Source organism: Varroa destructor, unplaced genomic scaffold (assembly GCF_002443255.2).
Source record: "Varroa destructor unplaced genomic scaffold, Vdes_3.0 BEIS01000001.1, whole genome shotgun sequence".
In the NCBI taxonomy this organism is placed as follows: Eukaryota; Metazoa; Arthropoda; class Arachnida; order Mesostigmata; family Varroidae; genus Varroa; species Varroa destructor.
Genome location: NW_019211454.1, coordinates 76,556,854 through 76,628,942, shown reverse-complemented (window position 1 = coordinate 76,628,942; position 72,089 = coordinate 76,556,854). Strand labels below are relative to the sequence as shown.

General features: G+C 38.2%; 1 protein-coding gene and 1 long non-coding RNA gene across 7 annotated transcripts; one reads left to right on the top strand and one right to left on the bottom strand.

Moving 5' to 3' along the window:
* Nucleotides 1-14,690: 14,690 nt before the first annotated feature.
* Nucleotides 14,691-71,758, top strand: Zasp66 (PDZ_signaling and DUF4749 domain-containing protein Zasp66). 4 transcript variants are annotated; one of them, XM_086977836.1, is made up of 8 exons: nt 14,691-14,830; nt 23,984-24,107; nt 30,732-30,825; nt 44,114-44,187; nt 61,267-61,408; nt 66,833-66,977; nt 67,683-67,794; nt 70,907-71,758. In XM_086977836.1, exons 2-8 carry the CDS (start codon nt 24,081-24,083, stop codon nt 71,036-71,038), a joined length of 726 nt encoding a protein of 241 aa, XP_086833962.1. In that variant the 5' UTR covers nt 14,691-14,830; nt 23,984-24,080; the 3' UTR covers nt 71,039-71,758. The 4 variants fall into 4 exon arrangements, with proteins under 4 accessions (XP_086833962.1, XP_086833963.1, XP_086833964.1 ...); XM_086977837.1 differs by having other exon boundaries at nt 14,754-14,892; XM_086977838.1 differs by lacking the exon at nt 14,691-14,830 and adding an exon at nt 22,902-23,036.
* On the bottom strand, nt 44,183-50,009 carry LOC147759113 (uncharacterized). Of its 3 annotated transcripts, none has more exons than XR_015319425.1 (3): nt 49,654-50,009; nt 46,068-46,602; nt 44,183-44,927 (listed from the first exon to the last, which is right to left on the bottom strand). It is a non-coding gene; the product is annotated as an uncharacterized LOC147759113 (long non-coding RNA). The 3 variants fall into 3 exon arrangements; XR_015319424.1 differs by having other exon boundaries at nt 46,068-46,595; nt 49,654-50,005; XR_015319426.1 differs by having other exon boundaries at nt 49,592-49,663.
* Nucleotides 71,759-72,089: the final 331 nt, after the last annotated feature.

Sequence of the window (72,089 nt, the reverse complement as noted above, 5' to 3'; positions counted from 1 at the left end):
AAGGATTCGTACATGTCCAGTTACATCGATTGAACAAAGTTATCCAACAAAAGAGACCTGATAGGAAAGACAAAGTCACACTGCTTCATGACAATGCTAGTCCACACCTGGCGACGGTCGTTAAAGCTGCCCTGCAAGACCCTGAACAAGAATAATAATTTCCTGTCCCCACCACATTTCCTTTCACGCTCATGGATTACTGCTTTTTCAATTAATGACAAATAACACCCTTAACATTACATTTAACATTAAAAAAGGTACAGGAACTGGCTTAACAAGCTCCTCAGTAAGTAAGCTGAGAACTTCTGGTGAGACGGAATGAATAAATTGGTTGAATAAATAGAAACAGGTCGTGGAGAATTACCCAATTTATCGCTAGAATTTGAATGAAACGCTAAGTCTTTTTGCTAAATGGAAAAACTGTTTTTACTTATGCTATAATTTAACACCTAACCTGTATTCCATTTCTATATTTTTTTTTCATTTAGCCTGTGCAAAGCTATTTTCTTCATTTTCCTCGCGAACGAGGAAGTTTGAAAAAAAAATGTGAGAAAAAAATTTGCTGGTCAAATGCACTACTCAAATATCAGGGTCGTGTCCGCGTCAAGGCAGGCCTTTATTACAGTTGTTCAGTGGCGGTTCACCAGTTCGAAAAGAGTATTTATGAAAGTTAAAAAAGAAAACATTTTCTTCAAAACAATACAGTCAGCTTCCTTATACTAATTCCGAGAGTTTCTAGATTTTGTGTTCTCAAAGAATATCGTACTTGCAAGAACAGGGGCAGCGGCACTGCTTACTTTCGACATGCCTTCTGCTAAGATTGTTTTAATAGCTTGTCTATATGCTTTGTTGCCGGGTTCAATATAGTATAGACTGTCTCGAGAACGAAGTATGAACCTATCTACCGATGCAAAAGGCAGATGAAATTCCTTCGCTTTGGAAATATTGATGTTGCGTCTCAGTCTTGACAGTTGCGCAGATGTCTTTAAACCTTTACGTCCGGCTGATCTGACGTGCAGCCTTTTGGTGCTGCATGGTCAGTTCGTACCATCAGGTTTCGGCCTTTTATAATGTAGTTAGTTGATCGTTTATTCAGCTCACGTCAGTGTCATTGCCAGATAGCGCATTTCATTTGCACGTCTCCGTAGCTCTTCTTGTTTTGGAGCTCTAACCGTTGTAAACAGGCTATAAAGGTAATCTTCAACACAAGTCCTGTGCAAGGCAGTTAAAATGAAACCTTACGGAACTGCGATATTCATAGAAGCTCTAAACTGATATTTTAGACTAGATAGAAATAAGATCGACAAGGTACGTTACAACGCTCCACAGGGACCGAAGAACAATTTTTCACTGAAGGCTGCTGCACGTTTTTTTTGCATCCAGAATGACTATTAAAAATATTTTTGTTATTCCTCGTTGCTTGTATGACTAGCCTCACTGTTCATTCGTCAAATCGTTGTTAACACCTTGGAGAGCTCTGTAATGGCTTAGAAGATTTTGGCAAATGCTCCTAATAAGCAAATTGAGCTGCAAACCCCCCTTAGAGTTAAGGACTATTTTTTCCCTTACATGTTACAAACAATTCGCAGTAACCTTAGTTATTTTACTATCAAATTCTAGAACTAAACTAAAGAGAGCTTTCTCTGTAATCCTGTATAATCCTGTTTTCTCTCTAAATAACCCCGTTCACTATGATGTTCAAATGTCTGAATCATTTTTGTACTGTGTTTTCAAACTCTATGTGGTTCAAAAGAGGTTGTTTCTTCCCTTGCTTCTAGCTAGCTTTTAGGGTTTCTCCTAAAGGTCTTCTTCCATTTCCAAAGCTTTTTTGAACAGCCCTTCTTATTGTTTAAAACTTCCCTTTGTAAAAGCACTTTATTTAACTATATTTCACAAAAACTATGCCTCTTATTTGTAAATCCTTAGCTTTACAACCCCGTTTTAGTCTGCGTTGACGCCTCTAACACTACCTTCGAGCATCTGTTACGTTATTGCCAGTAGTTCGGGGTTGCCGAGTTTCTTTAGAAGAGATAAACTATCATCAATCAGTACACTCCTGTTCGTATTTCTTAGACATCTGTAGCATTCTCAGGGCAACTATACGCGATATAGCTTTTATCGTTTCCTCCTTTCCCTCGTACTTGAAGCGACTCGGCGGAACTGACTGGTGTCCTGGAAGCGCTGACTTTATATTATATTCAATGCAATGGTGGTAGCTAAGGCTTTGACTGGCCTGTAACCCTTCTATCCTTGTATGTGTGTCGGAAGTACCATTTTGTAGATCGTCAAATTTCTGTGAGGAAATAAAGCATGGATCTTTTTTTGAAAGGCATAGGCCTGAGCCTTTGGCCAAACGCAACTCTCTCCACAATACCAGATCATTCAGCGTCTAGCTTCTGTTTCATGTATTGGATTTACAAGCTCCCCAGGCCTTTGACTATGTGCTAATAATCTCTGAAAAAGAGTTTTTCTTTTAAGAACCTGATTCAGCGATGTCTGCAAGTGATAGAGTTGTCTTTTTTACAACTACAGCAAAAGTAGGTTCGCCGCAACCTCTAAATTTCACCCCATGAGTAATTCGTCTCGTTTTAATTCCTTCTAATTACTGCGTCGCGATCCATTACACTTGTTCAAAATCCGCTGTGTTTTTAACTTGAATAGACGTTAGTTGTATATTAGCCTCTCAGTTATTTTCTCCAGCAGATGGCAAATCATTTTGTTGCCCTTGCAAAGTTGCAAAAACTGGTCTTCTTTCTGTTGGGCCTGCTGCATTTCATTTTTCTTTTGTCGTCTAAAATAGTTCCGCTCATTCCTCTTTGGGCCCGTTCATGTGCACTGTGCCTCTACGCTCACCAATGCAGCCTGAGGCATCTCACATCTGTGGCGACTTGTTTCTTTTACTGTGCCCTGTTATCGTAACATTATATTGTAATGTATTGTAGTTACTTAAGCGTGTCAACAAATGTAGCTTTTCCTTTCTTCAATTTCGAAAGCATTGTATTTTTTTTGGAAATCGCCGTCTGCAAACCTAACTGTTTCCTATAGTCACGGTATCTTTTGTTTTCCTTTTCTTCTATAATCTTTCTTATTGAATTTTCCATTACTTAGCAGTGTTCGGATTCAGTCTCTGCAGTAAACCTAGTATGCAATACGTAGTTTTCTATATGCTATTATCCGTTAAACGTTCCCCTTCTTGCAATAAGGAATTTAAAAAATATATTTTTTTTGCTATGCTTACCCAGAATATACGATGTGGCTATACAGGATAGGTATTAAAGCCTGGGCGAATTTTGGCAAATTATTTGTGGAGTGGGCAAGGTTTCATCCGCTATTCTTTGTACTAGCAGAAAGCCGGTTTACTTTAAAATAAAACAACAATTTGTCACGGCTAAAAGCAGTACGTCGTTATTTCGGGTTTTGAGCCAAAATTAGATATTACGCAACGTCTTCACGAAGGACAAACCCTCACCGACATATAGAAACTTTTATAAACATATATAAACAATCATAAACTTCTTAGGTCTTTCTTAGTCGACAGTCCACGCCATCCCAAATGTATGTGCGCGACAAAACACAAAGGAAAATTCACGAGAGAGAAAAAGCATTGGGGAACTAATCAATGGCGCCTAAAAGTATCTTATCAACGATCGTTCTGTTTCGATCAGAGAATTAGTGAAGAAATTTGATGTGAATAAGTATCTCATGCCACGGATTAATCACGAAGACTCCATATGTACGTCATATGTCATGAAAGCCATTCAAATGCTCTCCAAGAATAATAAGACCGAGGGATTTGATCGGTGTCATTTGCTCCTCAGTTCTCTCAAGGAAGAAACTATAGATCGTCTTCGACCCCTCTTAGACGGGAAAAATACTTATTTTCGACGCAAAAATATGGTGTTCGGTAAAGGAAATGCTATGAAACCATAGTTTTCTAAAAAGGCAAACGTATCATTAAGGAAGTTTATTTGCATGTTCAACAAATTGTTGTACTACCGTGGATAACTCAACTATCTGAAAAATATATAGGCGCTAAACAGATTAGAACCCAGTAAATTACTATGCATGGAGCATTATTAAAGTATAGCCCAGCAAGTCTCAAGATGGCGACGTCGACTCGTTCATTTGTGCTATTAAGGAGCCATTCGCATATTTGTAAAAGGAACATTTTAAACGAGCCTGTGAGGTCCGAATCGAAGCCGTAATCGCGCTGAATGGGCATAATATTGGATAAATACAATCAAATATAGAAATAATATTAAGAGCGAATACGATTTTTGTCGTTTAGATACAGCTTTTGAAACAACCTATAAGATCGTTAAGACAACGCTACATTAATCCAGAAGAAAATATAGCGTTTCTTTCGGCCGATCTTCAGTCGAGAATACTTCACAGCGACCCTTAGGACACCGCTGCGAGAATCATGTAGACTCGCGCTTTTTTCTTAAATCAGGAGAAAGCTAAAGAAAAGAGAGATCCTAAAAAAAAGCACGAATGGTACAAAGCTTATAATCGTGCTTAAAAAAAATTATACCCGCGACCTGAAACATTAGCTTCTTGGAGGCCTTACAAATAAGATATATTCTAGGTGAGAGCAAATTCCAATACTAGGTGAAAGGACAGATATAGAGGATGCGTGGTAATGAAGATAAAACAGATCGACAGGATCATAGACGGGAAAGATGTCTAAAGGGAAAACGGCGCGTCGTCTGCGATAAAGACCACAGGAGGGCCTATGTATTGAATTGAGATGGAAAAGATAAATCTTAGATTGCATTCTACCGGGGTGGCATTCTTATCGCAGTAGTTCTGCGTTTAGGAGCTGTGCCGGATACTCTTTCGTGCTTCCAGCCTTTCAGCGTAAGGAGTATATGAAAAAGGATTTATAAGCAGACAATCCCTCAATCCTTTCTCTTCGCATTTTTTTGCGAATACATTAATAAAATTATTTACTAAAAACACCCGACATGAACAATTACGCTTTAAATCTGCATAACTGGAATTTACTGTAAACTGCCACGAAGCATTTGAGAGCACAGGAAGACTTGCCAAGAAAAGATCATCGCAATAAGTCGCTAGTCTAGTTTGGTGTAAAAAAACTGTAGCATTTTTAAGATGTACAACCTAGGCAAGATCAAGGGCCATTTGTTGATGTCTTGGGTTATTTCTCTATTTCTAGTCTACATGTCGACTATAGCCTGCATTCAATAGTTTTTCGCATCTTTGATAAAATCGCAAGAGCGATACAGGTCGATATGTTGATCCGTTTTATTTATTTTACGTTCTTTCGTTGTAGTATACTACTTTTGCTAAACTTTCTAGCACTTAAAAGTCTTTAAAAATATAAAGCATTTTTTAAATCTTCTAAAATAATAGATTATTTGGGAAATTATGGCGGTTTTCACGTTAAACGTAAATATTGATTAATATTTTAACAATAAATTAATTTATTGTGAACTCACCGGTACCGTCTACAATCGTAACATCGACATAACAAGCTATACTGAAAAAAAGTAAATTCAATATATACAACATTTTTAAGGATTAAATGGCTTCTAGGCATCTTTGGAAATCCTTCAACTCTGATCTAAGCATTTCATTCCAATACTCTGGATTTCTATCTAATTTGTGACCTATTTTTTTTATTGTTTACTTTTTTTATTGCCCTAATTAAATACCGCCTTAAAACGAAAATAAATCATACTTAAAACATACAGAGCTTATTCAACATATCAGTGCAATGATGACGTCAATTTCTTGGTAGAATGTTCTACTCCACAAAATCTCTTCAAGATAAGCCGCACGTTCTATCTGACTAGATAAAAAAGGACTTGCACCATTTTCATTTATAACGATAAAGAATTACGATCTTTCGGTGTTGTATAAGACCAAAAGAAAAACACATTGTTTCGACAAAAACGTAATTTCTATATCGCGATCGGCGACCCCAAAAAAAGAAGCTTGGTAAACGTTCTTGCACAAATATTATAGTTTGTCGTTGTATTGGTGTCTAATTGGCGAAAATTTTGCTACGAAATATCTGGCAGCATGAAACCGGCTGGAATGAGATTTCAAATGAAATATCAGATGAAAAAAAATCTCCAGAGCTCACGAAAATCTGCCGATAATCTTTTAAGGCATGCATCATTTCAAATTCGTAGAGCTCTTTTCAGGCTTGCTGCAGTAAGAAGAAGACCACATTTGCTGCGAGGTCAGCCTGATGGCTTATAGTTGCGTCACCTATTTTGGTTGCACATATATTAGCGCAACCCTTTCGTTGTAATTAAGGCGCATATAGGTGCACTAAAAGGGAATTTTAGGCTTAGGTTACTTGTGGTTGGAATAGTGGATCGGCTAGCATGAAAAATTTTCCAATCATCACAGCTTCTTTCTGGTGTGATAATTTCAACAAATTAGGATTGGTGGGAGCCATTTGACGTAAACAGGGTTAGTGAAATTCGACTGACAAATTCGAATGGAGTTATGTCGCTACGTCAGATAACGCGATGGATAGATTACTCTTGGTAAACCACCCACCGAAAAGATAGTTAATTTGTAATAAAACAGCTAATTGACTGAAAGGTAATGCAAAGCTAATTTCATAAGATCACGAAACAAAATTTTTTCGAAAAAACGAAAAAAAAACGTTGTAAACTTCGAGTCGATCTTAAGAACGACATTAGATCCTGAGTTGTTTCGTTCACATCAAAATCGCTGGCAGAAATCGTATAACAAATCAAACGACGTCTGGGTCAAAGCTTAAGACGCCCACTTGTACTGCCTTACAAAATAAAAGTTTACATCATTGTTTGGATTAAGATGCAGTATCGTGGCCTGTTGTTTGCCAGTTGCAGTATTCTTATCTAAATCGATAACAGTTATGTCCGACCAAACAGCGTAACTTACTCATTCAACACTATTTATTGAAACAATATTATTGAGTTGTTAAACCGATGAAAACATGACGTTAGTGCTGAGGAATACCTGCTGAGAAAAACACGTGTCACAGTTATTCCCTCGAGAACACACTCATTCACGTAAATCAACATAATAAACAGAAGTGAACGGTTGTGAATTTCTCTTACGTTCGGACTTAGGTTGATGTTCGCCGGTGGAATGATTTCAACCTGTTTAGCAGGTAAAAAAAATGTGCACTTACTTATATCAAGCAATCTGAAATGCTATTTTTGTTTATATACTGCTGCTGCCTAGTAATGCCTGAATTACAGTCAACACACTTCTATTGCGTTCTACGAGTTCAAATCACCATAGTTAGTCTCACATTGATATGAAACATAATATACTGATTACAAGAACAGGATAGCAAATGAAAAGGCGTCAGTTGGGAAATGCTTCACCTTCTGGCGCTATTTAGTGCTTGCATATGTGACATTTTTGTGGCTATGTTACCTAGGAATCAAACGCCAGTCTGAGAGGTTTTTGTACTAAGACTGGGTTAACCGGAAGCGCGTATTTCTGCGAGGCATGTTGTCACTCCTAGATATTCGTAGCGCGGGACAACTGGAGTATCCAGGATTTATTTCAGACAGACAACAATGCACACACCGGTCTTCAAAGCCAATTGAACCACACTAAAGCATTACGCTATTATAAATAATTTTCTTATTTATTACCTCATTAAATTATCCAGATCGTGACGTACATGTCGATGGCATTGTTCAATCTCAACAGGCAACCAGTCCTCAAATCGATCTCTCCGCAAATGGCCCGAAACGGATCTGTTCAATAAGAACCTTTTCAAAAGACGACGCAGCTATTTTTCGTCACAAGAGCCTCTGAAGGAACCGCCAGAGGTGCGACCCTATGGCCCACTGCGTTTTGAGTATATATTAAATCGGATGCCGTCGATGCTAATTTTATAAGGAAAGTGAAAGGACTTAGTGGCCTCCTTAACTTTGTAAGAGTGCATATACCTGTGTATATGTTAGCTTAAATTAAGGCATCGCAGGCTGCACTCGTATTATATATCGCTATCGTCAAGAACGTGTTACAATGCGTCTTTTAAAAAACTTTAGTTCAACTCTTTTAAAAAGATTTAGTGGCATATCGCATTGTTTAGACAAAACAATACCCGTCGCAATGCGCATTACACCGCGGGTATTTCTGATTATATACAACAATTTATCATGGGTAATTTTATAGACCAGAATAGTACACGACCGCACTTACATAGACCTTAATGTAGTCCAATTGAGCTTGAAAAACGGTGCGCATATTGTTACTGTGCCACCTCACTCCTTGAGCACAAGGGAACTCGTCGATATGCTAGCATCTGCGCCATTCAAAAGCCCGCTTCATACTGCGCTATATAACTTTGTGTGAACGTACGGCATACGAATCATAAGTTTTGACCTGCCTTACTCAGCAGTAAATGGCCAAAAAGTATCAGCTGCTCTACTTATAATCATAGCTCTTTCAAGGAAGAACAGCACTTTTCGTTTAATTTACTTAAACGACTGATTTCGTGGCATTAGTTATCCCTATAGTCCACACTCTAGCCCATATAAGCCCACCTTATACAGCTATATGGATCAATGTTTTCAATTTATATTTTCTGAAAAATAAATGGGTTGTGGTAAGCCGATCTTAGTCACGTAATAGAATAGTATTTGACGAATATACTAGTAATTTTTTTCTTTCGCGTGACACCGGTTACCTCTAACGATAACGCTCTGGTAAACGATAAAAATTCGAGAAAAAACGAGACATACTCTATTAGAATAAAACTTGCTTATAGCAAATTTACAAAACAAAGCTTATGAAACGATAAAATCTAGCAAATACTTGAATACGTTTAAACGGGAAGCGACAGAAAAACAAAGAAAAATTGCTGACTTAAATGATTTCTGATATTACTGTTTTCCGCCAAGCTTTCCGTCTATAAGTTGCGGGTCCTCTTATTGGAGAATTCAGTGATAAGCTTTTGCCCGTGTGTCGTCTTTTAAAGCCCACATTCTCAATACAACACACACACCTTTTGCTGAACTGCAGTTGATTTCATGGCAAAGAGTGAAAGAACACGCAAGGACTTCAGCCTTCCCAATTCAACCAAAAGGTGAACCAGAGTTGCGTACGTCTTGCATATATTGACAATATTATATTACATTTCTTTCTAAATAAGTTCCTTTTTAAAAAATGCATTTTCTAATTATTTCTATACAACTCTGATACTCATTCGGACTATGCCGTGGACTCCAAAATATATCTTGGAGGGTGTCGACCTTTGTTGCCATCTTAAAAGACTGGCAAGGTCTTAAACAGTTTATCTCAACACCTAAAATGAAAAACCCTACGTGGATCCAATATAAGTACATAGGTATTGCACTCGGGAAATCAATATAGGAATGTCTCAATTATTTGGAAATTTAAAAAAAGCCGGAGAGACTGCCATAGTGCAACCGACGAATCTTCGAGCTACGGTGAAAAAGAGAAGTTTAACGAGGTAGAAATGACTGTATTTTAGGATGGGACGATATGAACAGATTGGCTAGTTTGCGCACAAAGATACGTTATCTGAGGAAAAGTCTAATAGCTCTATTTAATGTTTGTACAATAACATTGTCACAAAATGCTTACGAAACTGTAAAAATTAATGTTGCGACGCCAGTATTATTTAATAATAAGCGTCCTCTAAATAGTTTTTATAATATTAAACATAAATAACAGTTAAATTACTCAACTTGCATGTGTAGTTTAACCCTTTTTTATGTATGGCCACTGTTTAGCAAACTGCAAAGCCTACGTGTATATAGGGCACTAACAGTTCCACTCAAGCACCCTAAAGAAGCACATAATTTCTAGTGTGAATCGTAGGCCACGTGAACCAACGTCTGTAAATGTTCTAATAAAATGACGGTCTATTAGTGCCGAACGCAATGGATAACCGTAATTATAATATATAGTTTAATAAAACCTTCACTACTATTGGTTGGAACAGATGAATGTTAATCATATCACATAATTTACCAACAAAACCTTTTCTTACTCAGTGTACCAGTAACGCAGAGATCTTTTGTGCAACACTACTTTTTGAGCAAGCTATGTATCAAATTTGACCTCCTCCTCCACATGCGTTACCACCGCTGTTTCCTGCTTGCCATTCCATTTAACCACTGTCTAGTTGGTCTTAACGTAGGCAGCCTTCTAATCCCTTTAAGTCTGCCCACAGGAATAAACAAATATGCCAGTAAAGAAGTGGCCGATCGTAGGGTTTATTTAAGGCTGCTATATTGGAGGGCCGTACGAGAGGGCCACGGCCTCAAAAGCAGACGACGCACTTTCAGCAAATTCATTGAGCCTATGGTGTAGATTCTTTGCAGAAAGGGACAGAGTACTAGACGATACACTGGATGACAAGTGTTCACGAAATTAATGTACTGCCACGGTACTTTTTTAGGATAACCGTCATATCGAATAACCTACATACCTAAGAGGTCGGTATTGGTATTAAAAACCTTTTTGAACCGTGTGCGAAACAAATATTTGTCTCCCAAGAATGAATATGATTATCAAAAAACAATTGTGAACTGTACAGAGCCAGGATATGTGATATTTGCTAGAATTAATATCGAATATTACTTGCTATATGTCCACCAAATTAACAGTTAGACAGTTAGTCTCTATCTGCGCTGTAAATTATCACATTATTTTAACACGAAACAAATATTTTTTCCTAGACAATACCATCAGTACAGCAACAAAAACTGCTAAATTCATCGTTGAAAAGTAAGGAATTGTTCAAATATCGTCAGAATATTGTGAACTACATACGCAAAGTACGCGCGTTTTTTCAAACTAGATAGATCACCTAAGAGTGATTAACAGATTGGAAAAGAACAATGTACAAGGTATAAAAACTCTTCTCCAAAAACCAAGTGAGTAAAACAACTAAAAAAGAACCTACAGGCTATACCGAAAGAAGTTAATGTAACACATTAGATACGTTTGTCTGAATGATGGCGACGACTTCCTCTTCTCCTGCATCCAAGAAATCGGCAAGTCGGAACAATTAAGCATTTAGCAATCGTGAGGTAGATAAAACCGTTGCCAAAATTCTCAGATGTAAGGAAATTGAAACGAACTCTACTATACCAGACATCTCAGATTTGTTAAAAGGGAAGAGTTTTTTGCCATTTACCAGCAAACGTCATCAACATTTGGATTTTCAAAATAAATTTATTTAGAATGTATGTGCTATAAAATATAATCCGTGCAGAAGAACTTCCTACTCAAGCTCTTTCGAGGCAGCTTTAGCGACCGTTACAATATGTAATTTAGCACTGCCGCACAAAAGCATGACGTCTCATTGTCCTCTCACTTAGCATTGGCGTATTTCTCGGAAATAAACACATTACATTCTCTGCTCAATAAAAATCGGTCATTGCGAATGTTTATGTACTTTCATCCGGGTCATGGGGCACTCAAGCACTGAAAGTTTAATGTAATCCCATAGGTTAAAGATTAAGTGTCGTAATACATCTTCGCGGTTAATTAACAAGTTTTTACTATTCGCGATCCTCATTGAGTACGGGTGGTCTACCGAGAGATGGAAGGCAGCATTTAAGCCCAAAATACCATCTCTGATCTTGGCAAGCCACCTTGAGACAATCTTCTAAATTAAGACCTGCTGGATGTAACCCATATATATTTCGTGTTGTTTTATTAGTCTTTCAGCCTTGGCAAAGAATTAAGTGAAACACAAGAGGTGTCGAAAATAAACCTGAAACATCCGTCTTTGGATCCTGAAGCCGAAATACAATTTGGTTTACGACAAAACGAAATTACAATAGGCTCACGAATAGGAGAAAGCACCTTTAAATATTATATAAAAGTAAGAAACAGAAAAATAGAGAGAATAGAAAAACAGCTTATCACTTTTTGAATAACCTAAAACTTAAGAATGATCGGTACGTTAAAAAATTTTACCAAGTCTGATAACAAAAAATTTATAAAGATGAAAAAAACATAGAAGGACTGGATACTTTAGATGCTAAATACTTTCCTTATTCAATGGTAGTGAAAAGTGTAGGGAGTGTGCTTGTTACCTAGGCATACACGGAAGAAGCCAATTTTCAAAGGTTGACACAAACCGATTGTCTTACGATTGATGACATACAGTCTGTTGGAGTCTTTAGATTACCAGTACGGTTTCTTATCAATGAAATCCTGCAAGCAATATTTGTTAAAAATATCGATATCGAAAAAATACTTTATGAAGTGGAAGAGAGAAAACTGCTGAAGCCTGGGTACAGCCATTGAGGCAATGTAGTACTTGTGACTTTCTTGAAAACAGCACCGCATACAAGGAACACAAATTCAACGTACAAATTAAACGATCTCCCAGACAACGCCAAGCCACGTTCACTCATTGTGCCTTTTAGGAACAGCCTTTACCGGACCAACCTTATGAAGATTTCAGAATAATAGGCGACTTCCTAAAAATTGCTCGTAGCTTTTCACAGAATTAGTATTGTTGCGGTGCAATTAACGCGAATACATACTAAATGATAGCACATAATGTTCTATAGAGACCAGGATTGTTAATACTAAGGGTCGACCAATAATTTATTTTTCAAGCTTTTTCGATGTGCTTGCAACACTGCTAAGGGATAATTTTTGCAACCAAAGTAATTCGGGCAACAGAAAGATTCCTCGATAAAAATGAAAACGTCACTGCAAATATTTACTGATAGTCATATCCGGACTTTAACCCCTTGTTTTTGGAGAACTTGTTCTCGAGGTCCAAAAGGCTGGGATCGGATAGGATGGCGATGACGTTTGTACTCAAACGTGGCAGAATTTCTACCTGATTTATCAAAATTCTCCTGCTCAATAAAGCGCTGCTCAATAAATTTGTTCATACAAAATATCATTTTACTCTTCGCCTTTGCTCTCCGGACAGAAAAATGCGTCCAAGGAACTCACTTACAATACACACAGAGGACCCTAACATAAAGAAACGCGCTAAGTTCTATATTACACATGTACATAGAATACGCAGATATGGTAGTTGCTGAACTTATTTATTGATATTCCTATATGTGATTTGCAGTAAATAAGAATAAAGACTTATATAGTTTTAAAATGGCCAGACTTCTGTATATGTACGTTTTTACGGATCAAAATATTATATATATATACTAGCTAAGGAAAAACAAAATTATGTGCAATGAAAAAATAAAACAAGCCGATCGAGCTGTCAATAGAGTGTTGATTTGGCATAAGATTGCGCAACATTAAAACATTTTTTATATAATTTATGATAACATTTCAAATGGTAATAATTGTCTACATTCTCAAAGCGTACCAGCCGACCTTGAGAATGCATGTTTTTTTTACCTCACACACTTGACACGATTGCAGGTTTGCCGGCTTAGTACAAAGTTTAGTTTAGAGTCCCAACTTAAAATTAAATGCGGGTACTAGGATAAAACGGCTAAAAGCTTTATAAATCTATTTTACAGAAATTTTTAAATGGTTTTGAATGTTTTGCGTACACCTAACATAGTAAATAATCGAAGTGTGGTTTGTCTATCCTATATACATGCCAACATATCCTATCCAAAAGGAGATGCCGACTGCACAAGAAAAGATTATTTTTTGGATTAACTGTAAGTTCATTAAACATTATGAGACGTCGTCAAGGTACCGAACGAAGTAGATGTTGTCTTCTGATTAACTTTCAAGTTCTTATTTTAGTAGAAATATTGAGAATATCCAGATGAGGAACGAAGAAAACAGTTCTTTGCTCTTGCTTGAAAGCTTGTTCAAAATCATCCAACTTTTTTCCTATTGGAAGTCTTCTATCTTGGTTTTTGGTAGCCTTACTCGGATTCACTGGAAGCCTCGTAGTAACTGACCGCTGCAAAGATTGTCAATCCCGTTCCCAATTTTGAGACCTTATTCGACAATATTATAATATTTTTTTGAGTGGAAGCACAATCTCCATGGGTCAGCTATAACGATGTTTCGTCTTTTGGTGAACGCACAAGTCCTTTCCTTGCGTTTTCTAATTGCTGGCTGATTCTCTATTTTATAATCCAAAGATCGCACAAATTTGATAGCCATATCCTGTATGGTAAAATCGATAAAAACTAAGTGGAGTAAACAAAGTGTAAGACGAGCTAGCTGCAACGAGAAGTCTAGTTAAGTTCGCACACGTTATTCTGTGGCAGCAAATATAAATTTTATGAGGTACAAAAGTTTTGCCTGTAAATTGTGTGAGCCAGGGACTAGCAGAGCTTAAAGTACTATTAGGATACTTATGCAATGATTTATTCTTGGCCATGCAATTTCTAGCTTATATCTTTTAGTGTAGGAAGCGAGCTAGTACAACCGACCTTTAGCAATTCTCTAGTAGTCGATGCACTGGCCAGCCATAACCCATAGCCAAACTGTTGCAGCCTGCGCTCTTTTTAGGGTTCGGCTGTTGTCGACCCCAGCATGGTTCAGTTGCTTGTGCCGTTTAATAGCATCTCTCCCACAGGAACGTACTTAGTTGGCCGTCGAGTGAACAAAGCGTTTGCGCTAATGCTTGCTTACTTGGCCTTTTCGAAAAAGTCGAGCAGCATTCTATGTACGCGTTGTATTTAGATCGCCAGAACTCAGACGAGAGTTAAGAAGCTTCATATAGCGGCGAAGCGAGTGTTCAGCAAGGTCGAGAGGTTGGCAACGCTGTCTGCTAAGTCGCACATGCTCAGGGACTGTATAAGCAACCGTTAGCTCGCGATGTTTTAACATCTGAGATCGTTCAGTTCAAATCACATCACTTCCTCACTGCCTTTCGCTCTCTGTATGTGGCCTGAAGTAGGTACGTTAAACAAAGAAATAGTGGCATTAAGATATACGTCTTACGTGTTTTCGTCTGTGTAGGTGAGCAACGCCTTCTCATTATACGTGAAACCATAAATATGCGATAAAGTGTTGTCCGGCGATAGTGCAATTTTCGCTGATTAGAAAATCTATAACACTAGCAACGAAAATTATAGAACGCATTTGAGTTGCGCAATTCGTTGCTTTGTTTTAGTGTACGAAAAGGTATCAGCTGATTATAAACGATAAGTGTGATTCAAAGTACTCTTCCATGGAACTTCGTCAGATAAACAGTTCTTTGGAACTCTATTGATATATTACTATCCACACAACCAAAACAGGAGCCGATTTGAAAAGGATGTAAATACATATTTTTTTACGTTTTGGAACTCATTTGGAGAACAGTTTTGTATGACGACGCTTCAAAAAATGTGCTATAGTGAATTTTAACTATCGCTAGGGACGGTTTGGTTTATAAGAAAATAAATTATACACAAGGAGCGTTTTTGCAAGTTTACAAGTGCAGTTAAGTGTTGACCTAGAGCGTCTCCGTACCAAATAATGTGTAAAATTATTTTTTGGGCTTTATACCATTTTCGAAACTTAATATAAGCTGTTTTTTTGTAGCTTCTCTGAAAGAGGCGCGAAGCCCACCTTTTTAAAGCTCTTAATTTTTAGCAAAAACTGCCTCACATTTCTTTCTAGAATTAATAATTTTCTAGTTATTAGGAATTTTGAAATTTAGCATGCTTAGCTTAGGTTTGGCTGCAAATGTACCAAGGTGTGTTCATCGTGGTACGCTTACTACGGCTATGTTTGGCAGCTTTTGTAATTACGTACCACAGTAATCAAAATATCGGCTAAAGCTCTTCGTTTCAAATTCCGGTGCCGGCACATTTGTTCTTTTATTTTACATTGTACACATAAAGTTCATAAATATATTTCAACAAAATGCTTTAGCTGTAACCTCCTTTCAAATTTTCCTTTCGCAGTTCTTGATAGCACAAATGTTATGTTAGACTTTAGTTCGATCGCGTCCCATAAATGGTCTGCCAACAGGCTGAATTCTGGACTATTCGGCAGCCACGTATGTTTTTTAGAGCACGCCAATATTCGTAAATGCATTCGCTTGCTAATATGAACCAGTGCACAATTTTCCTAGACGTCACATGATCGTGCTTGAGATACTTTAGCTATCCACGATCGTGCAACAGTTTATAGAATATGAAAATTAATATTTTGGTGCCTTTGTGGTGTCACGATGTTTTCGTCACTGGACCCACCTTCAGAACAGGGCTGAATAGTTGATTTGAACACACAAACACACCCTCTAAATTATGAGCTAGTCGTCAGATCGTTTCTGAGGTAATTTAATCTAGAAAGAAAAGAACTGAGCACCAAACGACACTGATCAAATGTTTTGGCCGTATTATCTCTGGAGAACATCAGTCCGACGTCTATCACATATGACACGTACTTCGTGAGCAATCTGTGACATCTTGTCTGTACCCATATGACACTTCTGCGCTGATCGAAGCAGAACAACTTTGTCCATCACCTTTGGATAGCGTCAATAAACTCTGGTGCGCACATTGTTATTTGTACGCCGTAGTGTTCCGTCGAGCTGTATTGAAACCTTTTGTCGGACGGCACGTTTTCAATAATGTACACTAATGATTTTACGTAAGCTTATTATATGGACGGAGATTCACAGCTTATACTCGGATGCCTATAGTAAGACGTAACTATAACAAAATATTATAAAGTTTACATTCATTTGACGGTTAAAAGGTTTTTTGACGGACTAAAGAAATTATATTTTGAAAATGACTCGTTTAAGCTCCGAAACTAAAGTGCAGTCACGGTGGATGATAGCTATATTGAATAAACTGGATTGCCAGGAATGACGCTTAGTATATGCAAAATAGTTCGTTAAGATTTTTGTACTTTTCTAGATATAGTCTTATAAACAACTATAAAAATATATTCCAAACTTAGATAAAACACGCGGTAAATACTGGGTCATCAAACAAGTATTTATTGTTTTTTGGGTAGATTGCAGGCACTAGCGTTGGTAATGTTTGAAAGCTATAATCTGACAGTAGTTTGAATGCGCTGATTTAGATTCATGGTAAAGTGCCTTGAAGATAGGTGAAATTTACGCGAAGATTTGTCACATTTATTTTTGTATTTCATTATGATAAAGGCTAGGCAGGCCAGTAAATAAATTTGTACTGCTCATGGTCAAGATGCGTCATCGAAAGAATTTTGTTCTGGAAATTTGAAGGGTGCTTATCATAACGGTCGATTAGTTACAAAAAAAATTGATGAAATTATCGTGACAGACCGGCATAGGGGTGACCATGACATTGCCAAGAAACTAAGCATTTGATATCAAATAGTTTTAGCCTATTCCACTTAAAAAAAGCTGGCTATAAAAAGATGCTTGATATCAGACGAATGGACGCAGAAAATGTTCGATGATATTTCCATTGGCAAAATGCTACGGAAGCGTCACGAAATCAAGACATTTACAGTTGACCACGGATGATCAAAAGTGAATCATATGCAGCAGTAGGTACCTCTCTACAGTAGGTAAACAAAATTAGACTAACGCCAAAGAACGTGATGCACTTAGTCTGGCTGGAAAGGAATCGAGCGTTATGAGCTATTTTTACCTGGCAAAACGATTGATTCCGACCTCTAATATCAGCAACTACCACCGATTGAAAAAAGAATCGACCTAAGCTAGTGAATAGAAGCGACGTCATCTTTCACCAAGGACAATGTCATGTTACGTACATCTTTTGAAAACCGGCAAAAATTGAAAAAGCGTGGATGGAAAACTTGAATGCATCTGTCCTGTAGTTCAGGTCCTCACCACCAAACTATGATCTATTTAGATCTCCGTAGAGTTTAATGGTATTTCTTTTCAACTGAGGGATGCAACCATTTTTCTGCCACAGTTTCGCTCAAAAACTTCTGAAGTCTTACAATGATAAGATTATGGCCTGGCCAAAAAAGTGGCAGAAGATCATCGGTGAAAACTGTGCATATTTAGTTTAGTAATACTGTTTTAGAGTATGAAAAAGTATTTGCTTCAATTTTGGCTTAAAAGTCGTCAATAATCTCGATCACCTAATTAACACAGTGAAATGGGGAAGGCAAACCAGCTATAATTCGACCAACTAGGGCTCTATGGCCCTAGACTCTACGGAAATTCTTCTGTAGCATGGACATAAAAGATAAGTTACTTAGAACAAGCAATGGCAAATATTAACCACACTGGTTCGGCTGAATAATATATTAGTGCTTAATATATATGCTATATTAATGGTTTTAATGCGTTAGGAGAGAAACTCTCAGATAGGCAAAATAGATAAATAAATTAAGCAAAATTCAAATTGATTGACCACCTTACCTTACGATTACATTCCAGTTATCTATAACTGTATTCAGATCTCGCAGAAAAAATATTCCTAGAACAATGTAAAATACGAATTATTATTATTAACGTATTATGTATGCCCTGGAATGGCTATTTTATTGATATATCGGCTCTCAGAAGGCAAATAATAGTTTTGAGGTGTACCTGGGAATGGTGTAGAAAGAACTGAATACTATATTGGAACGCAGTATATATCAGCTTTAGAAAAGTTGAAAAGGCTAGCAGCTCATCAGAAACGACATTTTTTAGTAGACGTGCAGCCTGATCTTAATAATAATAATTTACTTGTAGTTGCTTAGGCGTAATTACAAAGATTATACAACATTCGAGTGCAATTGTTTTTATATTCACTTCATAGATTTAATTCCCATAGAAGGAATAAAATGAGAACGCTCTTGAATCATAATAGTGTGTTGTCGTTTTGGAAAAATTTTGTCTGTTCTTGATCACATCGAAAGCCAATGGAGAAATAGGCAGTCGCGGCCCTAAGCTACATCATAGAGGGTACAGCAGAATGATGATCTTACGGTACACTAGGGTGTCCAGAGCACAAGCAGTATGGCATATTGAATGCGACGGAAGCAGTGGCAAAGCGCTAAAAATAAATTGCCAAGCAGCAAATATTTCATAAATAATACTAATAGTCTTTGAGTAAAGACATATTACTTAATGTATATGATATTGAGCTGTGTGTGTATATATATTTAAACGTACGCTATCTTGAGGTGAAAATGTCAACCGTCAAAATCCCGTTGACGGTACACCTAAAAATATAAGCCATATTTTCATACTTACAGGTAATTAACAAGGTACTAGATAGTATAAGTATAAAAAAGCAATACAATATAAAAAAGGTTTAGGTTGTAACGTAAAGTTGCGTCATAACTGTATTATTGAGAAGACGTGTTGATAATTTATAAAATGACTGTGAGCCTGCAGAGAATTTGTTTTTTGAGTGCAGCTCCTTTAAATAGTAGTACACGATCCGATAAGGGTCATAGCTAAGGAGCGGTCAGCGATAGAAACTTCGATGACTTACGTTCGTTATCAGACGCAACAGTCGTCATATGAATATATTTTTATACGTGACGCTGTGGTATCATGGTATGCCATTGTGGTGTTCTCACAATAATGGTGAATGACCCGTAGAACAGACGATACAAATTTTCTTAAGCCTATGTAAAATGTAAGCACAATTCGGTGAAGCAAGAAAAAGGGACGAGCAGACGAGTATGATGAATTAGAACTTCATGAAGGAGAGAGTCATCAAAGACAACGCGAGGCGTGGTGATGCAAACAGTTTTGAAAGTATACAACGTCGAAGTATCGTTTTTTGAACACTCTTCTTTCTTTTTAAACTCTTGAACGCTTTTGAACCCTTTTCTTGGAAAATAGAATAATCAAAAGATTAACTTGATATAAAATATTATCCAAATTTTCGACTGCTGTTGGTCACGGTGAGCACTGATGTTAGGATCATTCGCCGTTAAAGATTATACACATACAGACAGCGAAAACTATTGAGCCATCATAATGTAATGAAAAAACGTTGTTGAAGCTCTGATCTCTTAGAATAGGTACCCAGACCTTTTTTTTTTTACCTAAAAGTCATTGGTAATGAATAACCTAAAGGTACTCCAAGGCTCTGTGACAGGGTGCTACATCGTGCGTGAAGATCTAGTCAACGTCGGGAAACCATTCCCACACCTAAAGCAGCATCTTGCCTTCGATAACTCTAGCATTTTTCTACTGCTTTAATGTTCCCTGCGTGGAATACATCGTCCCAATGCCCTTGCCAGAAATCATAGTCCATATCATAACTTTTTATGGATATTCTATTTTCGGCATGACGTGGTTTTCGATAAATGACTCGCCAACATATTTGAAAGCATGGTGGATGCTCTTTCCAAGAGATTCGCCTGAACACTGGACTTCTTCCCAGTCTTCAACGGTCTAATCTTGAGCGTTGTCTCATGATTTGGTTCGCTCAACGGAGACAAGCTCGTTCTATTCAAGCATTCAACTGAAGATTCTTGGCAGGTCTACTGCTTTTTAACCCAGCCTCTTTGAATCAGTGACAAAGCGTAATTTTCGATACCCATGCTTCTTTTATCTTTTTTGGAAGACGTCATACAAGACGAATCTAAGTTTTTATAAATTCATTTATAAATAATTACACGGTCCTCCTGCTTCGTAGTATATCTTTTTCAAATTACGCAATTGTGGCGACTGCATTATAAAAAAAAACAACACGTTTCAGCAGCGTTTTAACGTTTGATTTAATGAAATAATCTGCTAATCAGCACTTTGTGCTCCTCAATATTATTTGTACTTCCTCCTATTTCGGCACTTTACCCTCGAAAACACGCAAAATCGCTAGAAAACCCACAATTTAGTGATTCAGTGCTGACAACAACCAGGTTAAATGGTGTGATAGAACGTGTCGGCTATACATAGCACGAGATATTGGCACGAAATATTAGTACTAGACTAGTTGAAACTCACTATCACGGCTGTGACTACCAACTACGATACGTTAGTTTTATACAGCATACCGCCTGTCAGCATTCTAAAAACAACGCTTGACTAATTCTGCAACAACATGCAGGGTACCGATGTAAAGTAGAATGATGCTGCTGTCATAAGCCAAACATCATTTGAATATATCTCGTTTAGTGCTTCGCAAGCCTGCGGCCCATTTAACTTTCTTTCTAAAGCTCTTATTAGTTTCTCTGTTTGTCTAGGTCGACCCCGTGATATCGTCGGGTTATGCCGGCATGAGCTGACTTTTTCCCTGAGAAAGTTGTTTTTCTTGTAAAGCATATTGTTAATTTGCGAGTTGATCTTTTTTTCAAAATTGCTATATAACCGTTAAAAATTTTCCAAAAATGCATATTGTAAAACTAGTTTTTTATTGAGCTTGACAGAATGAGCACGACATGCAATTTGGAACTAATTTTTCGCGTTTTCGTATTTTTACTATCGAGTGGTAAAGGGTAGTTTTTGCCGAGATGCTTCGTCATCACGATCCACTTTGTGTGGGAAAATTTTTTAAGTCAGCTTTTTTCTCTTCTAGAAAAGCATAATGGTAGTTTCGTTGATTTTCGAGACGGTTTATAAAATGTGGACTATCTCGGCATGTACGGTTTGTATTTCTTGACACTCCTTTCCAGAAGGGCTCCTTTAGACTATAATGTTGCTTTACTTTACTAAAAGCTATATTAAAAGAATGTTTGTTTTTCAACCTTCAAAACGGACTTAACATTTAGTCAGGGAGCAACTTTTGATTTTACACTTTCTCGCGATTTAGTGGTAAAATCATAATTTTTGTTGAAATGGTTAGTAATACATAAATACGACCCGTATTCTGGTCATTTTTTTTAAATTGGATAAGTATTTCTGTGACTGAACTTTTTCTCCCGTAAAAAGATGCTATGCTAATTTGATAATCTCCAAAATGATTTATGAGATATAAGCCGTTTGAATATATGGCTTAAATTCGTCAATTAAATCCACAGTTTTCCCAGAGGCCATTATTAATAGAAAAAGGGGAAAGGTTTAGGTATAACAGAGTATCGATGATACAACAATGTTCCAGTAGGAAAGCGGGAACAAACGTAAAAGAGTAGTGGCTCTGGGTTACGTAAGGTGTCAAATAGGCGCAACGTACACGGCCGAAAATTAACTTTACAAGTGCAAATGAAATGAAATTCATTTGGGTTAATTGAACTAGAGTTTAGTAATTCTATCGAACAGGAGGAATGAGACAGTACATGAATTGATTATTTGCAAAATAATAGCGAAGCTATTGAGACGTATATTTCAGGGTAGCCAATCATTAGCATAGGATAACTGCACTATAGCGACAGGGCCACTGACAAAAAATAAAATCAAGATATATGATTACTATAACTGGATAGTTAGAATAGGACAAGAGGTTTAATACTACAGGACCTTAGAAGCTGCAATCGGACGCTAATAAAGATGTCGGTCTGTAATCTGATAGTAATTTATTTGTAATAAATGTTACGTCTAAATAGGGGAAGAGGGTGAGGGGATGACTGTGTTGCATAAGGTTCATCAAAGAGAACTGGATTTAACGAGAGAATTGAATATATGGAAAGGAAGGTGGATCAAATTTGTTCATATCAGAATGGGCTGATGTATTACTGCAAAAAAAGTAAAGGGTTAGATGGGGCAAAATAATTGGTAATATTTTTGGAAACTAGGTTGGTGTAACATTGACTAATCTAATTAAATTAAAGTACGCATAAGGCGAACTCTACGTGCCCGTCTAATACGTTGTAGAAAGTCGTGGCCTGTATCACCGCTTGAAGAAATATATCAAATACTATTGGTTTGCCCTATGAGAATAGATGTTTGAATTATCTCGAACAATCCCTAGCTTTAGTCTACAACACTGTGATTTAGGTGCATCACAAAATCTAGTTCTTGTAAATTTCGCTTATAAAATAGAATACTTGCTGAAAGCTTATGATCGCCGAAGCACTGCCTGATTGCGTTCTTTTAGTGAACAATCCTAACAGACCATTCCCTTCACAAATAGTGCGACCCCCCTAGATACTACTGCTGCTGTTATTCGATTGGTTTCTTTTTGAAGGGCTACAACCTTCTGACACATCGGAAAAAATCGCAGGTTGCAAACGGCTGCGGGCTAGTAAACAATATAGTTTAGCGGACTGAAGGGCAAGATCAGCTTTAATAATTGTCTGCTGAAATAAAAGCATTCATTCAGGTGAACCACCCCCTTACCCATGTCGTTTTCTGATGGAGTTAACTATTTCCTTTAACGTATATAGTAGTGCCCTTAGTACTGTTGACTTCCGTAGTTTGGTATATCAACATGATTCATATTAATTACTATTCGACTGATAACCTTATCACATTACTACTTGTTTGTTTCGTAACGTAAGAAAAAAGTAACCATATTACTTTGTTCCAAATGCTTGCTGAAATGGAAAAGCGGTGACTCGTTTTGGAATTAATTTGGCTTTCCCACAAAATTTATCGTAGTCTTAATTGCCTCAGTCGGTATTTACGGCTTTGCTACACGCAACTAACTCTTTGCAATTAATACTAAATCATTGTTCGACCATCGTTTGTTGGATAACTAGCAGTTGTTTATCGATCCACAAAATTACATAGGCCTGTTACCAACCAATGCCCTCAATCGGGATCGTTGTTTAGACCAGATTCTCATCTTCAGTAGCAAAAGATGATCTGCAACATCGCGATTAAAAAAAACTAGATTACTGTGTTGGAATAATAACAAACTACAACCACTTTCTTTGAATATGTCAGGATTCAGCTTATGCCGCAGGAAATAACTCCAAGCCAAAGCCGCTAGGCAATGGATTCGTATTTTTATCGTTTATTTATAATAAAAGGATGGACAATTTTCTCACATTAATAACGGTGCTGTTATTACACGGTACGCATTGTCGCCTTGCGATGACGAGGCTCTGCTAATGTTTCTGTTACAATACTGTTATAAAACGTTGCACTATTAGTCCTATAAATTTTGTTTCTGTCGGGATAGTCGTCTAGTACATTTGGCTGCGTAATAGGTTGTAAACACAACAAGTATAGCCTTTACTGCATGGAAGGTATGTAAATGGCTGTTAGCAGACATATTGTTAACTAAAGTAAGTCTTTACACATAATATATTTGCGAACTTCCAGGTTTTTTAAGCGCTCGTGCTAACGTCTTTGCGGAAATAAATTCCAAGTTGTCTTCGATCACCAGTGTCTACCTCAGTTGATTTGAAACGCAACCAGTATGCCACATCGACCCGGACCTAATCAGGTAAATTGGTTCTAATTCCCACTACATCTAATACAAAAATATGTACTAACGAAGCCGTTATCATTTGCCGTTGTTATTACGCCTAAACATTAATATGACATGTTAATATAGCTATGAAAATAATTAATACGCCTTTCACTTTTATTGAAATCTAGGTACTCCTAGCTAGTAAAAATTCATACTATAAAATGCAACAGTTAAATCTATGGAAGACTTTTTCCCAAATTTAAAATATTGTCAACAATTTATTGCGGCTTTTTTTTGTATAAAAGAAAGTTCGTCTCGAGCTTTTAGAAAACAGCGTTGTGTATGTTGGTTGCTCCTATTATGTGATAGAAATTTCGCGTTTTTAAAAGGCAACTCATTTGCTTTAGGTTCAAAGAACAAAATATTATCCTAACATTAACTTTTGCAAACCCCGCTGCAAAAAAGTCTTAGCTTCGTTCTTACGTTTTTTGCATTTTTAAAAACATTTGGAGTCATTGAAATATATTGAAATAATAAATATTGAAAGAATACTCGATCGATGATTCGGGATTTTGAGTTCACCGGCGAATCAGAGTTAGGTTAGCATTGATGAGTCCCTTCAAACGAAGTATTCGATCAAAAATTGAAAATCTACAAGTCTGTTATTTATGCCGCACCTTTGAAAGAATGAGTTCCATAGAATATAGTGAAACTGCATCATAATTTCCTTTTTAAGAACTACGACCCGTTACATCATCACGTGATGCTTCTGGATCATACTAATGAAATAGTGAAACAGTCGGGTAGCCTACAAAGTACAAAATTTCGATTGCTACAGAAAAATCAGGGGGCTAAGATGAATAAAATGACTCGTATTACACAACACATGTGAATAAAAGAACTTCCCTGTTACAGTTTAGATAGCAAAATAAGACAGCAGTTTTAAGCGCTAAAGGGATTTCATGCATCAAATAATCTATCATAATATCTTAAAGTTTAACATGAGTGAGAGTAATTATATATATATATATATATATATATATCATACATAATCATACCAAAATATATGAAAGTCGTACTTCTTTTACTCATCTTGTGGCTCCTATTTTCTATTTGGTAAGTCAGATTTCATGTGGTCTATAAAGTAATTTTTTGTAATAATAAAATCGGTGTACAGGTCACATTTTAGGTACACTATGTACCGCTTTTTGACATATGACTCAGCGATTCTCGAAAACGACATGAGTTTTTGTTTAGCTTACGGGCCTTGCTTTTTGGTCACGTTTACGTTAAATCAAGTATTCCGAAGTTACCGTATTGCATAAAACGTAACACTTAGTACTCGTTGGCCACGTTCTCATTCCTACACACCTTATGGTAAAATCCATCTTTACTATATCGCTTTAACCGATACTATAATATGAAGTAGATACATGAACCAATTGCGCGTTGATAACTTAAGCACATTTTTGGTTTACTTTTTCAATCGCGCACAAACAGTAATTTCTCCTTAGAAGCTGTATTCTATATCATCTAGCCGGGGCTACCTTCACAGAGCTCCGTAGAGCACAAACCGTTACAGATTGGATGGAGAGCGTCCGGCTTTTTAAGAGGTTAGAGCAAACGCATTTATATACGGAAACAATTCCCCCAAATGGTCTATGTATAGCTTAAGCATGGTACTCGCTTTTTGTATTAGAAAAAAACACTAGGTAGTTTTTTAAAAACAACTTCTGCTTTCCAGGGCTGGTTGCTATGAAAGTTCTTAAATTTGTTTATATTGCATGAAAACTTTTGGTACCGTACTCTCGCTCTCCCAAACCCACGGAAGCTGCCAAATTTTGCGCTAATCACTGTTTTCGCCCTGTTCCTTTATGGAACGCTTTCGAAAACGGTTATTTTGTGACTATTCATAAAATAAGCATATTGTTGTTTCTGCCTTATCTTAACCATGTAGGTCCGGTACCGGACATGCCCGGACGTTACTTGAGTTGCCATGTAACTAGTGCTATGTAGCTACATGGTAATACATGTCATCCAACATTATTTTATAATAATACGACATGTCGCGGTACTTGTTAATTATTGAGATACACTTGTTGCCTTTAAAATCTGAGGTCGTTTACCCAGATATCGTCCTTTAGTGTGCCATAGGAAAATAGAAAATTTGAGTAGTTTGAATAAGCCCTAGTTTATAGAAATAAGTTCAGTGTAGAATTGTTAGGGGTGACGGGGTGTCATCTTTACATCAACATAAACTGGGAATCGGAAAGGATGGCTCTATGAGGGAAGATGGGATCAGCGCCTAATCGAACCTTCATGCAAAAACTGAATCCTTTGCGTTTGGTGAAAATGCAAAAGCCTGATTCTTACGTATGTCGCGTAAGGGCAGCATGGACCGAGTATTATCGTAAAGAATATAAACAATAAACATGTGATAGTTCAGATATGGTTTGGATATAAAAGTCTCCGACGGCCTTATACTATAAAATAATTTCGTATAGAAGAAAGACCAACTTTGCTTTAGTGATGCACTAAACCTCAAATAGCAACCATTCTTAGAGATCGTATGGATCTTACCGATACCTACAGATATTTTGCTGGCAGTTTCTTGCCATTTATGCCGCAGACGATTCTCGTCGAACTCATGTATATTGTCTTATTGCGTTCTCCAATTGTGTTTTTCATTTCTTCAGGAATGTTGACCTTAGATACCATCTATCCGGCAAATCATCAAGCTGTCACCGATTATTATATCACCGCCTTCGCTTTTAGACTTATACTCGACCTTTCGCCTTATCACGTTCTAAATGAAAAAATTGTGGTATATACCGTACACTTCTCCGGAGCCACGAAGCATACATGTCTTAATCATTGCCACTTCGATCTTTAACATTTTTCATCGTCCGCTGACGTCAACTTTGCTACGTTCTGCCTGAATCTTCCAAGGCTCTGTTACACCATGTCGAGATGCTCGGTGTCAAAAAACGTTTATCCGACAAGCCGTCGGTTTTCCAAGTCTATACTGATTTATGTCTTTGTTTTGAAACATCTATGCCCCCTTTTCTGCCTTGTTGTTTTTAGGGCTTAAAAATAGATTACTGTGTTATCAACCTGGTCTGCTTCTGTAGAGTCACATAGGGCACGTCAATCATCGCTTTTCCGAACTCTACCATAAACGTTTGGAATTGACTATTCCCAGTTGGTATATACAGGCGCCATGTAGCCGTTTTGTGGCGTTATTGAAAATCGGGCCTATTTCTGCGTTCATGCGTATCATAACGTTTTTGAAACATTTAAGAGATATACGTTTTCGCTTTCAATAGTGTCAGAATTCTATACATATAGAGTTGTGCTTATTTACAGCTAGTGTGCCCCATGGTAGCATTCTAGGGCAGTGGTATCTGTATTATTCTATTCTGTATGCCCGGATTACTAATTGTTGCTGTCCTTTGGCCAAAACAGACCAGAACCCAGGACCATATCCGCTTATATCGAAGTGCATACATCGTTACCGGTTTCGTTAGTGAGTTAAGCAACCGTTTTATACCTTCCAGTCTCTTCATTCTTAGTATAATGAACCCTAGTTTGGAGCTTTCGTCGCTTTGCTAGCCACTCTCAAATGTAATGCCCGTAAATATAGTGTTTAGTACTACTATAGAATAAGATTTTCTTCTCCTGTATAGCAGTAAGCTTTCCAATGCCTTGGTTTACGCTTTTGCACCGTTTTTTATTATCAAGCTGTTAGGAAAATGATGACTGTATTTATTTTTTGATAGCGAAGTTTGACATATTGTTAGAAAGTCCTTTACTCTTCAAATTTGTTGTCAACGTCTTGTCCACAATCACTTCCTCGCTAAAGGATTGCTAAAGGAAAAAGAAATGCATCAGGGCGAACACATCAACTGGTGAGGTTGTCTTGCTATCCTTGACATTGCTTGACGCAAGAAGGAAACTGGTCTTATGGTGTCTCAGTCCAAAAACTTCTCTTCCCACCCGATGATGAAGCCCAATTGGTCCACCTCAGGACCGCTTTTCGGAGAATCTGCCCTTTGTAAGAACACAGCTATCTGGAGCTGTGGAAAACTTTTATTTTGGAGAAGGCAAAACGCCATGCCATTAAACACTCTCTCACCAAAAACTGCCGCCTTGTATTGTTATATCGGTCATATTAGAGCACTTTGGGTAGGTTCGGGCCGAGCGATTCTAATCCAAAAGAAGCGCCGATCATGCCAATGTGGGTCAAGACCATACCTTACGGATAAAGAAATATGGAGAACACACACTGCCTTCAGGAGAGTACTTTCTACAAGCAAAAAGAAGCTTGATCAATTTCTGGAGGCTATGGCGGTAATTTAGAGAAGACATCACGGTTTTAGACGGAGCCGCTCCATCCTGACAATGTGCTCAACTGCGCTAGGGATCCTGGCAGAGACAGACGTGTCACAATATATCTTAAGTACTTAAATAAACAATTTTAAAGCAAAAATCAATTACGGCGTGGCAAAGGTGTCTTAGTTCTAACAAACCGGTGTAGTTAGAGGGAGAAACCCTCAGCCCATTGTTGCCCGTTTTATCTCGCTAAAAAACATGTATGCCACGATTCGGGGGTAGATCATGGTCAAGGTCATCTTATGCGACGGTCTAGTCATCCATGGTTGTAGCCGATTCTTGGTACAGCGTACTTTGATCGTCACGCATAAGGCTTCTGGCGAACTTATGGCGAATATTGATGAAAGTAAAATTAAACGAAGAAGGAATATACGTATATATGTATGTATATACATATATAGTGGTCTGCTCCTAAATGCCAAAGGCATTTGCTTCAAGGCTTGCGTCGCCGAAAAGTGTCGAAAGGCGTTCGTCCCACTGGCTGCGACCAGAGACCTTCCCCTTCTATTAATCTTACCTGTATTACGCCTTTTCGATTCGAAAGTAAAATTAATGGCATTCTAAGGAGTGAAGATTATCAAGAAAAAACTAGATCAGTCAAGTTTCGAGCTCTTAAATAATTTAAAAACATCCAGTCTGAAATGCATTCAGCCTTCTATTGTTTAAATCGAAGCAGCATTGTAATGACCCTGTGTACCGGCACAATCAAAGAGGGTACCTATTTCGCAATTAATATTCTGCATCCTTTATTGGGACACTAGAAAAGGCGGTCTATAAAAATAACAGATACGCATATGAAGAAGATATATTTGATTTCGCAAAAAGAGAAGGTGATGAATTGTGCGTTCGTGCAAAAGGCTTTCTATAGTTTCGTGCACTCCCGTAAACGTGGAACTTGAATTTCAACTTGTTTTCACAGTAATACGCATTTATTTGGACACGGTCGTGAAGTTTCTGCCGTCCACGTGCATACCATTGCAGCATATTGTAAGATCTACTCGCGTGGACCAAATGTAGACGCGACTATTAGCCGAGTGGAAGCTAAAACGTTTGTTAAGAAAAAGGTTTGTCATTCATATTCCGGCACGACGATTCCGTAGGTAATATCTTCTTTGGCTTAATCGCCTTGTTGTCGCAACAGAAGTTCTGCTGAAAATTTTCCACACAGGTTTGGTTGCTTGGAAGATTGATTATTTAGTTGGATTTCTCTTCTGTATTCTGTTCGCACACCACAGAATATATATGCGTGGCAGTCGTATATAAATCCCAAGTATGCTGTGGCTATCACGATAGGAAAACAAGGTATCTTGAAAATTGGTCGCCTTTATGCCGGAGCGGTGTGCCATCACTACAATCGTTGAAAATTCGGATGTCTTAAATGAGCTGCGAAGCTGTAAAGTGCGTGGTGGAGCGTTGAGTTAACAATTTCTTAAATTAATTAACAATAATCAGTTAATGTAAAAAATGTTATTAATATATAATATTAATTATAAATTACAAAAAAAAGCTTAGGTAATGGATAAAAATTTGGGAGGCACCGGCGGGTGTCTACGTCTGGGTTCAGATCTAGGTGTTCGGGGTTTCTAGTAGACTTTGGCGAAAACCTATTCGCTTTTTGGATTATTGTGGAACGCACTAAAAAGCGAAAATTGTGTATTTGAGCGTTTCCACAGATAACCTCGTGCATTGACATACTGCGCAATGACGAAAATCTGTATATTCATGGAAAGGAAATAATTTATATTAGGGTGCATCAGGCGGCCGTTTGGATATTAAAGCCATTTCTGGCAGGTATCGAAGTAGTACCATGTAACGGGATCGTATCCTCTGCAGCGCCGTTGCCAGATATCCTGGTCTTTGTAATGTTTGCACGTGACCATCGGTTGCACTGATTTATGGCTAAAGCCATTGGCAGGATCAGCCAGCAATTGTAATCCGTTAGGAGTCTATGTTCGCCGTTATATGACAGCATTTTCTATCGCAACGTTTCGGCAGTAACAGCAGTAAAATCCAATTTATTAGCTTAGCACTGAATAGAGAATCGCATTGATACCTGCAAAGGGTGTCTTTAAATACGTTTAAATTAAGTTATAATCGCCGCTCGCAAGACAAAATAGGCTACACGTTTTTTTACTGTACCATTTAATAATTCAAATACTTAATTGGAAGCGTGTAACACTTATTTACCTCAAAACTTTAGATTCACTCACGAACTAGGGTTTATTCGTGTACGAAGTTTTGCCTGATTTTTGGGAAACATTTCAGACACAAGCGACGATCACGGTACAACGTCTTCCACCGGGTGCTGTCCCTGCCGCTCCTGCCTTCTACGGCGATGGAAATTATGAATACAAGGAAGGTAGGTTTTTCGTATTCGTTACCATTCCTCTCGTTTGAATGTTTGGCGTTGACCTTATCAGTACGCGTTTTCTTCATCTTATAGGATCAATTAATGCGCACTAGCAGCTACGAAAACTCCTGAACTAGTCAACTGGGTTCAATTTGTTTCTCGTTTCCCCAGCCCAGAAACACACAAAGACGTATGCCAAAGGTCGGTTCGGCTACGTGTTAAAACAATGGAAAATTCAAGCTCACCCTGTAAAATAGTTACGGCGGAGAAGGCAATCAGCGTCACCTCTATTCGTTGTGTAACGTTACCGTCAAAACAGATCCTTACGTAATTCGGCTTTTTTAAAGATATTATAAGAAATTTTTTGCTCAATATGCTTTATTTGGTATTCCGCCAGGTGTGTATTGAAAGCTACTGGTTTTCTATCGGAACTGTTCTACCTTCTACTTAGTCGTTCTTATCGTGATCGGCGGTTTTAGAGGATTGTCAGTAGCTATATTGGTCTTCATACATAATCGTGCCTATGCACCTAGTTCAATCAATTGCATGTTTAAGTAAAAGCGCTATTTCAGTTTCACCAGAGCAAACGATTCCTTTACTAAAGAGACAGGAATGTTGAATATCGATGCTTCATCTTTCAACTACTACTGAGCAAAGGGAAGTGCGAATAATCGTTTAGGGATACCCCCAAATCCGAACGTTTTACGTATCTGCATTCTAAATCGCAGATAATCCAATAGGTACTGCGAGGTTAGAAATCTAAAAATGACAATATCGCATCAGCTTTATTTCAGTTCACGTGTAACGTGTGTGGATTGCGTATCTATCTTAGTTGATACAATACTGGCCCTTTCTCATTAAATAGCCTCAACTGAATAGAAAAGCTAAGCTATTTAATAATAAAGAGCTAGAATTGTAAAGATAGGTACGCAATAAATATAATGTGCCCGAAAGCATTGTAATGACACGGGATTGTACTGCACAATGTCGTTTACCCGCCTACATCATCTAGATTTCAGGACTATTCTGCCATATTGGCTACTGTGAATAGAAACGCTGAACATAAGCGATAGTTGCGCTGAACGATTTGCTGGAAATGACACTACACCAAGTCAGAGGATAAACAATGGAAGACATTTTCGTTTCTTTTGAAGAACCCCTATTTGGTGTCATCGCGAAACTTCTAAAAGCTTTATTCTAACGCCAAGACTTGCTTAAACAAAGTAATGAGACAAAAAATATCGTTATTCGTAGCGTTCCAAAATGACATCTTCGCAATAGAACTTTAGTAAGGACTGATTTGATCGTACATCTACAAACCCTATAGGCAGGGCCTGGAATGGAAAACACTGGAATTGAGGGTCTGATGCTTAACAATGTGGACTCTACATCAACACCAAAAGGAATATCTGATCAAATAAGCAAATATCGGGGAACAGAAGGTCTAAAAGGACCTTTCCAGCATTTCCTAAAGATAGAAAATCCAAAGGATTTTAAGCGTAACGAGGAGAAAAGCTCAAAAGGGAAAGAGGGTTAGTTGGCATTACGTTTGCTGCAAATATTCGTTTCGGTAAAGTATAACAAAGGTAAAATAACATACGTTATAGGAAAAAGAGGCGCGGGTAAAGCCCGCATACCCTTTGACCTGCCTTCTATTAAAACTCTCTGCCTGCTTCTTTGCCTATCCGACTAAAATCGACCGACTAAAATTGTTGAATTAGGCTTATTTCTAGTGGGTCGCTAGAATAAAGCTGCGCGCAATATAGAGCCGATTGGATGGGTACTTTTTAACGAAAAGTTTGTTTTTTAATAATAAAGCGGTGGCGGAATGTTTACATAAATGCCTATGTAGACAGGGTTAGTCTTGGCACCGTTCTAGCCGGGCTGAATTAAAATGCAATATATATCTCTATATAAAACTGCGAAAACCCTATTGGTCGTATCGGTTTGTCTATGCATTAATGGGGTGAAAAAATGCGCTTCGAGTGGTTATCTAAGTTAATTTCTAATAGATGCCAATTGGAAAGTTTAAACCGCAAATGTAGATTTGATTTTCGTGGAAAAATTTTTTGCAAACCATTTTCAGAGAAAAAGAACTCAAAATATTAAGAAAAATATACATTTTCATTATTAAAAATATAAATTTTTATAAAAAAAATTAAGTAAATTTTTACTACGAGAAAACTAAAATATGAAAGCTCTTCAAATTTTGGTGATGCCTTTGAAACATAATCCTATGAAGGTCGTCCTTTCATCTATGTGCCACTGAAACTCTTGTCTATCTGTTTGTCTATCCGACCTAGATCGACTTTAATTGCTGGGGTTGGACTGATTTTGCACGAACGTGGAATTGGGTGAATGCTTTTTCACTGGTGAGTCTTTGTTTTATCGACTCATATAACATGTTAATTTGGCCAAACAGACTATTTCTTTAGCCTTTTCATATTTGCCCCTTTTAAGGACTTTTCCAAACATTTCTCGTGCCTATGAGGAAACTGGAGGAGTGAGGATTTCAACTGAGTAACTTTTTCTACTAAAGAAACTATAGCCGAATATTTACATGGATATCTCTATGCGAAGGGTCGTTCTTAACCAATTGAAGGCTCTTGAAAATACTATCTAGTATTAGCTAATTCCAAATTTGCGTTTCTACACGAAGTAATGACATCCCAATTTAAAATCGCTGAACGCCAGGCGAAGCTTGTAAGTAGACCTGATTATTATAGACTTTCCCGGTCGCGCCTCGTATGAAACGACCATGTGGCATCTAAGAACCTGCCCCAACAATAGCCTTTTTCCTTCTATATTCCTGGAACTCGATCTATACTGAATATAAGTACGCCTATTTATCACAGCAGGCCGTATCTGTTGCTTCGACCTCTAGTACTGTGGTTCTAAATTACCGACATGTCCATTCTTACAGTGTTTTCTGCTTTTTTATCCACACTTGTTCTTTGTAGGTAGACGAGAAGCGAACGCACCACTTCAACAAACTAAACTATTCTATACGAATCCAATATTATATTCATTACTAAAGTTTTATAAATATCCAGGTGCTCCAATATACTAAGTAGATACGAGTTCTTTGCGATTTATCCCGAAAATTTTGTTATTTCAACCACTTATATTACGTAAGACCCACGGGCTACAGACATTTAACATACATGCCATTTTCTTAAAATTTTTTAATAGAAAACAAGTGCTGTTTTTCGGTAAAGAAAACTGTGGGAAAGGCTGCTTACGGCACTAAACAGACATTAAGACTAGGCCCAAAGCAACGCCCAAACTGTGGGTATTTAGAAATTTGATTAAGACTGGTATCGATTTGAATTATTCTAGTATACGCCAAAGATTAAATGTAATATTTTTAAGACGTGCAAATATTAAAGAGCAATGATATGTGTGTCGATCCGTGTTTTCTTTTAAACTTTGTGTTTGTAAATGCAAAAAGTCGTCGCCAATCCTTCTTTCTTATGTAAGTTCGGAAAGCTTACTTCTGAATCCTAGACAAGAGCTGATATATTGTGCGATGCGAACATCTCTTTTATCCGCAGCATATCATCAGATGGGCATACCTTATGCAGCTGTCTAAGTAGAAACATTTATTTGTTACTTCGGTTGCTCTGCAATTACATAGTTTATATTGTTACGATGCCTCATATGCAAGTGTAAAGATATAGTGTGAAAAAACAAAGAGGAAATTCACTCTTCGGGGCGCTTCGAGCTGCGAGGCCTATTTTAGAAACAGCCGCTAAGGAAAACGTACAACATTATAAATAATGTTTTTCTTCTTATAAATAAACATATGAGCTGGTTTCATTTTCTAGTATATGCGCCCACTGAAATCTCAAACTAAAATTCTATATGACACAAGAAAACTCTGCTAGCGGCCGAGCATCCGAATTCGAAATTGTTCAACCAAAGAATATACAAATAGGCTTTCTTCGGTCATTTGGGGTGCGCAATTTTTGTAGCATTTAGTTCAAGATTCACTTGTTTAGTTATATGTAGGTACTCAAACTATTCAAACCATAAAACTATGGTCTATTTTAAACTTAAAATCTCTATAGATAGACTTTTTGATACAGGCGCACTCAATATCGGCATCACTACCTGTTTTGACTGCTGCTCGGAAATTGCTTGAATATAAAAATGAAATTTCTCTGAATGGTCCATTTTGACTAAAGATATTACTAAGTTTTCGGTAAATGGCTTCGAAGGCCTTTCGTCCAATCATGGACCATTCATCCCAGAAAAGAAGTGCCGTCGTGCAAGATAAATTTATTGTTGGACTTTTCTGTGCATTGCGGGCTGCGTTTTGTGAAATGTGAATGAGAATGTTGAATCGTGAGTGATTAGTTCGGCCATTGGGCATCAGAGTTGCCATGATTCCTGATGATGTTAGTCTGATAGCCATATTTTCATCCCTGGCTACGGTTAGTTAGTCGTAAAGGATTTGCCTATTCTTCCTGAGCCGTCGACAAAAGTAACTGAGCTGCAGCTTCATTCTAGACAATTGCAAACATCGCTCTAGGGTTAGTTATCTTTGTTGCTTATTTAAAAATGGCGCGCAGGTATTTATGCTTTTGTCATATTTAGTAATGTCATATTGCAGTTTCTGGTGACGTCAATCTTTCAATTTCCCTGGTGCTGACCTTTGGGGGGCAAGCAGATTAAAATCTTTTTATTTTTTGTTTGGGCCCTTCAATTTGACCTGAAGATATGTAAGAGCTTCATCACAACGGATGTAAGCGATGAGAAGAGTTATGTCGTTTTCGAAGATCATTAGAGCGATTGTTTTAAATAAGTTTCGCAGGTTTAATGAGTTGGCGACTTCTCCTATCATTCACATAATCTCAAAGGGACCATGAATCGGCAAACGTATTTAGGCTTGTTCGGAGTCCATGATCTTCTGCAAACGGTTGTTGTCAAAAAGTAGCTTTTTAAGTAAGCAAACTTGTTTGAATATTGCAAAAGGGATACTCTCACGTAGTAGAACGATAAGCATTATGCAGTAATCATTTTGAATACTATTTTTTTTTAGAGTAATCAATTTGAATACTACATTTAACGTGGACTCGCTGTGTGCATGTTGAAAGATATCTCCGTCGGAAGTACTATCGAGACACTGATGGACCATGCGACGCGATACGATACCGGAGGCCAGTCTGGCTTGGAATATGAGACTGATCTCGCTAGCTGGTTAGGCGTTATAAATCCTTGCATAAAACCCTATTGGCCTTCTTGCCCAAATCAATGGTTTGCGGGTGTCTCGAAAACGTGCAATGAAAGCATTAGCTATCACAAGGCAGCGAATGTATAGACTGACCCATCGGAAAGTACCTTCAGTAGGGTTTTAACGAATAGTGTATAATTTAGAGCCGATGCTCGACCCTATTCTAGGTTTCCGGGAAATAGATTTGTAATAATTGGTACGGCGCGTCGAAAAAATGCTAGGAGGCCTAGCTTAAGATAGACTGCGCTCATTATAATTAGTGGCAGGTTTTTTGAGAGTATTCGTAATGGCGGTTGTCTTTTCGGAATACCCGAGCGACAGGTTTTTCCATAGCTCTGCGAGAAGCCGCGTGTTGGCCAACTTCATTTGCTCGTGCACGCAGCAATTAGGTCTTTCGCCCGTCAAGTTCGCGTTAGAATGACGATAAATTTTGCATATGGTACCCAAATTAGCATGTTTGTACCACAGAATGAATCAACGAATTCGTGCCATTGTTTCACCGTCTGCAAGGTGTGCATCACCACTGTCGGCTTGTACCGGCTCCTAAGTGCAATCGAGTAAAAGTCGCTTGAGGCTAGAAGTTATGCTTAGCTGTCTGACAAAGATAATGGGAGCCTCCTGTTAGTAGTTATCCACGGTGCCGGGAACCGAGTCTTCAGTTTTGCCATGTAAGACGAATAAGTTATCACTGTCATTACCAGGAGCGCGGCTGCACCTGGATAGTTCTTCTGAGCAGAGGCGACCGTAATACACGAGCAAGATTATAAGTTAGGACAGAATAGTAGACGTCCCATACCACCCGCAGTGCCATTATCAGTGTCATGGATGCGAGTTCAATAACACGGTCTAGAGGCTTTAGAAGGTTAAATGATTTTTGACCAGGTTAGTCAGGGTATGATCGAACAGACTGAATGGCGCGGTATACTGCGTGCGTAACGTGCTTTGATATACCACAAGCCGCAATAATGATCACCATACTTACCTCAAATTATGTGTTGGCTATGCACTATTAAAATCTAGTTTTTCATGCAAGACACATTGGGCACGCTTACCCATGCAGCATAAGTTGAGTACACTTATCAACACAAGACAGCTTTCATACTGATGAGGTATCAACTCGGGCGATACACCTTGACTCCTGGAAACTTTGATGCGTCTTTGTTTTCAAACATGAAAAGTGAGAAAGGCGTGGCTGTCTTTGATTTAGGTCAAAAATATTTTACCAATTGACTCATCTTCGCGAAGACCTTGTGAATGAAACAGTAGCGACCTAAGTAAAACTCCAGATAAACGTTTTCAGGACGTATATATTATATGACATGATTACTGTTAAATAATTCGTAGATTCGTCTCATGCTGGTCCTTCTAGTACTCGCCGACTTTGAAGAACGTCGTTTGCGTGTTGAATGCGGATTTTCGGTGTACAACGGGCTGTTTGTGCACGTTAAAGAACTTTCTCACGCAGAGTGATGCAATTTTGTAAAACAATACGGTCCGTATGATGATACAGCCCATGTATCATATGCGGAATTTGCTGCCAAGCCTGGGATTGCGATCTGAATCAATATATCGCATGTGCGCGAGCACCGTCTTTTTGTCAAGCTGAAAGAGAACGCGCGCACGCGGGAGACATCTTTTCTGATATTCCTCAGTAACCAGGTACGCGGTAACGGACCCCAAGGAATGCATGTTGTGTCGTAGCAATCATTTCCTAGTTAATTCAAACTTTTTTTACTTAGGCCCGGCTGATCCTAAGGCAAGTAACCGTCAATGGAACCGTAATCTTTTTGGTCTACTACTCGTTGCAAGTCATTTAAAAAAGAAAAAAGACGTGTTGCCGTGAATGCGAGTATATATTATAGTCGTAGTTTTTGCAGCCATGTCGACAAAGTACGGTTAAAGTAAAGGCGTGTTGAATATGATTAAGAGAACCGGTCCGATGATACGACACGCACAGTGCCAAAGGGCAGTCAGTCCTTTATTTCGCCTCGAAGGTCTTTAATATATGTTTTCGCTATCGGCAGTTATATGTAGGCAGGTATGCCTTTCTTTAAAGAGTACTTTCAGTATTGGTAGTATCATAAAACTCGGGGAGACTCATAGGTGTTCGACGCTGTTCGAAGAATTTAGATCTGTAAGATTTGTAAAAATTGGCACAACTCATCATGATTCGACGTTAGAGATTTACTTCTAGCAGTTCCATTTTCCTCTGCATGTAGAAGAAGTTGGTTGTTTTCTTTTTGAAGGGACGGGCATTAAGTCGATGAGAAATATTGTGCATTACATTGATTGTGTCTTGGTGATGATTTTCCTTAAGTGTGTCAGTTTCACGGAATCATTCCATCGGAATCCTTTTCCTGGGCCGCCAAGCACCATGTGCATCTTCATTATCGATGTTTCCTGGTCCCTAGGTGCAAATGGCCATCCGGTTGAATTGCAGTTGAGAGTAACCTCCCTTACAGATGTACAGGGGTGCTACTCCGGGTTGCTGTCCAGGAGTTGAGCCAGTAGTCCACCTGTTTGGCGCTGTCTTGTAATGGAAATAGATTATCGCTGTAAACGTCTTAAAGGTGTGCTTGCAAATGAGTGGTTCCTCAAAGCGGGATTGACGGTGATAACCGATTACATTTAGGTAGTGGCGTCCGGCAAACCTACCGCCTACAAAGCCGACGTCCGCTATGGCGGGGCATGTGGAAGTTGCATAACATGGTCTGTCCATATATACCAACTAACGCTTAGAAACGTGACTAGAAACAAAGTATGCCCTTTAGGGGCAAAATATTTCGCCCACTCGGCTCCACCTTGAGGACAGGTCTTTTCATAAGACATTTCGACCAGATACTCATGTACGCGATAATTTGTCAGCGTAAACGAAGCTGGTAGCCGTTTTGGTATTTCTAAACGGTCGTGCGGTATTATTTTCGAATGTGTAAAATGGAAAAGGAGTTGCTATCGTTGGTTTACGGCAATATATGGGCAGAAACAAATTTTCGTTTCGGAAGGAAGAGCATTTGACTAACCAACTCTATTTTACACGCAGAATCTTGTAGAGCCTGTCGGGCTGGACAGAAAAAAGTCAGAGTTATATGTCTATTCTAAAGGATTGATTGGGGTCAGACGAACTGTTCTTTTAAGACTTCTGGTTGTATAGATAAATTACTTACCTAGATGGAGCCGTGAGTTTTGGATCGCTTGGCCATTCATTTCAAGAATGTAATCCCTTGATGTCATGTCCAGCTTAGCCTAATCTATAGTTTACACCCACTGCAACTATCCTACCTTACCTAGTCCATTATTTAATTCGTTTACACCTATGTAATAGAACCGTAGATTATTAAGTCAGCCGCTTAAAAAATAACTTTAACCAGATTCATTCCGTTATTCATTCTCTTAAGAAGATCTCTAAATGGGTCTAAGAAGAGAAGGGAGCTTATATTATCATCTTGGATCAGGCCTGGCGTCTAGGCGAAAGAGGGAATACCGCTACCTCGTCATCTATGTTTATCTTGTTCTTCTATAAGATCACAATTGACAGATCAAGCTCGTTTTGTGATACCATCCACGTACAACAAGATGCAGTGTGCAGAGTGAAATGCGGACCTAAAATTGACAAACTCCGTAGACAGAAGCTCACTGACGCATTGGACGCTTTTTCAAAGTCGGTCATCAGGACACTAGATGCTGCTTCCGTTGAACACTTTCACTGAAACCCATGATGTTCTCTCAAGACAGCTTTCCTGCCCTCTAGGAAACCAGACAGTCTCTTGATCAGCAAACAGGCAAGAAATTCGTAGCATATGCTCTTCTTAATGATTCCGTACCATGATGGTACCAAAATTGACTTACCTTTACCTTTGGAGATCACCGATATCAAACATCCCTTCAAACAAGATACCGGCAAGTAGACGCTCACTTTAAATTACAGTCTAGCGAGAAGCTGCAATGAAGGCTTTCTTGAAGTGCACATCGCACATCCTGTTACGAATCGTGACCTTGTTGTACTGCAGGTTAGCTAAAGCAAGCTACGCTTTGTCGTGGATTCCTCATTACCGACCCCAGAGTATAAAAGGTCCCGTTCGAGTAATCGTTTCATTTTCAACGGAGTGATTAATCAGTGTAGTTAAGCTTATCGGACAGAAGGTGAAGCCAGGACGTATAAACCATTTGTATGGCTGCTGTCCTGCGTTTGTTATTTACTGACTCGCCAATATCTTCACGTACCGTTTGCATTGTATGCTCTTCAGTAAATTGTATCGACAGCCTCAGCCAAAAAGTAAGTTGCGGGCTGCATCCTATGAACAGCTTAAACGTATTTTGGTCTCTTCGAGCGAAGTAAAACTGCCTTAATCAAGCGAAAATCTGTACCTTCTGAAGGTGACATGTACGACAGATGACTGTAGGATTTTCACAAGGTGCTGTGCGTTGTCCTCTGTTGTGACGACTAATTAGTAGTATTAGGATGACCTCGTGTGCACGTTTAAAACAAATTCCCCAGGCGTCATGGCAAAGCTTGGCTTTTGAGAACTTGAGAAAATCTCATGTAGTAACGGAGATGTGCGCTCGTATGCACCCACCCTCTTCCAAATAGATGCTCTCAAGGAAGCGAACTTCTTCACCTTGTAAACGTCTTAGTTACGGAGGCTCTGGCGTGTTCCTTAAACGGCACTACCAAGCTTGGGGTGATTGTCCAGCAAACGCAAATTTGCAACCGTATCTCGCTAGTGTGTGACATGAGTTGATTGTTTAAATTACCATTTATGACTGGGGAGGACATAAAAAACAGCCACAGTGTTTGCACAGCATCAATGAGTTTCTATATTAGCACGTTTGTGATCTTTGACTTGGCGGGAGGGTTGTAACTAACTATTTCGAGTATTTCGAGGTGGGCAGTTTATGATGTATAAACCGAGGGGGTCAATTGAGCAAGTTGCCCAGATTTCTGTCAGGACCAGATTCCTGGCGTGGCTGTAATGACATGGGCGAGAGCTGCCATATCCTGAAGGCATCGTCTGATTGCACTGCTGCGGAAACTTGATCCAAAAAATCCTCAATCGCCAGAGGGTGGAAAAGAGGACAACTGTTGGAAGTCGTTAATAGGTCGATAGATGCCATGTGCAGACGACGATTTCTTGTTACTGGCCAAGATTGCTGATGGTTGGTTTTCAGGAAGCTGACTTTGCTTTACAGTTTGAGGGCCTTGTCTTAATGACTAATTGTGCAGCGGGGGTCGTACTCGAATGTTTCTTGAATCGTCGTTCATTCTAACATGCTGTGCTTCTTCTGGATCCTTATTTTCTTAACCTTTCTGATACTAACATCTAAAAAAGGCTTGATTTCTTTGCAATGCTAAGGGCTATTTTTCTCGCTACCTTGTCACGGTAACCGCATTGGCCGCTCTCGACAACTGGGCATTCACTGATTCGAACAGGTACATTTTTCTTAACTGCCTTCTCTGCGAAAATACCACTACAAACTTTAAATTCTGGTTGTGAATGGACCAGTTTCTATGCTGGTCTTTTTACTGTTGAAATATATATTTTTAAGCATATTGCATTCATGGTACTTCGCCTGTACTTGAGCTACTTATGGTAACCATGTCTTTTTCAGCTTCAGTCACTACACTTTCAATGTCCATTTTTAATTCTCCGCGAGCAGCCATGGGTACATTTTAAGGCAGAAATTATCCTAAGCCCGTGCCAAGAAGCTTGATTATGCTGTCGCCAATCAGAACTATTATTTTCGTCGGTAAGTGGGAAGCAGGTAACGGACGAATGTATAGACTGCCTTTTTTCGAAACAGATTTCTTCCAAAGCTTTTTCAAAGCTATCATGCAGTGAAACAGAAACAACAGATAATTTATGTGACTCAAGTCCGCATGTATCCCAGCGTTTCAGGATTATTTCTACTGACCTGTCCACTGCTGGTTGGCCATTTCTATCTGCTAAATGGTTTTACTGTCGCATGTACTTTATGACGAGTTCCACAAAAAACGTTCTATTAGGCTCCGAATAGAACAGGAATAGAGAATCCTGAAAATTCTCATTGCATCTAGTACGAGCATGCATTCCGCATGAATGGGTTTTTTTCGCGCGTTGCATATCCGAGGAAAGAAATATTCGTTTGCGACTACAGCCAGATGTTGTTATTGTTGTTGTCACTGGAACATCCGAGCTGTTCAACAGCTCCTGTTGCTGGTTTTGTGGTTGGAAAAAACTTTCTCCAGTCATTTCCGCAGCTTCACATGAAGAACCGACACCAGCTTGCAACTGATGAGCGAGTCGCCCATAGTGGACAGAACGTCGGTTTAGCACTATCATCTACTGAAAAATCTTAGGGAAGTAGCGCATGAGCGCTCTCACAGAATTTGTTCACACATTCTGGAAGCTAATTCACTTACATGCTTTCAATAAACCTAGGTTTTTTAGGTGCCAGTGGGTGCACGAAGTAAAGCCGTGCAGACTGACCCCTTACATTTTTCGCCGGTTGTATGAGCATAAATCGAAGTTCGGCTTGATCATTCAGTGGGTGCGTGTCTTGCTCTAAAGGTTGGACCGATCGGGACCAAGTAGCCATAGCTACGACCGCTCTCGTCAAACGGTCAAGAACCAGTTGGTTCTAAAGGGCTTAGACGCCAAAAAAGTTATTTTCGTGCTGTCCTTTGGAAAGCTCAGTTCTCTTAGGACTTCGTTATTTGCCTTCACACACCGCGACAGAAGATGAATCATGACTTCCCGTAATTTCGAGCTGCGTTTTATCAAACATAACGTTTTCTGTATTCTATTGTATCGTTTTGCTAACGTTCTGTGTTTTCCGCTGGTTTGGGTTGTTTTCATCTTTCAGTTTTACTTACGTTTCTTTTGTGTCGACAAAGCGAGTAGATGACACAGCATTATTCCTTTCTTTGTTATCTGAAGGCTTGGTAGTTTTGACATGCGACTTGTGTAGGCACTGTGGGCTGTGCCTGTAGGAAAGTTTGTATCCACTGACTCTTTCGTATCACCGCACTCGTGAACATTTGTCTACATCAAGGCACCGACTCTTGCTAACGACGTAAGCCTTTTGATCCCTGGCGCTAACATTCATTTTCCGTTATAATATTCAGTTGTAATATCCAATGATTGATGAGATTTGGCATACATTTGCATCCTACGATACGGTGAGGATGGGTGTCGTTAAGCGTAACTAGTTATCATTTATTAGTCTCTGCAGGGTAACTTGCCTCAGTGAATTCTGCAAACAAAATGGCAATCACGCTCTTCCCATGTCACAGAAAAATGCTCCGGCGTGCTTTATTTTCTCTAAACCTTTCTCCAATGCTCACAAACATGTAGATAAAAACTACACATATTCAGTAACACTTAATCCTAACTATAAATATATTTGGTTTTGACAATATAACTCGCAATAAGTAGAAACAGCATTTGTATTGCAATGTATTCATTCGTTCCGATGACTATCATGTGTGAATAGTACACTTCTGATCCGAATCATGTCAATCTTAGTTTTTTTATTTTCAATTTTGTACCTGAGTTCATCTCCTGTGGGAGAACCATAGTTTCTTTTTCGGATTTATTCAGCGTTTGCTGTTCAAAGTGTGTTAATATATCATTTGATTCTTCTTTGGAGCACTCAGGAGTCGCATATGAGCGAACAGGTAGCTTATATATATATACATATAATCTCAGACACAAGTATTTGCCACGGCGGGTAGGATTTTACCCGACATTCTTAAAATGGCTAAATTGACAGTGCTAGGTGTTCATTAGGCTAATAAATATATAATAAATTTATTTGAACACTGTTTTATTACTGAAGACGATCTTATATTTTGGTGATGCCTGTGTTCCGTTGAACAGTGTTTGCTGTATTTCAACAGTGGCGGTATACATGTATGCGTGGTGTGCACACCCATGTTTCCTTAAGTTAACGTTATTTCGCCGCTAGTCCACGATCGTCGATTTCGCGATCATGGAGGGATTAGGCACACTGATACTAGAACACTACTAAAGATTTGTCCACCATTGTATATTTGAAACCCTTTTCACTTTTGTTCTATTTTAGGGTTCATCGTACCTGAGCCTTTAGTAGATGGCAAAATCGAGACACTGAAAGAACGCGCACGAGTTACTAATCAGGTATGAATCAAGCTGACATTGTGTATTCTATACAGCAAATGCAAACATTGGAAGCACAACAGCTGAAATAATAAAGTAGTCAAATAATTTCCAGTATTATTGTATATCAACTATATATAATGAATAGCATTTCTGTGCGAAGATAACTCCATTTTAAAAATCTACCACAATATATCATTATAGTACGTAATATATTTTATGATATTCGTCCCATACTACTAATTATCTTTTATTATTATTATTATTATTTAATTCGAAATACTGCGCGGTACATTGTCGTTGGCGGGCTTGGAGTAGCATACACGATACAGTGTATTTTTTTTGCTCAGTTAGGTAATATGATAGATAGTACAGTTGATATTTGCAATAAATCAACATCATATTTTTGTTAGTATTCGACTAATTCTTTTTATGTTATTCAGCTGTCGCACTGAAGATGAAGGCATTACATGGAAACACGTACAGCACCCTAAACAGTGCCCCAATATTTCAAAGCTACATATTCTTGATAACTTGATTTCTTCGCTCGGTGCCACTGGCTATGCGATCAGTCGTAAGTTCATTTAAAAACTAAATTAGGTTTTTTGCCAGTGGAGCGACTTCGAACAAAAGCGTGCGTTCGTCCTCAACCGTTACTTGCTCAGGCAGACTGTTGAGAAATTTGGTGCTCAATTCTGAATCTAGGCCATTCTGTTCCTCTTCCACGACTGCCCATGGCCCGGGCACACCTTTTCGAACGCCTACAAAAGTTTAGCGCGACTTAGATTGCACTATTTGGATGCTTAATATAGAACTCTGGTACTTGCATCTAAAGGTCGTTTTCGAATTTGTTTCGCCCTATGACAGAGCGAAACGAGGGCGCCTCGGGCCCTGTCATGTTTCGACATAATCGTCTGACAGCTCGTTCCAAAACAGAAGATGGTTTATGCTAGATTTTCGCTCAGAATGTCACAATATATCTAGTTTATAAAAATCAACTTTGACTCTACGATAGACCTACCAAGGTTTTTGCAAAATCAAATAAGGGAGATCGATCAACCAATTTGCGCTTGTGCCAGCTGATATTTGTAGTTGGATTGGGTTACCGGTTTCTTCCCATACTTGGCCATTGGATCGCTTAATGGATTGAAATCTCGAATAAATTATAAGTAGAAAATGGAATACTCTATACGTTCACCAAACGCAAGTACGTAGTTTAAGCTCCATCAAAAAATATTTGTCTTTCACTGTTCATTGTTATACTTATTTGTAAAATTAGAAAATTGGTTGCGATATACAGTAATGAGTTCTTGCATCTTATCAGCAAGTTACAGTTTGTTGATACCCAGTATGTTTTTCACTGTTTGCATTGTTCCCTTTTTTCTGACACGCTTCTTGCACCGGTGGCAAAAAAAAAAAATAAGAATTTCGCTCTAGCTGGCGTCTCATTATAATAGTAGCCTGACTTTCGTGAATACTAAACATGTGGTCAGAGTACACAGCGAGGAACATTACGTATCTCTTTCTGGTGCCTGCCCAAAATTTCTTCCTAAAAAGCAACTCAAAGTGGCAACATGATCAGGTCTAAGTTACAACAATGGCGTCACCTTTTGTAGGTTTTGCATCTCTTTCTATTTTGGCTCCTATATTTGCTTGCTTAGCTCAAAATCCATGCCACGTAAACTTGTCATAAAGTTCTATTTCCTGCGTTGCTCTGTGTCTCCGCGTCGAAGTACTTGCATCGAAATGCTATCGTACACCTCCGTGGATAGCCCTGATTGACGGTCACACACATATTTGCTTAACCGGCATGATCCGTAAAAACGAAAACGATATACAACATAGTCGAACCTATCGCTAATGCCTAAAGAATCGGTAATCTACGAAGTTACTATTCTTACTGCCTTTCTTTCGTTTCGGTCCGATAGTCTCCTTTCCGTTCCAGCAGCTGAGCATGTTATACTGTTAATCAACTCTGTTACTTGCCGACAACCTTTACATCGAGTTGGGCCGTCGAGCTTGCTGCTCTCTCGAACAACGTTCTTTCTGCACGTTCGAAAACAACTAAACTCAACGTTCTATTTATTCCACGTAGCTCAGCGTAGCTGCGCCGTGTGCTCTTCAATTCATTTACTACAAAAAGCGCGTGTTGGAACCACATTTTTGTCATTTTATCACCAAGTTGATTTTCTGCCAGCTCATTCTGGCGGAGCTTCTACGATGCATTTCTTCTCAACAATGACGAAAAATTTTATCGAAAGGTGGGCAAATAGTTTTCGATATCTTTCCATTGCTGGCCCAAGAGCGGTAGCCTCGACATGTCCCTTTAGCTTTCGACATGCTTCAAAAAACATGTGTTTCAACGGTTTTAATTCCAGCTCGTTTGATGTCGTTGCAATCCCGAGTTTCGGCACCATTTTGTAGAGGACCTGTAAGCTTAAAAAAGGCAAATACTCCAAAAATGACTTAATTCGGTATGAACGTTGACTTCCCACTTTCGTTCGTTATAACGTACCCCAGATAACTATTTGAGCTTGTCTTCTAAGCTATTCTGTAAAATTCGCTAGCGTCAGAGTTTCACTAAAAAAGCTTCATTGCCATCTAAAATGCGGCATGGATTTTTGGTGATATGAAAATGACACCAATGTATGTCGTCAGTTTCAAATAAATGCAAGCTCACAAAATTACTCATAAGAATATACATAGTTTCTTGCTTGTATTCCTAACCAGTTTTTCAGACGAACAAATTAATCGAAGAGATACCATTAAAAAGAGGTGTGTTGGAGAGTAATATGCTAACGTTTTACAAAATATATTCTCACTTGTTGCACTCTTTCTTTATAAATAAACAGATGACTCGGATTCGTTTGTCGTTATAACAGTAGACGGAAGTAGTAGTAGTAACAGTAGTTTACAACCTCTTGAAGCAGGTAATTTCAAGGTATTATCTACCCTTCACCATCAAATAAGACTACTTCTTTAAAAATAGTCCACAGGTTTTATAAAGAATCCGTAGTAGTCTATGCAAGTGGATAGGCCTCATTTCAAAAGGCCAAATAGCTTAATAAATCCGCAAGCTTGGTTTGGATATTGTGTCAATCAGGATGTGTTCTAACTTTGCCAAATCGGCGGTTTTACGATAATTAGGAAAGAAGGAAAGTCTATTTCAACGGCATTCAAACAGTTTTTTAAGGGTAACTGCCAATACGTACGACATATGCGCTCTATAGTATTGTAATCAGCTTTATCACAGTCCGCCAGAAATTAGCAGGCACCGTAAACTTACTAATGAAACAATCCGAATCAGCAGGATTTTTTTAAAGGTTTGCCTAATCTTATTAGGCATTAAGAAATTAAAATTAAGTATAGTCTTAGTGTCTGTTTTAACTAAGTTTATGCTACGAAGAATACACCTCTCAACATCTGGCTTATCTACTACTTACTCATTTATTACTTGGGGTATACAAAAAGCGAAACTAAAGCCGTCCGTTTTTTGGCTCCCGGTTCTGACCCATAAGTAAATTATCTCTTTTATTATTATTATTTTTTTTGATTATCTAAGCTTAGATTGCAAAGTCTTTTTTACCATGGGGTTTTTAGGTGTCACATATACTTGATTCAGTGTCCGACTTAAACTAAATGTTGCCAGCTCCATGAACGACTGTGAGATAATCAAGTTAAGCAGAATTGTTGATTTTGCTGCCACAACCCACGTAAACCACTGAGTGACGATTTTAACCAACTACTCTACTGCCGTTGCTAGCCCTCATAATTTTTAGCAAATATGGGGCCTCACGTAGGCAGCCGTATCTTAAATACGCACACAGATATGACACAAGCTCAGGCTGTCAAACCTTTACAATCAGTTTGCTCTATACATTGCCTTTAGCGCTGTCGTCCAAGTGACTCATATTTCTTCATCATACACCTCCAACTCGTCTAGTTCTGCTACTTTGGGACGTGCCAGGACAACTCTCTAGGCGCCAGTGATAGTATTGCTACTCCATCTTTGCCGCTTCTTCTTTTTCCCTGTTAATTGTGGGTTACTTCCTGGCAACTGTCAACATATGTCCCCCATCCGCAAAAGCCTGGAAAAGCAGTCTCAAAATTCGGCCGCTCATGGTTTGGCGAGCTCTGGCCGCTAACGCCAATTCAGCGAGCACCAGATAGTGAGTGAACGTAATCCCTCACCCAACTGACGATTGTAAGGCTCATATGCCTACATATTTGATCATTGCCACATATACTATTTTATACGAACTTTCATGACCGAATAATCGAAGAATAACAATATAACCTGACAAAACCGGCTAACCTACGAAATTGATATCATCTAGGGCAGACAGGGTACAAACTTCGAACCTAGACTACAACTAAGATTAGCAGGCAACTAAGTTTGGCGATAAAAACCTACGACGATATACTATTTTTTCAGCAATCGCTGAATCTTGCCGCTAACACTTAGTATTACTCCTACATTGTTTGAATGCTGCTGCATTTTAACAGAGGATCAATCGAGTACCTTATTGCCTGCTACAAAAATGGGTTTGCTATCTAGTCTTTCGCTGGCGGTGATTTGTCCACACCATTACAATGATGGTTTCCGTTCGGTGAGTATTTCTCTGAATCAGACATCAACGTAAGCACGCTCATTCGGAAGTACTTCTTGTTCGCAACTTGCAAACAGATTTATCGTCTCACGCATATCAATTGATTCGTACACGGATAGGGCTCAGGTACTAACCTTACTGCACGGACCAAGCTATCCCAGTTTATCAAATTATTATTTAGCTTACCCATTATGCACCTCTTGAACCGTCTTAGTTTGTCATTTTGATATGAGTCAATAGCTTTGTTTATTATTTCTTCCTAACACCGCCGGCGGCATTGCTATCCTATGCTTGCCATACTTTCATAGGCAGCCTAGACCTGGCTGATTTTGTCTTTTTTCTTGCCGGCCATGGATGATTCTTCAAAAACTCTCAGTGTAGACCTACTACTGGAACTGAGTTTCTTTAGATATTTGTAAGAAATAGAAAATCGCAAAATAACGAATAAAAATATCTCCCATGTTCCAAGATTATTACTACAATAGTATATCTGGCACGTATAATAGTAGAACAGAACCAGGCGTCATTAATTTGTCTTTACATATTTAGCTCTAAAATAAAGTTTCATGATAATATAACAGACCCTTATTTGGCAATGAACTTACTAGTGAATTATGCTAGAGAATGAAAAGCTTTCAGATAATAAATATTTAAAGAAGAACGATCTACTAAACAAGTCTGAAATTAAGGAAACAAGTCATAAGGATTTTATCCTTTAGCCATTGCCAGCAAAGCCGTCTAAAGACAATGTCAAAAACAGCAAGCTTGCATTACTATGATATGGCACAGTTCAAATTGACCTTGGTTAAAGCTACCTTAAACGTCTCGGTGGTACTATTCATATCGGAGTGCAGATAACATTTGTTTCGTAATTCACCTTCGATGCCTTGAAATCGCTTCCTACGTTGCGACTCACTTCAAGCGTTGGCGTAAGCTCGGTACAAGGATTTTGACCATTTTGACTACGTGAGAAATCATCCTGCTCAGAGGTGAGTATGAAGTGGATGCAAGCAACGTTGGTGTGAATAAAGGTATCAATTTCGTTTTTTTTTTACCCATAATGCGTTCACAAAAAAAAGCTTACGGGCGTTTGCGTTGCGTACCATGAAGAGCCTAGTAGACTCCATAAGGATGCCTTAAGCGATCTCCTACAATAACTGGCAAGATCGTTTGTTAATAACGAATGTGACGGGTTGTAAAATTAATCTGGCCCACTAGATGGCTGCAACGCTTCCATCAGGATTCGTTTGAAGAGTTTCTTCGGATACACAACTTCAGTGGTTTTTAAATATTTGCCGCCGCCAGCTAGGTTTCTTGCTGCTCGAGATCGGTTAGGTGTAATAAAGTGTTTGCGTCGAGGCACACAATTCTATCTTTGCTAGACTAATAGTTTTCACGTGACACCCCTAACAATGACTTTTGGATGACTACGACGGTCCTATAGACGCAAAGTTCCACGAAGCTTATAAGGTCTTAAATAAGCTTTACGCCTCGTCTAGAAATTAGTCTACACCGTGTTAGCTGACTCAACGAACATTTTAACATACAGAATTCAGTAAGTTATTGGTCCGGTCTATGGTGTTGTTTGAATGTAATTTACCGAATGATTAATCAATTTGAAAACATACAGTATTTTATTTTTGTATCAACGTTTGTGTCTTGCTATAGGATTCCCTTAAACCTTTTATTATATCCGATATCTCTATTAATGGTTAAAGGTAGAATCAGAGCGCGACTTTTCACCAACTTAGCACGGCTTCGTGATCTTAAAATCTAAATACATATGCACAGATACATGCAGTGCTCTAATTCAGTTTTAGCGCCATTCAATCAACATAATTATGCCGTGCACTCAGACGACAACTGCAAGAATCACTTCTGTCATAAATATAATATCTTAGTATCAAAAAAAGTCTTCTCTTTCTCGCGCAGATATTGTTGACTTGACCACTGGTGCGGTGCAGTTTTCAAATTCTCAACTTCAGGACACAATTTAGAATTCTCCTTTTTATATCCTGTGTAGACGCTTTGATATCTTACTGTTTTCTGCAAAGTGTAATAAAGATCTAAGAAGCTAAGCATAAGTTATTACCAGTATTGTTTGTTGGCATCTTCACTACCAGTTTGCGGCTTCCACTACGCCTGGCGAGAATTCGGCGTTTGATGAATAAAGTGTTATTTAAGCATAGGACATTAATTTGCATATGCGCTTTTCGCAGCTTCTGCAGCACTATGCAGCTTTTTTTTCGACTGACGATTTCCATCTTCATGCTCCTTTTTGCGTTTACCGTTAAGTTAATTGTGATAGTTTTTCGTAAAAATGCCTACGTATAGGGAAAAGTTTATAGACTGTTGCTCAAAGCTGTATGTCATGGCCAATGATGGGAAAGATTGTCTTAGATTAAATGTATCACTTTTTTTTTTTGTCAAACAATCTGCCAAGCCGTTAGCAGCATGGCAAAAAAAGAGCGCTTAGAAGAGGGCATTCATCTAACTTACAACTCCCATAAGTCACCATTGGGCCCTTGCAAAATATACCAATATCACTATACAAAATTATATACTTTAATATTTTCTGTCCATATTATAGGGCTGTTATTGCATCTCTCATAACAATTGGGCCCCTAGTGATTGCTTAATGTCGCTTCTACCTTGCAACAAAATTTACACTGATGACATCAACATTTATGCTGAAATTCAGGTTAATTAGGAGATGGAGCGTATCAAAAAAATAAATAACTCTTCATTCCATTTAATGTACAACTAATAAAATGGAGGTGGCTGCCCGAAAGTCCATGATTGCTAAAACATGGCACGATTTACTGTGTACTAGAGCTTTTGAAGTCACAAGTAAATACACTCAATAACTAAAGACAACCTAGACTAATATACTACGCACGCTCATGGGTTCTTTTCTATAGTATATAATACTTGCTTTCAGTCAAGTTTGTCAAATGGGCTCCCATCGATGCAATGTTTGCGAATTATGCAATCGTTTACTGTATAGCTTTTTATATCCGTCAGAGCTGTGTTATATTGCCATCATCTTAATAAATGATATCTGTAACTTTGAAGGAACACGGTGTTTTATAGCTAGGCATATTTTGGTCAGTATTAAAAATATCGAAAGCACGCAGTGTGTCAAATCCAGTCAAACTGGACATTCTATGTAATTTAATATATTGATCTTATGTAGCTTAGTGTACTCATTTTTGCTGTATTTTAAAGCTGTTATTTCTGTTTGAAAGGTTAATTTCTGAATAGACACCAAAATTGCCACTTTAGAGGATATGATTTTGCTCTTGGCCATATGTTCTTTCCTCCCAAATCGTTTTCCTGAAATATTTTTTTCTGTGCTTGGCTTAGTTCATTATTATGTGAAACCTTTTGAAATCACCTTTTAGATATAGCATTAAAAACCCGTTCTTTCTAGAAGGTATAGTTGGGATGGGTCCTGTTAGGCCTATCTTGGGCCGACATAAAGCTACGCGGCGTTTCGCCGATCTTGGCCATGTTTTAACAGAAAAAAAATAAGGACCATCTGGTCTGAATATCTAATACGCATCCTTTTGGGCCATCGCCATAATAACCACAAATACACAGACATAACCGGTTGATATTTCAATGTTGGCAGATAATTACCATGGTATATGGTTACCATGCCGCTCCACAGATCTGTTACAAGGATCTGGAAGTTGCTAAAGAGTAACTGTTAGTTGCGCCATGTGCATTCGGAGGTGTAGACCAGATGGCAATTTTGTAAGAAAGATTGACATTGTCAACGAACGCCAGTCGGTTACTATGGTTAGAGGTTCGGAGCTTTGGTTTCTTGTAATGGACATATATGTCCAGTTTTTACAATTTTCTTTTTTTGAAAGCATACAAAAAAAATACGATATTAACAGCACAATTGTTCAATTTATTTTCTTCTTAAGTGTGTGAGTGTTTATTAGCACAAGGCTCCCAAAATCCCAGATCTCGTTCCCTTCATCGCTTGGTTCCTGGTCTGTAATAGTGTCGAATTCACATGATCTATCTCCATAAATCTTCGTTTCGAATGCTATGTCTGCTATTCCATTCGACGACTGGCTTTTAGCACGAAATAAAGTACGTCTCTGCCCGGATTCGAACTTAGAACGTCATGCGTCCCTGAGCATGTAAATGCGTTTGCGACAAAGCTATGACGTAATAGGAAAATGTGTAAATAAATCTAACACGACCCGACTGTGCCTTCTAGTGGGCCAACTTTTTGATGTTATGCCGGAAAGTTGATTCCGAGGCCCCGTTCTCACAACAAAGATAGCCAAGGAGTGTATAATAAAGAAATACTGAATCTGTCCAAACTCATTTTTAATAAAGACTTAATAAAGACTGACTATATGTGTTGGAAACAGATAGCCCATTTTCAAAGGATCTCATGAATATCATTATAGCGTTATTGTCTGAAGCATGTATTGGATTATCCGAATTATATAACTGGTAAAGAACATTGGATAACGTTTCGACGACATAAGGTGGAACAGAGATATTCAGACATTTATTAGATGTGTTTCCCGTTATTATTTGGCATTGAAGTCAGCACTCCTTGGGCTTTTCAAGACTTGTGCACTTTTGATTTTTGGATTACCAAATCTAATCTCATTACGAATGGCTTTGTTAAGAAATTAATGGAAAAATACGCTATGATACTATTTTCCTTTGTTATACTGCGTCGTACTTCTATAAAGCTTTTCTAGAATTCAAAATTTCTGATGCATATTACGAGCATGAGTATTAGGTTACGGTAGAATTTATTCACCACTACTACTGAAATTGTTTTTTGTGACGATGATTTTCCCTTTGAACGTTCTCTGCTGGAAGGCGCGCACTAAGCCATGTCTCACCTGCGACGATGGTGTGCTTCAGGCAAATCTTTAATATGATCTATAATAATATAATAACCTTTAATATAATTACATCTAATAATAGTTGGGCGAATTGTTTCGAAAGTTAGTAAAGTCCGCTTGAGTATAATCCTTGTATATCCAATGTGTTTGCTCTAACTGGATTCCCCTAAAGTTTTCGTTGTAGTTTTTTTTTATATGTACGTCGCCCAACAATACATGTTTGCTTCGTTATCATTTTCATACAATTCCGGCAAAGCAGTCTGCTTCAACGTTGTCTGAGACACTTGATCAGCGATGGATCTCAAAAAGAGCTTAAATAATTCCTATACGTGCCAATCGGACACCACGAGGCGAGCCTACAAAGCACAGCATTTAATCTGAGATAAACTTTAGCGGGCACTTTGTCGCAGCGAACATTATTCACAAGTCATGATTTGTGCAAGAAGAAAGACTTTTTCTAGAATAAGACGATAGACTCGTTTTGGAAAATTGAGTGAAAATGAGCTATTGTTCAAGCCTTCCGCGCCGCACAAACCCTATTACGATCAAGAGCTGAAAGCGACGTCCTGTGTCACTGACAATTTTTATGCAGTTTTTGAAAAATTCAAAAAAGATTGCCATGATTCAAACCTGGAGCTGCTAACAAGTTTTAGATTTAAACAACTTAAAGGTACATCGAAATAAATCTAAAAAGCGTTTTTTTTGATACACCTAAACTTTGCATACAGAAATTAACGGATGCTCAGACCCGAAAATATCAGTTGCCAATTGGGTTGTCTAGATAAGCTTCAAAGTCATTATATGGGACTACTTGTTTTTCTTTGGCACATTTTGACCGCTTTCAGCCTTTCTCTTTTCCATAAGGATCTTTGGCTTGCCTTCAGCCCAACATCGAATTCCGCTGAAATATTTTGTATAAAGCATATTTGAGCCAAAACTAGTATATGTAGCGATCTCGCTTGGTAGACGGTTACTATTAAATAGTTTTTACAGAATAGAGAGGAAATGACTAGTGAGTAGTTAATGTTCCAAACTGAAACTGTAATCGTTGTGAATATAGGCTACATCGAACAAACATTGTCGTCAAAAATTATGCTTCGTGTTTTTTTGAAACATAATTTTTATTTAAAAAGGAAATCCCAGCTAAGATACCCCACACTCTACACATATTCTTGAGCTGACTGCGAGACTCGGCCTTGACTGTTGAATGTGATTCCGCTGAAAACGTTACTCACTAATTCTCAATTCATCTATTATTCGTTGCTCAGTGCAATAGTGCCATGGGTTAGCGAAAGAGTCTTGCTAGTGCGGCCACGTCAATTAATTGGAAATATTTAATTGGGTTTCCCACGTCTACAGATCGTCCCAGGCAAGAACTATTATTGCCCTGCCTTTCTATGAAATCTCACCTTTCACTGTTGTTCTCTTTTGCGAGAAGTCTGAGCGTTTCATTTTTTGTCAGTTAAGGTCTCTCTTATCAGCGTGTAGCAAACCACGAATACTACATATCAACGTCCCTTTGAGTCTAATGTTAGCTTGAAAGCTATGCATTTACCCTAAGCCTTCGCAGTGAGCACACTTGCACCCAAGGCTGTCCGCGTTGCAGTATAGACGGTTGTTCGTGGAACCTATGAAGGTAACTTTGGAAGGCTTCGTGCCTCGTAAGGGACAGTGCGAGGTGACGTGTGAGTATGTCGCTAGATCTATTTACCATTAACCAAGCCTATAAGCTATTTCCCCTGATGTCCTCTGTAAGATTGTCACATAGGGGTTGCCTTCTTCAGTCTCAGAACTCCATGGTATTGAGCTTAACGGCACAATTTCTATCTGAGCGCTAATCGTCTGGTAGGCTTGCATAACTCCCTGAAAGGCTCTTACTTGCGATCTGGTCCGGACTACTGATTCGAAAAAAGCAATGAATTCTTCCACTAATATGAGAGATTTTTTTGCACTCCTTTGGCCCATGATCGTTAGACAAATTTTGGCGACCTCTAAAGCCACCCTAAATTGCGTCGAAATAATGGTTCTCAAGTGCTCAAGACCTCATATATCTCAATTATAGCTGAATACACAGGCATCTTACTTGATTGACCGTTCATATTCATTCTCCTCGGTCTGTAATTTTGATATAAGGGCATTTCTTTTTCTCAGTCGACAAAATAGTTGGGCACTACTTTAGTCAAATATATTGGTATGTTATGTTTTTCTTTGAGGCAATGTCAGATTAATTTCCGAAATAAACTGTTTAATAAACTTTTGACATCCAATAAAAAAATTCGTGATTTAATAATTCATTTTTGAAATTTTTTTACTGGAATCTATTCTTTTAAAATCCACTCTGGCTATTCGATAAGAAATGATTTTTCTCACCAAATTCTCGCAAATGTTTCTTTATAATTCCAGTTACACCTTTTCTCAGCGACCCTAGCAAGCATATTACTCAATATTACCCACTTTCAAGTCTTTCCAAAATTAACAAGCAGACACTTGTTCGAAAGACATTTTTATACACTCGAGCAATCATCTCGGAAAACTCCATTAAATAGGCATATTGTGACCAATTAGGAGACTCCATTAATATCCGGAGCCCTGCCTCATTTAATAAGTTCTTCTAGTGTAAGAACCTTCTTGATAATGACTGCATAGAATTGCTTCTCTGTACTAAAAAAGGAAACTCCGAGCGGCCGAAACCGTAGTGGACTATGAAAAAAACCCTTATGACCTTCTTATTTCTCTTAAACAGATTTATTGTATTCCTCTTTTTTACTTTGCCTCGAATGGGCGTTCTTTTAGACCCTCTTGTAAATCTTATAGAAAGACGTTCCGCGCTTTGCTTTCACTGTGTTCTATGTCCTTTTTAAAAGCAGTCTTTGCTCTGTTATGTTCCACCACCTTGTTTCTTCTAACTCGGTTGCATTTATGCTTTCTTTTCAGTCTGTTACATGTACGCCAAACAATGTCATATGATCATTCTATCAGTATTTTTAAGTAAATCGGAGCAACCGTCATCCACCAAAATGTACTACTAATGGGCAATTAAGTAACCTGCAAAACCTCTCGGGATTATCTTTTTTTACTCATCGCTTAGTATGCTCTATTGTTGCCTTCTTACCTATAGCGATTACTTACCTGTGAGAAAAAGTAATCTCGCGAGTCACTGCGTTGAAGCTTTCAGTGCAATAGGGGTCACTTAATGCTTTTTTTTCCATCTAAGACTGTTCATCAAAACATCTTTATAATTAGATTTATAAATGGATAGGTCCTCGTGGTACGTTGGAACGTCGTCAAGAAAAGTTGGAATTATCTGTTGTTTAGTGTTAGAAAATTATCCAATCCATTGATAGTAGGCCTTCTCGGTTGGTTCGCGTCTTTGACTAATTTATTTAGGACATATTTGCCTTAAACATACACTCGTTCAAATGGTGTCCAATACGTAAGGGTATTACCATAGCTCATTTAAAAGATCTTTGACATAAGCCACAAAGTCCATAGACAGTAACTTCTCTATTTTAGGTTCTACTTTGAAATTCGTAATAAGTTCCTTTTTGTGGATAGAGAATATTTAGGAACATCCCAGAACACGTAGATTCCGCTTTGGCTTTCCAAAACTTTTATGATGTCCAAGTAGGCGCCTTCTTTTGCTTCTTTTAATGATGTTTTTCATGTCAATATTCTTTAGCGATTTTCTTCCTGCGACCGTGGTATTATATTCACTCGGATTTACATCTAGCCATTTCACAACTGACTCAAAGGTTAAAACATGAGTACGCTATCTATACCGGTACGCGTAATTTCAAGAAGCCTTAATGTAACCAAAGTTCTACATGAAATAACCCCGTCATCGTCCTCTTTTCCTCCAATGGACCTCGTGGTTCGTTTTTTGACTGAACTAGACAGGTCATCTTTTAAGTTATCAATTTGGCAGGCCGTGGTGGTCGTCCATATCTTATTGTCCCCCAAATATTTCTCTCTATAGTAATGAAAAAGATGCTCTCTGTCTGTATGTCGTTATCCGGCCACGTTATGTTAAAAATGACTAAGGGCCATTCCGCAGTCAAAAAAGATACGGTAATAGCTTGTTTATGGAATAACATTTTTTTGTTTTTATTTACCCTTAGATACTCTCTGCTTCAGTGTCGTTGTTGGAGTGCCTTTTTGAAGCCAAAATTTCTATGTCAACGTAGACTTTTCTGCGAACAAGCCCTCCAATGGTTTTGTTCGTTGTCTATGCGAAGCGCTCTAATTTCCGATAAGTTTGTTAATCTCCTCCAAAAGGACGTTGTCACCCCCCCCCCCCACGTTTTCATCACTCCTATTCGGAGTTGCGCAGTCGTAGTTTTCCTTATCCATATCTTTTACTGTCAAAAAATCTCTCTGTGACTAGAAAGAAACTTCTTCGTGAAGTTTTCCAGCAGTCAGGTTCTCACGACTTATGCACTTGTTGGGCTGTATGCGGGAAGTACGGAGCATACCGGTGGATACAATTCAACCAACAAGTGCCGCTTCTACTGGGTTTAAGTAAAAAGTTGTATTATGCGCAGCCATGACATTTCAAGGGATATATTTGCACCTAATACTTCTTATGTGGCTTCGAAGTCATGTCTCGTGGTGCTGCGAACGAAATCTTAGACAGGTGCATATTTAAGAGAGGCCGAACCGTTGGAAGCGCACAACTGGTCTCATAGGCAATATTCGTATCTAAGAACATCGGCTTAACTAATTATAATTTCCCAAACAGGGTTCTCTGTTAATGGTAAAACATAATTGGGGTGATTTATTATTCCAGAAGGCTTCACTTGCCCAAACAACTTTCTCACACTCTACTTTTGTTGGTTGGGGACAGCTTTACGACGCTCCAAAGGACGATACCGATCATCCTTTAGTAGATTATATGCGACACTTGGTCGGTATATCCTCAAGCCTGGAGGTGTCAAAGGGAACACGAAGCAACTGACAACGAAGTTATTATGTTGTCAGATTATATTACTCATGTGTTAGCGGTACGTGAATTCTTGCATAGTAGCGGACTTAGGTTATAAATAAAAATATAGTTTATATCAGTGTTCGACGAAATAAAAATATCAATAGGCAAAAACGGGCGCGGAGTTATACCGTTTACACACAGTTTAAGAATGTTTCAATGACGTTGTCACTATGAAATAATAAATACATTTTTATAATAATCCTTTGCATCTCTTTTTCGTGTTTAAATATTGATTAAGTCTTTCAGTATGAAACGCAACACACCGAACACATATACTCACCTTTTTTAATTTTCGATCGAAGTATCCATCATCTTTATCCATCAGTTTCTGCTATTTGGATGGTAATTGATTCATGCAATTGCTGTAGCTGAGGAGTGATGGCGTCCTTGAGATTTTTAAAACGTAATTTCGACATCGTGTTAAGATTTAAAAAATTGGTTTTTGACAAAATTGGTATGTGGAACAATACCTGGCCAAAGCACTCAACTGTAACTCCTGCGTTCTCGCCGCAGTAAGTCTTGCTGTATGAGACTGAGTGTTGTCGTGCAATGTTTTTTATATAAATGGCCGACTCCCTGCAAAAAACAAACTGGATCCACGGCCGGATCCAAACCTAGACCAATGCCTGTCCCTACATGTAGCGTGCAAACATGTTACTAAGTGCACTATCACGGAGATAATTGTCGTCGTGCAACAAGAGTAGCTTCCTAATCTTGGATGCTTAATATAAAGTTTGCTTGTCCTTTCCCATTGTTGACAATATACTAAGGACGTAATTAGCCGATTAGAGCTCAGTACTGTAAAACATAATATAATATAAATGCCGGATAACGCCTTCATTCAACCGCCAAGTCGACACCATAAGCTACTGTATATTTGCTTTAAGGTTGTTGCATATTGATGCGAACGTCTGCGATTGTTGCAAGGAATTCAGTTTTATTACAATTTTTTTATTTGTGTTCAGTGTGAGAATAGGTCACGTAAAAATAAAGAGCTCTACACCCCTGTTTTTGATCATTCAAGTAATGCGGCACTCATTTGACTAGTTTCGTTTCCTTATTAATGCTTCGAAACGGACGGCGCCCTTTGAGCAAACGTTGAGTTGAGTTGGCCCCTTCCATATCTCATAACCTTCGTTATTCACTTTCTCAATTGTCTTCCACGAGACTGATTTCTTAAATTTTTTTTTTACCAACGATTTATTGCATTTCTAGCAGTTATTGCAAGTTAATGCACCATAACTCGATAACTCAAGTGATGATATCCAAGTAAGCATTCTAAGATTTCTCGAATACAAAAGGAAGCATCAAGATACGTTGCACCGTTATAAATTAGCTCTATTGTTGTTTGTCAATTTAAAATTCACCAACTATTTCGACACATTAGTAATACGCTTAGCTATTTCGTCGATTTCTTATATAAATAATATATAATAAGTACTAATTATAAGCAGCCTTAAGCCAGATGAATCGATAAAAAACGGAATGTGGATTTGTCGTTGCTATGCTTATCTCTCATAAATAACTCTCTTATGCTATTGAGATTGCAGTTTTTTGTTCATTATGTCTCTCGCGGTATTGTTGCCTTGATGCACCCTCTTTGATTGTTCTGTACCCGTAGGTTTCATTACATAAAACACAATTCTAGTCATATGACGAAGTGTAGTGGCGCAACTGCAATTGTTACTTTGCTTATTTCGAAATTAAAAGTGTGACTGTTTTCTGCCTGTTACAGTTACGTCGAACTTCGCTTTGTTGTAGTGTTTGGCAATAGTATAGGCTAAATAAATACCATAAGGTTTCGCCGGACGCGGGAAACGGAGGCGCATAATTCAGTAACAATAATAATATCCTATAATGTGGTAATAAATCAGCACTCTATATACAACATAGGCATTTTCTCATAACAATCAATTCGAAAATAAAATCAACAATATCTATGAAACTCATTCTTTTGAATTCGACTAGCTAGCTTCAGAAAATAATATGACCATATAAAAATGTACGTGCAATCTTTATGACACCCGTAGGAAGCCAAACATTCCATGCTATAAGCGATAAATAGACTATGTTTCATGCTGAAAATAGCCGTACAGCATCGAGGAAAGGCCTAAAAGCTGAGGTATAATAGCTAGGAACTTGAATCGAATTTTTATATGTGAGGATATTATATACAGTATATATATATACTATAATATATATACAAATGCACCTATAGATAGACAAACTATGCCAAAGGGTGAATAATAACATTATTGCGTAAACATGACTGTCAATAATCAGTGTTGCTATCCCATCGTTACAAAATAATTAGTCTATTATAATGATAACCATATATGTATATTATTTAATATCAACGGCTGTTAACCTACCACTATAAGCCTATTTCTTCTACTCCTGCCTGTGCAAAGATCACATATCAAAATTTGCCACATCAGCTTATGCGATAAATGCCGCTGATGATTCCAGTGAAATCTACAACATTGGACTGATAAAAATAGCAACTGAACGTTAACAGGGAATGTTTTTTCTTCCTTCACATAGAAGCTGTGCATTAGCTATTGGTATTTCTAACTTCAATTAATGATAATCGGAAATAACTCTGCTTTAAAACACGCAGGTGTATCGAAGTGCGCAGCTAATATACCCAGGCCCAAAAGCGACTCACGATTGTGTACTCGGTTCATACTTACGCCACGTCCGCGAACCGTATTTTAGCACCGTGCAAGTGCCCTATGGACCAGATATGCATACCCGGGTAGGTAAAAATCTGGAAAATTTCAACGCATGCCAATTGGATTTTTAGGCGCATCAATAATGTATGCAACCTCATAAACATATAGAAAGTACCCTTTACTAGAAGCACAAAAACGTATATACATATATATATCCATGCCTAACTTTCCTTTGAACTTGCAGCTAAAAGTTTAGACAAATTTGCAAGTGCAATACCTTGCTCAGAATAGTTTATGTCCGTTTCTTTGTTTTGTAATAGAATTTTCGTTATAGAAAAACGCTAGACCCAGAAATTCACATTGTGCTATCGAGCTTTACGTATGACACTTTAACTGTTTGGCATTCCATAAAGCAGCTAGCATGGAACAACCTAAGCCACCAGGCGTTTATTATGTGTAGAAGGCAAACACGCGCACATGTACACTTCGAAGCTGCGTATAATCCTCACTTACAGCATATTTTGGAACCCCTTTACTGACCAATAGGGTTGCAACTCTCAATACGCTTTTGCACTAATTCAACCTTTGATAGTCAGAACAATAATAATCTATAATGCAAAACAATCTTTACTGAACTAACTAGCCCTCTTCTGTTCGTAGCCCATATTTCTCAACGCGTGACTCACTGATGCAATCATCGCAATGATAGCTTTGCAAGTTTACAGTAAACAGTAATATCGTCCACAAAAAAAAATCTATACCTAGTCACGAAAACGAGTCTTTGATCGAATCTTGAGTGTAATGCAGGTGCTTATACAATATACCACCGGATCTAAACGTGTCTTTGGCTCTGCTATAGCACTGCCCTACAGATTTATTCATAGCAACAATAATGAATAGTGTCGGTTTCGGAAACCGCGTTTAAAAAGATGGAACGCTAACCTCTACGTTTCAACTCGCCAGATTCTAATTTTATTTCATTCTGTAATTAGGTGGCAATTCAATAAGGAGAGCTTCAAACTTAAATACACACCTTATATCGAAACTAGTTATGCCCAATACAGGTTTCATATGGACAAAGTTAATAACTTCTATTAATCCTTGTATCGCTTAAATACGGGTCAGTACGGGGCAGAATTTCGAAATTCTAACTATATACAAGATGGCTTATGAGTTGTTTCTAAAACTCTGTGCCATTTCTGCCGGCATTCATGGCGGCGGCCATGTTTCTCCAATATAACCATCATTAATTACGATTTAAACCTTTTTCAAATGTTCCCTTCGCTAATATGCAAGCTCCTTTTTGTTAGTTCGAATCAGCTAATCGATGCTATTATGTTAATACTTGCTGAACTTTTGTTCAAAAACGCTTCATATGTAGTAATATAAAAATCAAATCTGTCCTCTCTGGAGGCTATACGTACAACTTCCAGGACATATTCATATTCTCAAGCTGGCAGTGCTGTAATAGGCCAGAGCTGGTGCACCATCTTTTTCTTTTCATCTGGAGCTTTTTTTGGATATTTTACATATTCTAGGTCGCAGTACAGTTTGTAGAACATGCAGATCAATATTCTATTAATTAATTAATTTTTCTGAAAATGGCATGACGTCCTTTGTAACGGTTAAAAATTTGCCCATAACAGACGCATCCCCTAGTTTTGATCTTTGCGGTTTATTTTTTGCATCATTGATAAACATTTCTTCATCACAGCCATTTGCTGCTTCACTCCTAACAAAACGTAAACGATATAGATTAAATCGCTTGGTTCTCAGGCAGTATTCGTCCAAGTCTTTGATCACATGAAGTAAATTTCAAGCGTCTACGAATAATCTATAATGCGATAGCACATCGCTACAAACCTCTCCGACAAAACACGATTGTTACAAAATGCGCTTTTCAACGGAATCAATTAATTCTAGAGAGAGAACCGTTGTTTCCCTATCGCAGACTTTTTGTTGTGTTGTAATGAAACTTGCTTCAGCTTCTGCAGAAACATACTCATCGGCCACTCTGTATACTGTCGCTTTAGAAGTTTATTAGTTTGTTGACACTTCATTTAGCGTGAAAAGATTGGGTAATAGGTGATCTTTACTCAGACTGCAAGGTTGTCGTATAGGGGTTGCGACTCGTCATAGCGGTTCATCCAGAGATAACCAGATCATGTTGAAAAACAATGTATTATTTTCCGCCATGATATGTTTGTTGTTTTTTTTCTTGAAAGGACTGTCTCTTTTAGTATAAAAAAAAAAAGCAGATAAGCGCATGTCTACTATGACAAAAAGCTCGCCAGAGTCTCGTCCATGTTAGACGAGCCATACGCTGTCTTATGAAATGAATTTAATTTACTGCTATCGTACATATACTGTATAATATCATACTGTATTCCCTAAGTTATAAGGTCAACACCATAATCAATATTGACCCTTTTATGGCATTAACTGCACAAGACCGTTGTGCAGAATATACTGACATAGTGTAATATAAAGAAAACTAACCCCGAAGGTGTCTTCCATCTTAAATTAATCTCCCGTAGTTGACTACACCAACACCACAGCATATAAACTTTTCCCAGTATTATAAATTATGCTAACACTTCTAGTTTTTCTCTATAGTATGTTTTCAATCTTATATTAGTCGCCGTAACGTTTTCCATAACATTATCTAAAATATTTGCATTTAAAATCACCACGGCCCTTTTGGTTGCCACAATAGAACCAACTTTCTTTTCTGAAAAGCATTTTTGAAGCAGCAAACATGAATATATTTTAAACGATCATTTTGTTTTTCGGCCTACGCTATGATTTATTCACATAGTTTTCGCACGGCATTTTAAGCAACACGTCGATTCGTTCTCAAATGGGATGAGGCGATTCTGGCTCTTGTTTCGAGTTGTTTGCCCTTAGGCAATGGATTTAGATAGGCGTAATTCGATGAAACAATGTCTCTGTTTAACAGCATCAGTTTTCTCTCAGGCTTTATTAACACTTTGATAGTACGTTACACCTGGTTTTCGTAATATATACAGGCCAGGACTATTCCCCGAAATTTAGCATAAGGCTTTATTGGGGTTTCTTTCAGTTTATGCCAAGCTTAGAAGGGTGTCACAAAATTCTAACTGCTCTCGACTTACAAAGAAACAGGATGTATATGTCAAGTTATATAATATCTATATCAAGTTATATGATATCTCATAGTTTTTCTAATTGGTACTATAGGAGAAATTAAATAAGAAGCTGTTATGCTGTTATTTACCCACCTGTGACGAACCCAGAAATCTACGTGTTGGGTAAGAAGGCCAAAGGAAAAGGTGGTTTAAAAGTTTTTATAGAAGTACGTAATAGATATTGGTTTCCTCAAATATGTTCTTAAAAGGTATATCTTAACTTTTGAGCATACGATATAAATTGTCGTTTAAATGTCCAGTTTTCGTTTTCAGAAAACGTCAGCACCATATCCTGATATTAGAAACCTTCTGGTTTCGATTTATACAGTTGTTCTTGGACAGGCTATTTTTTCAATAGTTTTCGTATCTAAATAATTATATTTAGATTCTTTGATTGTAAATAACTTGAAAATCACAGGGATATATCTCAGTACAATCGGAGTCTTCTAACGCCGTTTTCCACGCTTGCATCTACTGAGCGTTGCGAAGAGACAACAGCAAATACTTAAATATTAAGTACTTCCCAAATTATTACTTTATATTATTATCAAATTATTACAAATTAAAACTTTCTAAAAGGCTCCTGAATGTCCCACTGAATAATTTGGTAGCTATTCAACTGTCTCAACGAGAGATGTCGATTTTGTATTCAGTAAAACCTCCATCACAAGAACGTGGTCGATATTAAACAACGGGAACTAGAATACAGCAGAAAGGTTTTCAGAGTTCTACGAACAAAGCTGCCTTACCCTTTAAATTGATAAAGTTTTTAAAATGAAATTCTTACAATAAGAAGACGCTTCAGATAACTAAATGCCGCCAAAAAATATGTATACAATTGATAATAAAATAATAACACTGCTAGGGCTCACTCAGAAGCGCGTTATAAAGAAGATGTGGATTCTGGACCGGTGACTGTAATTTTCTTTAATAATTGAATACACTTTTTATATCACAAACGTCAGGGAAGTGCTCTCTGAAAAAGACAACACCCAAAGACTTTTTTCTGCTCGATTTTTTGAAACTGTCTTTAGCATGAAGCATACGGGTAACTTAATTTTTACAATAAAGCAAAACCTTTCTCAAACTAAACTTAGTGATACCTACATACTATTATGATATTAATATTCTATTAATATTACTATTACCATTACTAATATCTCCGTGACGATATAAATATAAGGGGTATGGCTGAAGAGCAGCGATTCCATCGGTCAACATCAAAGCACCTAACGGGTCCTATCCAACTTTATGACCGCGCTGGGACGGCAGGAAGACCGGTGACGATGACCTGAGAGATGTTCTAACCAAATTCTTGGGGAAATCAGCGGAATCGTTTACGTTGGCTTTCAGAGAATCAAGGCTAAAAATATTGCTTAAAAAGTTTTATCTCGCAAAGTGAGAATTGGTATAAACTCGCCAGCCATATTGGTACCTAAACTGGGTGGCTCGTGTATGATGCGACTTGGAGGTTGTATGAGACGATTGATGGGAAGTTTTTACAATGAAGCTTCTCAATAGCTTTTTCTTAAAGAGAGCAGATTTACAGGAACGGCTCTTCTCCAGCTACACAGCTGACCTGTTTTTTTGCGAGTTGCGATTGGTTCTCTAACTTTGTTTACTTAACGTCTGGGAAGTCAGTTCTATTTGTACATTTCATCAAGCCGGCAGAGGTGAACATTTACTTGGGGTTAATACCATTCCATCAGAATTAAGTAGAGGAAAAAGCCCATATGCATTATATATGGCACTTTAACCAAAGGCTAGTACTGCCACTATTTTTAGGACGAAAAGCGAGCCGCTGAATTGTCGGTTCGGCACGGTAAACGATAATTTGGTGATCGAAATGTAGGGATTTACTTACATGGATACCAGTGCAGACTACTCAGAACTTTTTTAAGAAAAGAAAATGAGAGATAACCGCTATTTGAAGCTAAAAGCGAGTGGATTGTCATCTTTACTCCAGCAAGTACGACGAGAAGCCGGAGCGGCTGTAAATAAAGGGGACTTGTTGATCGCTAGGGGAGTTTTAGCGGCAGCGATACCCAAGGCTTCACTAATTTTACCAGACAGTGGAGTATCGTTGCGCATTACAAAAAGCGGAATTTGAGAATCCAATAAAGTTACGTCGTGACAATTGACAGGAGCCTAAGAAGGAGCGCGCTACATTTGGCTTGATGGAAGGAAAATAACTAAAAAAATAGAGCGTCGGTAGTTATATCAGCGCTGCACGAGCAACCGCTCGAAACTCTCTGCCGATCGCAAAGCCAAAGTATCAATTTTTCGTTAGCAGCATTCTGTAAGACTATTTGAAATATATTCCCTATTTATGCATTCCAGGTAGCACAGACGGTTCAGCAACGTGCGTTTCCTCATCAGACACCTGATGGCCGCAGAATTATCCATCAGAATTACAACAACCCCGGGGGACTCTACTCTGCTCAGAATGCGTCCGACGCTTTTGCACTCCATACCGGCATGCATTCACCGTGAGTGGGCAAATAGAAATATATCACTAGACTTAATCAAGGATTTCGCTAATAACAAAGAAGAAGACCGACTAGTCAAGGAGAAGTCCAGATTAAAAAGGCAGCTAGATCCGGCAGCTGAAAACATTTTATTGGAAACACAATGAGTAAAACGCCAAACTATTATAAATGGACCTTTCTAACTGCAGCTGAAAAGAGGACAGGGCTTGGATTCACAACCTCAGGTTCCAAACTCAGTTTTGCTTAAAGCTCAGTGTTTGTTCAATTATTCGAGCCTTAAAATCAGCTTACCGATAAATATATTTAACCGTACATTTTCAGTCTTTTAGTCCGATTGGGTCAAAGGGTAAATATATGAACATATGCTTTTTATCCGTATCCAGTGCCGCAGCTTAAAAGTAAGTATACAGGCTGGTTGGACGATAACATGTATTGTTAAACAGTCCTGTTTCATTCCCCTTTATGAACTGTTTCGTTTAATAAACGATGTACTGCTCCTTCAACAGCTTACATGGGTGCAACAAAAGGGTCTATTTTAAACCAAGGCATGCATAGTTTATAATGTTTTTCATGAGGTGTTTAGATTTATTTGTACCAATACCCTCAGTAAAAGCCTATTATTATTCGTCGCGTCTATTCTGTTTGTACAGTTTAGTCGTATTTCACATTGTACCTGCACTCTAATTTCGGCACTCCCTATTTTAGTCGTTCCGTGGGCAATCCGGCTTCAAAATTAGCGGACATCACTATGTCCCCCACTTATCAACTCCTTCATGCTGGTGAATCTATTCAGCAGCATTCGCCATCCCTGGGACAGGTAATATGCATTAGTTACCACTAGTACATTGATGTATTTTCACTTTTTCAATCGAAGTAGATCATTATACAACCACATGTTTCAGTGCATGCTGTGAACGAATTTAGCGATAGCCCGTGTTATAAGGACATCAGACATTTTCTTCGCTCGTCAAGAAACGTTTCATACTGTTTTTTTTTTTACTAAGCTCTGTTACACATTATTATATATTTTTCTATAAGATTTGACAGAATAAATTGTAGAGATTTATTTATTATTATTATCAAGTACGCCGTTGTCTTTGCGCTCGGCACCAGGATGGACATGACAAACCGTCCTTTTTTTTGGTCCATTTATGGGCTATCCAATTTTTAAACTTTTTTTTTATTCGGACGGCGTCTATACTCAGAGTGTACACTCTGGGTACAAAATAGTATTTATAAACTGAGTAGAAATGCAATTGCATGGGTAGAACTTTAACCTCAGCGAATAGGTAAGTAAAGCAGAAGTTTAAAATACCTAATAATTTTGTGTCAGGTATACGTTATTGGAGTTTCCACCTGATATTCGTCTATTACGTGAAGAAATTTGAGCGAACTTGTAGAACCCAGAGAAAACTTAGCGCTCTTTCAGTAGACAATTAAAGTAAAAAGAAATTGTTCGGTTGATGTACAGTTGTGTAATAATCTCAGACTAAAGTGTCACATCGGAAATGTCTGTATTCTATTTGATACTTATCAAAAATGTGCAATAAGTAATAACTAAAAGACTTCGCACTCTTCGAGGCAGGCAGATAATTCTTTAAATGAAAAAAAAAATAAAATAGTTGATATAGCTCAAGCAGCTCAGGCTGAAAAGTCAGAAGTCGTTATCTAAGCCACATGGTGTTGCTACAAGTTTCTGTATCAAATTTTTATGCGTAAACAATTTTCTATTTTTATAATATTTCAATGTATCTTTTTGAACGTATTTATAGTGATAATTATATTAATATAGTATTAATGCTTCACTTCCTTATTACGAAAATTTTAAAGTAGAGAACTTCGCTAAAATATTATTGAATCGTTGTGTATTGCTCTTTCATGTAGAATAGTTGACCAATTAGCTCTCTGTATTACGGATTAATTTTTCTTATTTTGATACTTCATGAAGAATTAATAATTTACCTGTTTAACGTATGTATTATTTAATGTGCTGTTACTCTTCATTGCGTGAGTCTTGAGGACATTTTTGAGAAGACTGGTAAACGAATTGTCCACATATAGTGCATAAAATAACACGCTACCGCGCGCCATAGGTTGATATCTTAAACCAGTCCAGACACATCGTGAACGCTACAATGTGTATTGGTGAATTCCATCTAATATGCTTAAACAGCTCATAATTGTAGCGCAAAAGCCGTCCTCATGTTAGCCCAAAGATCTGTTGTTACGTTCCCGGCAAAATGGACTTGTGGATGCTTGGTGCACCTTATAACGAAAATAGGATTTGTACAAGTCAGCATTTTCTAGCAGACGTGTGCAGAACCATTCTGTAGCTCTGCCACTGTCTCAGCAAAGCAGCAATCCACACAAGGAACTTTGTTGAAATCGCTTTCTTCGATCCGTTTAAGGGGTTCCATGTGGTTGGTTCGTTACTACCGTCTTAAAGCGTTTTGATATTGTGTAGGAAACTTGGCTTCCGAGCGGGCAGGATCTATAAAGAATCAGTGAAAATACCGCACGCCCCTTGTCATGATGAAAACTCAGGACATTCTTCAAAGGCCAAGTCCGCAAGTCAAACCGTCATTCACGACGATCCAGCGAAGTCGACAATATCAACCCTGCGTGTCTCTGCCAAAAGATCGGATTCACGGTTTTATGTTGCTAGTGATGATATTTCATTAATGTTGGTTAAACAATGGTCCAGTCAGAACAGGCACATCATTAAGGCGATTGATAATTTACTACTAATTTCTCAGTGCCTTTCTTGAGCAGTTTGGATCAAACGGCAGACGAATTGGCCAGCACTGTAGATAGCCTAAAGGAATAGTATGTGAAGCTATTGAACTAGGCACGACCTATGTTCTCCATCTCACAAAGGGATGTCCGAAGCCACACTTTCGCAAAAACTGTGTTTTCAGTGGAATAGATGTATAACTGGCACGCTATACAATCAGTCAGAGGTTTTTTTGCATCTCAGTTTTGAGGAGATCTACGTAGCTAAAGGGGCACAGGCCAAGTTTTGTCAAAAGAATAATATTTTTTTGGCTGCCGGTAGCATGACACCGGTAGCAAACATACGTTGGCGTCCTTCCAAAATGAATATCCCATAAACCTGCCTCCGCACGGTATCCTCTCACACTGAGAAGAGTGTAAGTACCTTAAGAGTTCACTTTTAACCTACTTAAAGGTGGCTCAAGAGTTTCCGTCGAGAAAATAAAATATTTAAACGACGAGTTAGACTATTTAAAGCCAAAATTCCTTAAAGGTATGCCTAACGATAAAGGCGACTTAATAAATACTTTAGTGCAAACCCTCAAAAATTTTGCATTTCGGTCGCTAATGAATGCTTGCTACAGATAATAATAATAATAATAATAAGTTGGACGGCACCCAGAGATGTTGCATGTACCGTCGCTATTGGTTTCACATAAGTAGACAAAGTTCCAGTGGAAAAGCACGTCCAATAATCTTGTCGTACTGATACAGTTAAGATGTGATATTAGAAATGACGTAGGGGTCGCCATACAAGCTATGCTGGGTTACCTGGCCATCAATATCGTAAATTGCAAAATCATCGTGAAACACGATCTTGGAAACGCCTCCCAGATTTAGGTGAGACAATTGCTGTTTTCATTAGATTGCCAAAATGTACTTCCCCAGGCGAGGTCTTCTCTGGGGTTCTTCTCTTCGTTGGAAGCTCGTTGTGGTACCACAACGAGCTTCTAATGGAGTTCATTTTTGGGCTGATAGCAGGTCGAAATTTGGAAACTATCACTGGCTAATACTCACTATGTTTTGCTTCTAACACCTTTATTTATTCGAATGTTTACTCAGCATTATTGTGAAAATGCAAAAACATGTTTCGATTTAAAGCTCCAACCAATAAACAGACTGCATCCCTAATTTATATGTTATGTTGTATTATATAGGTATATTCGCCTACACAAAGCCAGGGTCAAGGACCCTGGAAAGCATCCATACCACCGCGAAGCGCTCCGACCCAGTCTACGTCGTTTAATACAATTATGCATGCCGTATGCCCACCTGGAACAAATATGTAACGACGTTCGCAGCGCCGGTCACAGCAGCGGACGAAATTAAGGAATAGCGCGAGTCTTCGACCGGTCATGTTATCTATGTCGCCCAGCAGAAGAATTCAACAGTTGATAAACTTAACTCTCAGCGAAAATCTTCCTTGAAATTATAATAAAGTGAAAACTATTTATTGTAGATAGCTAGTTAAAGAGAACTTGAAAATCCTCCGGCAAGCAGTATCGTTCAATTATCTTAGTTATAATCGTTTGAATGTCATTGCCTAAAGAAAAGTTTAGTCAATTATAAAAGAGAAATATTAATCCCTAAAATGATCGACTCCGGGTACTCAGTTACTATCTTTATGTTTCAATGAGCGTTTTCCATGTGAAGATCACCTGATATTTTCTGTTATGGACAGGGATTCTGGGAAAACCGTTATACAGTGTGCAATATTTTCCAGGATTGTTCACAATTCAACGACAAATATATCATGGAGAATAAAAAACAGATTTTCCCAAATCTTGACTATCCCAAAGGATAAATGTTGAAATCACTGTCCTTATAAGAATTATGATAATTTATGTATAATTGTCTCAGAAACAGCCGGTTAACAAAGTGTTCCCGTGAATCCAACTATGAGATCAACTTTCGCATCAACCTATCCCTGCTATAATCGTAATCATACTAGAGCACAAACGAACAATGTATCAGCGGAATTTTCAATAAACGCAAGGATCTATACAAAACATTTGTGGTGTTTCACATCTGCCGAATAGACTATGCGCTATATTCTCGCGCTATTAGGTCAAAGGTATTTTGCCAAGTATCGCAAAAAGATACTTTGCCCTCATCCTAGTTGGTCAGCAAAAGCGAAAAGAATTAAATAAAATTAACAGCATATTATCTTCTAACATAAACTGATCAGTTCAATTTGATGGTGCACATGCAGCGACCTAGGACGCTACTTAGGACTTAGTGACTCATTTCGAAATGAGACCTACACTTTTCTCTAGAACACTTCTTCAATATAACTACTTCAGCCAAGATGAGTCGCTTTAATAGTCAAGGGCGTTCCTC

Excerpts from the sequence above, each read along its gene's own strand:
- Zasp66 (XM_086977836.1), top strand. The coding sequence starts at position 24,081 with ATGCCACATCGACCCGGACCTAATCAG. Across the intron at positions 30,826-44,113 it reads AAATTATGAATACAAGGAAG|GGTTCATCGTACCTGAGCCT; the intron begins GTAGGTTTTTCG and ends GTTCTATTTTAG. Across the intron at positions 61,409-66,832 it reads AGATATGCATACCCGGGTAG|CACAGACGGTTCAGCAACGT; the intron begins GTAAAAATCTGG and ends CATTCCAGGTAG.